The sequence below is a fragment of the Oncorhynchus gorbuscha genome, linkage group LG09, assembly GCF_021184085.1.
Source record: "Oncorhynchus gorbuscha isolate QuinsamMale2020 ecotype Even-year linkage group LG09, OgorEven_v1.0, whole genome shotgun sequence".
Lineage (NCBI taxonomy): Eukaryota > Metazoa > Chordata > Actinopteri > Salmoniformes > Salmonidae > Oncorhynchus > Oncorhynchus gorbuscha.
Window position 1 is genome coordinate 30,213,555 of NC_060181.1, and position 72,089 is coordinate 30,285,643.

The 72,089-nt window shown below is 43.7% G+C and overlaps 2 protein-coding genes and 1 long non-coding RNA gene across 4 annotated transcripts in view; 2 read left to right on the forward strand and 1 right to left on the reverse strand.

Annotated features, from left to right (window-relative positions):
* Nucleotides 1-18,420: 18,420 nt before the first annotated feature.
* LOC124043379 lies at nt 18,421-39,250 on the reverse strand. The gene is made up of 3 exons (XR_006840306.1): nt 39,023-39,250; nt 19,624-19,799; nt 18,421-19,413 (listed from the first exon to the last, which is right to left on the reverse strand). It is a non-coding gene; the product is annotated as an uncharacterized LOC124043379 (long non-coding RNA).
* On the forward strand, nt 23,459-53,528 carry LOC124043378 (zona pellucida sperm-binding protein 3-like). Of its 2 annotated transcripts, none has more exons than XM_046361949.1 (13): nt 23,459-23,463; nt 31,047-31,049; nt 32,702-32,709; nt 45,619-46,076; nt 46,154-46,269; nt 46,359-46,462; nt 47,210-47,387; nt 47,561-47,678; nt 47,824-47,909; nt 48,033-48,229; nt 48,361-48,537; nt 52,769-52,897; nt 53,281-53,528. In XM_046361949.1, the coding sequence occupies exons 4-12, from the start codon at nt 45,660-45,662 to the stop codon at nt 52,891-52,893; spliced, it is 1,518 nt and encodes a 505-aa protein (XP_046217905.1). In that variant the 5' UTR covers nt 23,459-23,463; nt 31,047-31,049; nt 32,702-32,709; nt 45,619-45,659; the 3' UTR covers nt 52,894-52,897; nt 53,281-53,528. The 2 variants fall into 2 exon arrangements, with proteins under 2 accessions (XP_046217905.1, XP_046217904.1); XM_046361948.1 differs by having other exon boundaries at nt 45,621-46,076; nt 53,262-53,528.
* A 12,748-nt stretch (nt 53,529-66,276) lies between these two features.
* Nucleotides 66,277-72,089, forward strand: part of LOC124043380 (serine incorporator 1-like) — a 20,190-nt gene continuing 14,377 nt past the window's right edge. The window contains exons 1-4 of the mRNA XM_046361950.1: nt 66,277-66,439; nt 68,903-69,064; nt 69,306-69,499; nt 69,947-70,026. Coding sequence (XP_046217906.1) covers nt 66,401-66,439; nt 68,903-69,064; nt 69,306-69,499; nt 69,947-70,026 — 475 coding nt within the window. The 5' untranslated portion in view covers nt 66,277-66,400. The remainder of the gene's footprint in view (nt 66,440-68,902; nt 69,065-69,305; nt 69,500-69,946; nt 70,027-72,089) is intronic.

The window sequence follows — 72,089 nt, forward strand, 5'->3', positions numbered from 1 at the left end:
CAAGCTGAGATGAGGAGCACACTCTTAAAGGGAGTGCTATTAATCTCAGTTTGTTACCTGTATAAAAGACACCTGTCCACAGAAGCAATCAATCAATCCGATTCCAAAATCTCCACCATGGCCAAGACCAAAGAGCTCTCCAAGGATGTCAGGGACAAGATTGTAGAACTACACAAGGCTGAAATGGGCTACAAGACCATCGCCAAGCAGCTTGGTGAGAAGGTGACAACAGTTGGTGCAATTATTTAAAAATGGAAGAAACACAAAAGAACGGACAATCTCCCTCGGCCTGGGGCTCCATGCAAGATCTCACCTCGTGGAGTTGCAATGATCATGAGAACGGTGAGGAATCAGCCCAGAACTACACTGGAGGATCTTGTCAATGATCTCAAGGCAGCTGGGACCATAGTCACCAAGAAAACAATTGGTAAAACACTGCGCCATGAAGGACTGGAATCCTGCAGCGCCCGCAAGGCCCCCCTGCTCAAGAAAGCACATATACATGCCCGTCAGAAGTTTGCCAATGAACATCTGAATGATTCAGAGGACAACTGGGTGAAAGTGTTGTGGTCAGATGAGACCAAAATGGAGCTCTTTGACATCAACTCAACTCGCCGTGTTTGGAGGAGAAGGAATGCTGCCTATGACCCCAAGGTACCATCCCCACCGTCAAACATGGAGGTGGAAACATTATGCTTTGGGGGTGTTTTTCTGCTAAGGGGACAGGACAACTACATGTACCAGGGACATGTACCGTAAAATCTTTGGTGAGAACCTCCTTCCCTCAGCCAGGGCATTGAATATGGGTCATGGATGGGTATTCCAGCATGACAATGACCCAAAACACACGGCCAAGGCAACCAAGGAGTGGCTCAAGAAGAAGCATATTAAGGTCCTGGAGTGGCCTAGCCAGTCTCCAGACCTTAATCCCATAGAAAATCTGTGGAGGGAGCTCAAGATTTGAGTTGCCAAACATCAGCCTCGAAATCTTAATGACTTGGAGAAGACCTGCAAAGATGAGTGTGACAAAATCCCTCCTGAGATGTGTGCAAAACTGGTTCCCAACTACAAGAAACATCTGACCTCTATGATTGCCAACAAGGGTTTTGCCACCAAGTAATAAGTCATGTTTTGTAGAGGGGTCAAATACTTTTTCCCTCATTAAAATGCAAATCAATTTATAACATTTTTTGACATGCGTTTTCTGGATTTTTGTTGTTGTTATTCTGTCTCTCCCTGTTCAAATAAACCTACCATTAAAATTATAGACTGATCATTTCTTTGTCAGTGGGATAACATACAAAATCAGCAGGGGATCAAATACTTTTTCCCTCACTGTAGGTATTTGTAGCTGTCCACATATTCTAGGTCAGAACCTTCCAGAGTAGTGATGCTGGATGGGCCGGCAGGTGCGGGCAGCGATCAGTTGAAGAGCATGCATTTAGTTTTACTTGCATTTAAGAGCAGTTGGAGGCCACGGAAGGAGAGTTGTATGGCATTGAAGCTCATCTGGAGGTTAGTTAACACAGTGTCCAAAGAAGGGCCAGAGGTATTCAGAATGGTGTCGTCTGCGTAGATGTGGATCAGAGAATCACCAGCAGCAAGAGCGACATCATTGATGTATACAGAGAAGAGAGTCGGCCCGAGAATTGAACCCTGTGGCACCTCGATAGAGACTGCCAGAGGTCCGGACAACAGGCCCTCCGATTTGACACATTGAACTCTATCAGATTAGTAGTTGGTAAACCAGGCGATGCAGTCATTTGAGAAACCAAGGCTGTTGAGTCTGCCGATAAGAATGTCGTTATTGACAGAGTCGAAAGCCTTCGCCAGGTCGATGAATACACAGTAATGTCTCTTATAGATGGCGATTATGTTATGATATCATTTAGGACCTTGAGCGTGGCTGATGTGCACCCATGACCAGCTCTGAAACCAGATTGCATAGTGGAGAAGGTACGGTGGAAAATGGTCGGGCTAAGCACAGGCAAAATCCTAGGGGAAAACCTGTTCCAGTCTGCTTTCCACCAGACACTGGGAGATGTATTCACCTGTCAGCAGGACAATAACTTAAAACACAAGGCCAAATCTACACTGGAGTTGCTTACCAAGAAGACAGTGCATGTTCCTGAGTGGCCAAGTTACAGCTTTGAGTTCAATCTGCTTGGAAATCTCAAAATAGTTGTCTAGCAATGATCAACAGAGCTTGAAGAATTCTGAAAAATATTATGTGCAAATGTTGCACAATCCAGGTGTTGAAAGCTCTTAGAGACTTACCCAGAAAGACTCACAGCTATAATCACTGCCAAAGTTGATTCTAACACGTATTGACCCAGGAGATTGAATACTTCCTAATCAAGATATATATATATAGTGTTTCTTTTTCCATAATTTTTTCAACAAATGTTCAACATTTTCTTCCACTTTCACATTATAGTATTTTGTGTCGATCGTTGACCAAAAATGACAATTCAATCCATTTTAATCCCACTTTGTAACACATCAAAATGTGAAGAAAGTCAAGATGTTTGAATAGTTTCTGAAGGCACTGTAGTCGGAGGATTTCATTTGCGACAGCAGCACTGTTTACCCTCAGTGTTCTCTGCTGTTGTAGCTTATACGGCTGTAACCCACTATGGTTTTGTATTCCCATCAGCATTCCCAGTCCTGCTGTGCTGTGTTGAGAGAGAAAGACAGAGTGTGTGGCTATGCGTGCGTGTGTGCACTGTGTAAGGCTTAAAAACAGCTGTAGTATTAACACTGATCACATCATTAAAGGGATAAACAGCAAGGAACTTTACCCCCCACTTAATCTTTCTGAAAAAAAGGAATTAGGTTCAGTGAGACAGACATGTTTTTTATATGTTGCGTTTATGGGATAATCCCTATCACTCCATGACAAATCTTAGAAAATTGGGGTTCGGGGGTGCAAGCATACATAAGGTTAAGGCATAATACTTAGGCTATTGACGTATTAGTTAACACAATGCTTCTGTTGGACAATGATGCCTTAAAGAGAAGCAAGAATCACATTTCTTTAAGATATCAGACTAATATCTGTTTGGCACCTTGTTTGCCATCCTTTCAAGTCACCATATGGCGGTCCCCTTCAGGCAAGATGGTTAACAGGCGTTACATCCCCCTTTCTCATTGTCTACACCCATCTACCATCATCCAGCTAATGCATAATTAGGATTGAATGATGGTGACTAATTATGAATAATGGTAGTAAGTGGTAGAACAATGTATTCTGTCTCCCATAATGTCAGTAGTCTTTTTAGTGTGATCCCTGCCAAAATTGAATCCATGACCTAGCCATTGCCAGCACCATGCATGCTCCTACCAACTAATCCACATACTTCTTCAGACAGTATCTTCTTCCTACATGCACCAGGAGCTATAAGATTCATGGGCAAGATGAAACGTATGTTTTGTGATTGAATACACTCAAGGCCTCTGTATTAGGCACACAAAAAGAAAGGTGGTTATGTAAATGTTAGTGTTGGGATAGAAGCAGAATTCAATTTGAAACGACAAACTATTTAATTTCATTCTATTTTTAGCTCGATTCTCTATCCTGATGGCAAAGAAAAACAATAACCCAGATTTAGAAGAGGCATTGATTTTGTTCAGGCTGTGATGTCGAGCTCTCTGAATATTTTTAACTTCCCTGGGTTTATATTTAGATTGCAATTTTGCTGTTTGTGTCACTTTGGTTCTAGCTCACTATTCAACCAATTGCATTCTATATCTGTTTCACATACCGTAGTTGAATGCACTGATTGTATTTCGGTCTGGATAAAACTAACTAAACATATATCAACTAAAAATAACTAAAATATACATACATAAGGCATTTTCAATACAAAGCTTTTGTATTGTCATGGCATTGTGTGAGAGATTTCCAGAGTTTGTGTGACTGTACAGAGAGGATCCTGCTCTCTCTTTCCAGGCCAGTGAAGTCAGTGTTCATTGATTGAACTGCTGTAGTTCAGCACGCTACCCATTTAAACTGTCTTGCTATAATCGCTGAGTTACCTTGACCTTTCTGGTATGGCCTCATCATTTGAACTGTATATCTATCCATGGATACATCCATCCCCTGTTAGTGACAAAGCCAGAGCCTACATGATCAGGCACATTCTGTTGATTGATCTGGCATTGCCATCAAAACAAATCACATGCCATGTGTACTTGTAAAATAAACAAGCATAGTATGAGAAAATGTATGTTTATTTTTGCACCTCAATCAAGGAGAGATTTCAATCACAATGTGATTGGTTTAATAAAGGATACTTAAAAAAAGGATCTGCTGCATTGTCTGCTCCTGTACAAATGGTTTAGGAGGGGTGCCTCATCTGTGCCCTGGAGAGCAGAATGAGCAGATGGTGCCTGCCAGCCTGCCACTGTCCCCCTCCCAACCTGCCAGCTCTGGTCTCCCCCACTGATTGGTCTGGTCCTCTATTCCACCACAGGAAAAAGACAGACAGAGTGACATCATTGACCAATATGTGCAGATGTGACATGTGTGTGGCAGGGGATTTGGGGACTAGATGAGGCAATGCCTCTCTCGCTCTCTCTATAAAGCCTCGTGTTAATTTGAGGGTTCAAAGTGTTTACACCAGATTAAAGCAGTTTATAGTTGTTGCTCATCTACAAACCAAAACATCAAAAATGTACATTTGGGTCCACCAAAAATATCCTTGTGGGTCTTCCAAAACTATCAGATTAACCCATGTTTCAAATAACCCCCATAATCTATGTTAGATTCCCAATTCTTTTTACACATCCTATTAAAAAAGTATATGCGAACCATGGGAATTCTTTAACTAGGTTAGGTCCACTATGTAGTCGCTCATTCACAAAACAATTTATGTTTACAACAGGTCTTTGTTGCTGTTCGGCAGCATAAGGATTCCTCTAGTCTCTTGTACGGTGTGTGTTCTGGTAATTTAAATCCCATTTACACAATTAAATGGAGGTTATCTGACTTCAGGTTGTGAGGTGCGAAGGGCAAACTGCATGGTGGATCTGTAGCCTAGAGGTGAAACAGAGGCTAACTGGTACACACACACACACATTTGTTTTACTATCCAAGTGGGAACCAAAACATGTATTCATCCCATTCAAAATTTTGTTTTATTTAACCACTAACTCTAAATCTAACCCTTAACCTTAACCCCAGACTTTAAAACTAAAACTAAACCTAACTCCTAACCCTAATTGTAATCATAAACCTAACCCCTAAGCCTAATATATCATGTTTCCTTTTGGGGTCCGACGAATTGTCCCCATTGTCAAATGTTAATCGTTTTATCCTTATGGGGACTTTTAGAACCCAAAAGGTTAGTAAAGTTAGACCACACATGCACACAAACACACACTAGGGGTTAACTGCATGGTGGCTCTCTAGCCTTCACTCTTAGAAAGAATGGTGCTATCTAGAACCTAAAAGAGTTCTTCAGCTGTTCCCTGGAAAGCTTTTTAGGTTCCAGGTATAACTATTTTGGTTCCAGAAATAACCCTTTGCACAGAGGGTTCTACTGTAGTGGACAACATTTTTGAGAATGACACATATTAATTTTCACAAAGTCTGCTGCCTCAGTTTGTATGATGGCAATTTGCATATACTCCAGAATGTTACGAAGAGTGATCAGATGAATTGCAAATAATTGCAAATTCCTTCTTTGCCATGCAAATGAAGTGAATCCCCCAAAAACATTTCCACTGCATTTCATCCCTGCCACAAAAGGACCAGCTGACATCATGTCAGTGATTCTCTCATTAACACAGGTGTGAGTGTTGACGAGGACAAGGCTGGAAATCACTCTGTCATGCTGATTGAGTTTGAATAACAGACTGGAAGCTTCAAAAGGAGGGTGGAGCTTGGAATCATTGTTCTTCCTCTGTCAACCATGGTTACCTGCAAGGAAACACGTGCCATCATCATTGCATTGCACAAAAAGGTCTTCACAGGCAAGGATATTGCTGCCAGTAAGATTGCACCTAAATCAACCATTTATCGGATCATCAAGAACTTCAAGGAGAGTGGTTCAATTGTTGTGAAGAAGGCTTCAGGGCGCCCAAGAAAGTCCAGCAAGTGCCAGGACAATCTCCTAAAGTTGATTCAGCTGTGGGATCGGAGCACCACCAGTACAGAGCTTGCTCAGGAATGGCAGCAGGCAGGTGTGAGTGCATCTGCACTCACAGTGAGGCAGATACTTTGGAGGATGGCCTGGTATCAAGAAGGGCAGCAAAGAAGTCACTTCTCTCCAGGAAAAACATCAGGGACAGACTGATATTCTACAATAGGTACAGGGATGGGACTGCTGAGGACTGGGGTAAAGTCATTTTCTCTGATGAATCCCCTTTCCGATTGTTTGAGGCATCCGGAAAAAAGCTTGTCCGGAGAAGACAAGGTGAGCGCTACCATCAGTCCTGTGTTATGCCAACAGTAAAGCATCCTGAGACCATTCATGTGTGGGGTTGCTTCTCAGCCAAGGCAGTGGGCTCACTCACAATTTTGCCTAAGAACACAGCCATGAATAAGGAATGGTACCAACACATCCTCTGAGAGCAACTTCTCCAAACCATCCAGGAACAGTTTTGTGATGAACAATGCCTTTTCCAGGATGATGGAGCACCTTGCCATAAGGCAAAAGGGATAACTAAGTGGCTCGGGAACAAAACATCAATATTTTAGGTCCATGGCGAGGAAATTCTCCAGACCATAATTCCATTGAGAACTTGTGGTCAATCCTCAAGAGGCAGGTGGACAAACAAAAACCCACAAATTCTTACAAAATCCAAGCATTGATTATGCAAGAATGGGCTGCCATCAGTCAAGATGTGGCCCAGAAGTTAATTGACAGCAGGCTAGGGCGGATTGCAGAGGTCTTGAAAAAGAAGGGTCAACACTGCAAATACTGACTCTTTGCATCAACTTCATGTAATTGTCAATAAAAGCATTTGACACTTATGAAATGCTTGTAATTATACTTCAGTATTCCATAGTAACATCTGACAAAATATCTAAAGACAATGAAGCAGCAAACTTTGTGGAAATGAATGTATCATTCTCAAAACTTTTGGCCACGACTACATGGAACCCAAAAGGCTTCTAACTGGAACCAAAAAGGGTTCTTCTCTGGGGATGACCAAATAACCATTTTGGAACCCTTTTTTTCTAAGTGTACAATGATAAAAAAAGTCAACTGATAGCATGAGGGAGAACACAATGGGTGGTTATTGGTCTGTGGTTCTCCTGGAGGTCTACCACTGTGAAACAGTTTTTTATAGTATCACTACACAGACAGTAACACACACAGCAGCAGCAGCAGCAGCAGCTGATCTTCAGGAAGCATATCCCTGCGAGACAAAGGAGAAAAAAATCCCATTTCAGGAGCACTATAAGGCCTGGCTCTACGTGCTGTGGCTGGAGATGACCCACTGCTTCTAAGAAGTGGGGATGAAGTAGTCCCAGTCCCCAGTCTGGCCAAACATGGCCTCATGTTGTAAAGGTCTGTTTAAGGAAACAAGGCTGATGTGATGTTTGGCTAAGTCCTCAGAGGAAGAGAGGTGGCTATAACATGTGCAGGGAGCTTGAAGCATCTATGAACTCAGTTACAGCATCTTGGATTTCTGCGACTGCAGCTATGCTGTATGGATTTACCCAGCATAACAATATCATTTTTGCAAATATTGTATATAAGAGGCACGGAACATCTATATGGTGTTTAGATACAACAATAACTTATATAAGGAGTGTTACATAATATCCTTCTCAGCTTCTCCTTTCTCTACTTGGGAGCCTGCGAGCTGCATCCCAGCTCCCACCTCCCTAGCTATGCCATTCACTCTCCAGGCACCCGTGTGTGTGTGTATTTCAGTGTTTATGTCAGTGTGCCCACAGTGCACTCCACTGTACTGCATGGCACATGAAAACACACAGAAATACATCCATTTGGACCAAAGTAGAGGAGCACAAACCGCTTGGTATTAAATTAGACTGAATATGCAAATGTAATAGCAAGGGCTACAATTTTGCTGTTTTATTTATGTGATTCTAATATTCCACTGAACAGCCCAAAATGGTTTACAATGAAATCTGGAGGGGAAATCTTGGTGAGATTTCTTTTGACTTTTGATACAATGAAGAATAATAATTAGGTCATCACACCTTTACTAAAAGTATTTGGATAAAAGACTAAGGAAATCTGAATAAGCTAATGTATTTTATGGTAGAATGTAGGTTGCATGTTTAAAGACTGATACTTAGAATACCTGTGAAGACTGTTGACAAAAAATGAATGTGCTCATTACTTTTCCAGGCCTTTTTTGTATACCCTTTGCCCTTGTAGTAAATACTATAACCTCATGTCATGCTCAAACACCTCAATGTCAAGACTTGAACACTAAATATAGTGGCATTATTTGGATGAGTGACTGAGGTCCCCCTATGCCCTCAGGTTGTTGAGGATGAGGCCAAAGCTGCCCTATCACAGCCCCAGATTTGTGATATGACCTCTTGATGACTCAGGGCAGGCGTCAGACAGGGGCATCATCCTGGTGTCTCTGTCCCATTAGCTGATCAGCTCTATATTATTCTCCCTGATCTGACACATACACACAACACACATACGCCATGTCCTCGACCCCCCCCATCGCTGCAGCTCACAGATAATGGTCACGTCTTGGGCCTGTTGCCTAATGAGGACCAACAGATGGGACGGACTCTCTCTCTCTCCCAGTCTCTCTCCCAGTCTCTCTCTGTCTCTCTCTCCCAGTCTCTCTCTGTCTCTCCCCCACTCTCTCTCTCTCTCTCTCTCTCTCAAGGCATAGCATAGCTGATTGTCTCTGTGTGGAGTGGGATGGTGATAACACACTGCAGTGTTTTTCCATTGACAGGGCTATTTCTAGACCACACTGTGTTGCTGCATGACGTCCGCATCCTCCTTCTAGGAGATTAGACCTTGAAGTAGAAGTAAACAAGCAAACACATCTATTGATCAGAGGTTGATAACTTAAATGAGTTCATGAATACTGAACTAATCAAAGCATTAATGATAATTGCATTGGACACTGAAACTGTTCTCCATCAGCATTTCTAGATATGCTTAAGGCCTACTTGTTTTAAAAACACAGTAGAACCATATTACAGTCTGTTACATCTCTGTTATTGTAACATAGCAGGATGTTCAGTTAAGTTGTGCATCCTGCTATTTGATGATGTTTGGCATTTTGCAATAAAGTAGAACATGCAACTTGAGAAATGCCTATTTACCTTATATAGTCAAAACTATTAAAAAACACCAACTATGTGGAAAGTGCTCAAATTACATCCTTGACCAAAAGTGATACTGAAACACATAACATGGATACATATTCATTGTAGTGCTTCCCTGGCTGGCTTCCTCTATGCCCCAGAAACAGGGAAGAACCCTGCAGTGTTGGTACCAAACATACAGCAGTGAAGTGAGAGCCTGACCCACTTGGGAAACGGTTATTGCTTCATGTTAGGAGTTGTCTGAGCCCTGGAGCCTGCTGGAGGCAGGGGAGCTCACAGCAGAGAGAGAGGGAGGGGAGGGGGAGGGAGGGAGAGAGAGAGTGAAAGAGAGGTTAGAGGGAGTGAGGGTGAGGCTGGCTCAATGGATGGCTAGGCAGGGGTACAGAGAGAGGGGGAGATAAAGAGAAAGAGAGGGAGATAAAGAGAAAGAGAGGGAGATAAAGAGAAAGAGAGGGAGATAAAGAGAAAGAGAGGGAGATAAAGACAGAGACCTTGAGGGAGAGAGAGGCTGACTTAATGATAGTGTGCAGGAGGGGTGGGTTTGGAGTCGCGTTGCTGAATCAGGGCTCGTTACCATCACAGCGTTCCTCTGGGACCATGATGTCAGGGCAGAATGGTGGGATGTGAAGGGAAGAGGAAAGCAAAGGGAGGCAAAGATATTGGGAGGAAGGAGGAGGTAGACAGCGAAGAGAGGAGAAGGAAGATGAAAAGGGAGGAGCAAATGAGGAGGTGATAACCACAAGGGTATTGACAGAAGAGAGTACAGGGGTGATATAAAGTACAGATGGCTGTAATGCTACAACCTAACAACCACTAAAGTCTTTAGGGGTGAATGGAGACATATGGCAGAGAGCAATTAAGGAGTGATATCACTCTTATCCTATGATATCACTCTTATCCTATGATATCACTCTTATCCTATGATATCACTCTTACCCTATGATATCACTCTTATCCTATGATATCACTCTTACCCTATGATATCACTCTTATCCTATGATATCACTCTTATCCTATGATATCACTCTTATCCTATGATATCACTCTTATGATATCACTCTTATCCTATGATATCACTCTTATCCTATGATATCACTCTTATCCTATGATATCACTCTTATCCTATGATATCACTCTTATGATATCACTCTTATGATATCACTCTTATCCTATGATATCACTCTTATCCTATGATATCACTCTTATCATATATCACTCTTATCCTATGATATCACTTATCTTTGCATATTACTCTAAGCCCTTTTAAGCCAGAATCAATGCAGCCAGAGTTTGGTGGTATCAGTTTAATCCGTTTTACACCGGGTTGTAGAGATTAAAAATACAATCAATATCATGTTGTTTTGCTACCAACACTGAGTGGTTCAAATTGTAATCCAATCTGGATGTATTACTCTGATCCTGACATTATTATACCAACAGACTTTAATATTACAGTAAGAGATACAGCTGCCATTGAGAACTTCTGGTGTGGTCCAGATGCCATGTTAACTCCTGGCATGGGGGACTCTAGTCTGCCATTTCAAAGTATAATCTGACCACATCACCAGGGCTTTTGGGTGGCACTAAATTCAGCTCCATCACATGACAGATCTCTTTAGCGGCCCGGAATAGCAGGCGTATTTAATAACAGGTACATTCTCCGAAAGGAATGTCTCTGAACTGTTACAACCCAAAGGGAGAGACAAACAAAGTGATTGCACAGCTTTGGGCACACATTTTGTACCCCACCAGTCCCATATGGTTGGCTTGCTCGTGGTCTTTATTGGACCTAGCAGCCTCTTAGTCTCTCTCAACCTGAAAAACAGTCAGGAACTCCCCTTCTCCCCCTCCCCTTCTCATTCACATGAGTGAATTAAGGTCTGGTGGCAGCAGGGAGGAACTGTGTTTGCATAGGGATTGTACCTTGATTCATTCCAATTCCCAATGGGGGACAGCTGTTGCTGTTGAACACAGTGTGAATGGAGTCAATCAATATTCTAGCGCTACAACCGGTCACCATGTAGACCAGCAGGACAGTCACAATGGATAGCAATGATCACCATGGCAGCAGGTGTTGTCCCCTCTAGTGCAGGCTAAGTGGTATTGACAGTTGCTATCAGGACTCCGTAATCTAAGATAATAGTTTCATTTATCGATGTAACTTGGATCAAAATGTTGTTATTGACAGACCCTTAAACTCAATCATGTCGGAGACAATTTCCAATGTTTTTCTAAGATGTGTGCAAGACATTGATCTTTGGCATTTTACGCATAAGGCATGTCATTTTAGCGATAATGATTTGATATGAAAATAGTCTCTTGAGCCAGACGGCTTTCTTCCACAATCTTTGAATGCTTCATAGGCTTCCGTTTCTCCAAGGTTGGGGATATCCAAGATGTCGGATGTGAATAGGGCAAGATAATCTGCATTTTGCATTGCTGTATGAGAGCGATGCTAAGCTGAGGTTGTCTGACACAGTTTATGTGATGAGAGCGACACACGCACGCACGGGCACACACACACACACACACACACCCCAGTGTGATGCCAAGCTGACGCTGCCAGCCTCTGCCCCATGCGAGGAGGGATGATGTAATTTACTTAAATTGCACTGTTGGTTAGGGTCTATAAGTAAGCATTTCACTGTAAGGTCTACATCTGTTGTATTCGGTGCACGTGACAAATAAACTTTGATTTGTCTGCCGCCTCTGTTGTGTGTGTCTATGTGGATGTGGGCCGTGTTCACAGCCTTGTGTGTTGTCTATGGACAAAGGCTGAAGTCACTGCCAAGCATGGCTCTGGTGGAGAGGAGGAGAAGGGGTGGTGGCGGACAGGGAGAAGAAGGAAGATGAGGAGGGGAGCCAAAATCATCAAACCTGCAGATATTTCATAAATGCCTTTTTGAAAAGAATACCTTCACCTGCTGAGCCTGCTTCACAGGATAAAAGAAAACACAGCCCCCTAACAACAACCTTGTTTTTAGTGGTAGAGTAATGTTTTGGACTTATCTTGTACCCCCGTTATCTTCCCAGATGGAATCTTCCAGACAATTGTATGAGAGGATTAGGGCCTAGGCTGGCTGACCATCATTCATAATAATGTTTTGGTCACACTTACCCAAACACAGGATTGTGCAGCAGTCTAATTTGTTTTGAAAAGGGCACTGAACACAAGACTGGCCAATAGATATGGCTGTCAGTTAAAAGGTGGACTCTATGGGAGGACATCCTATCCACTACTGCTCTGGTGCCTGAAATGATCAATGGACTGCATCTCTAGTATCCACTGTGAATAGTCTTAGTGGATATAAAAGTAGAAATCAAATGTACAAAATGTTACCACAAAGAAACCTCTCTCTCTCGTTCTGTCTCCCACTGCTTGCCCTTTTACCCAATCTCTATCCTCCCTATGTCTCATCTCTCTCTTTCCTCCCTGTTCCTGCCGAGGCCGTGCTTGGCATGGATGGCACGTTGAGCTACACGTGATAAAAAGGCTGCTCCACTCTGCTCTGAGAAGGCTGGCATACACACACTCTCTCTCTCTGACCCTCATCTCCATGGCACCAGTACCAGCCTGATCAACAGCTCTATAGATCGCTCGCTTTCTTTGTTTCTCCCTCGATTTCTCCATCTCTCGAACCCCAACTCCCTCTGTCTCTCTCTCTCTCTCTATCGGTCGGTCTCTCTCTCTGTCCGTTGGTCTCTTTTTCTGTCTCTCTCTTCTCGGTCTGTCTCTCCGCCTGTCTGTGTAGTTACTAGATCATCCTGTGGTACAGTCTTATCAGACATGCCCTGGTCATGCAGGGTGATGCAGCAATCCTAGTTCTGGAGCATTAGGGATGGGACGGAGGGAGGGGTAAGCCATTGAGTCGAAAAGTATTGGAAAGTTTGACTAAAATCTGTTAGTTACATGACATTAATCTGATCGTAATAGAACCACAGTACATTTCAGCCAATCTATTATAGTACATTTCCTCAATCTGTCTGTATTGGTTTATGGTTTTAACCACATGTATTAGTTGCATTTCCTGTCAACCCTGGTGCAGTCATAGAATCTTGGACGACATATCTGATCAACTCTTATTTGGAGGAGTGCCAGTAGTACACTTCCATTATCATTACATCTCTTCTCTACACAATGTGTCTATCGTGCCCCCTCCTTCCCTCCCTCCCTTGGTACTGATACAGTCTCCATCTCAGGCTGCTTATCTTGCCAGCACACAGAACATTGTTAACCCTCGAGTTAAAAATGGGACAAAGCTCTGCTCCACTCATTGCTGTAGAAAGACACAGGCACATATGAATGTGTCCCTTTGGCTTGGGAGGATTACAGTTCAATACAAGACACTGTTGCAGTCGATAGTCTGGCAGAGAGGGAAGGAGTAGGACCTAGCTTGACACTAGCTGTTGTTATATAAGATAGATGTTTTTATTGTTGTCTATATTTTGTATGGTTGTCTATGTGTGTTCATTGCTGTGTCTGTATTGGCTGATGCAATCAAGACAGACAGACAGACAGACAGACAGACAGACAGACAGACAGACAGGCAGGCAGGCAGGCAGGCAGGCAGGCAGGCAGGCAGGCAGGCAGGCAGGCAGGCAGGCAGGCAGGCAGGCAGGCAGGCAGGCAGGCAGGCAGGCAGGCAGGCAGGCAGGCAGGCAGGCAGGCAGGCAGGCAGGCAGGCAGGCAGGCAGGCAGGCAGGCAGGCAGGCAGGCAGGCAGGCAGGCAGGCAGGCAGGCAGGCAGGCAGGCAGGCAGGCAGGCAGGCAGGCAGGCAGGCAGGCAGGCAGGCAGGCAGGCAGGCAGGCAGGCAGGCAGGCAGGCAGGCAGGCAGGCAGGCAGGCAGGCAGGCAGGCAGGCAGGCAGGCAGGCAGGCAGGCAGGCAGGCAGGCAGGCAGGCAGGCAGGCAGGCAGGCAGGCAGGCAGGCAGGCAGGCAGGCAGGCAGGCAGGCAGGCAGGCAGGCAGGCAGGCAGGCAGGCAGGCAGGCAGGCAGGCAGGCAGGCAGGCAGGCAGGCAAGGCAGACAGACAGGAAGGAACGAAAATAGTGGTGTAGATCCTAGCAGAACATATTCACTTTCTAGACTAGAGCGAGCATCAGGACAACACAGGGTGTGTCAGCAACTCAACACTCAACACCTGATGATTTTCATTGGTTGTGATGAACATTCTATTTGTTGGATTGGGGGTGAACAATGAATGTGCAGTAGTCTAACATTCTCTAGGTCTTTGGCATTCAATTAGTTAAGACTGATACATTTATCTATTCGATCTGGTTTCAGCTCTTATTCCAGACAGTGTCTCTTTGTGCCCCAGACATAACAGAGACTGTCACAACAAGCCGACATGCTGAAGTCTGGGTGGTTAGTAAGGAAATGGCTCCCCCTGGTGGACATAGAGTACCACATTAGACACTAACACACAGCATCACTGACAAGTCCATCCCTAAAGTACCCAATTGAAATACTTGCGTAAAAGTAAAGATTCAAGTAAAAGTGTAAGTCACCCAGTAAAATACTACTTCAGTAAAAGTCTAATTGGTTTTGAATGTTTATGTATTTTTATTTAACTAGGCAAGTCAGTTAAGAGCAAATAATTATTTACAATGACGGACTACACTGGCCAAACCCGCACGACGCTGGACCAATTGTGCGTCGCCCTATGGATTCGAACCAGAGTGTCTGTAGTGACACCTATAGCACTGAAATGCAATTCATTAGACAGCTGAGCCACTCGGAGCCCAAATATACTTAAGTGTCAAAAGTAAAAGTATAAATCATTTCACATTCAACAAACCAGACCGAATCATTTTCTTCTTTTTTTTTACGGAGGGACATACACCAACACTCAGACATCAGAGACAGTAGGGGTGACCAGGGATGTTCTCTTGAGAAGTGTGTGAATTGGAGTAAGAAGTAAATTATTTCCTTTAGGAATGTAGTGAAGTAAAAGTAGTCAATAATATAAAATAGTAAAGATAGCCCAAAAAACTACTACCACTTGCCCTGCTAGCCTTAGACCTTGTCCATGCCCATGCAGTGGGCAAAGCTGCTTGTAATGTCGTTGGAACCAGTTTTGTCCACTGGGTGTTTTACAAAAAATAATTACATTCTCCAACTTGGCAACCTAGGTGATCCAATATACACTATATACACACACACACGAGTATGTGGACACCCCTTCAAAAGAGTGGATTTGGCTATTTCAGTCACACCAGTTGCTTACAGTTGAACAAAATTGAGCACACAGCCATGCAATCTCCATAGACAAACATTGGTTATACATGCTCTAATAAATCAGTGACTTCAATGTGGCACCGTCATAGGATGCCACCTTTCCAAAAAGTCAGTTTGTCAAATTTCTGTCCTGCTAGAGTATCCCCGGTCAACTGTAAGTGCTGTTATTGTGAAGTGGAAACGTCTAGGAGCAACAACGGCTCAGCCGCACTCAGGACCGCCGTGTACTGAAGCGCATAGCACGTAAAAATCGCCTGTCCTCGGTTGCAACACTCACTACAGAGTTCCAAGCTGCCTCTGGAAGCAACGTCAGCACAAGAACTGTTCGCCTGGAGCTTCATGAAATGGGATTCCATGGCCAAAGCAGCCACACGCAAGTCAAAGATATGTAAATCTCACTGCCATTGGACTCCCGAACAGGGGAAACGCGTTCTCTGGAGTTATGGATCACACTCACCATCTTGCAGTCCAATGGACGAATCTGGGTTTGGAGGAGGAAGAATAATGGTCTGGTGCTCTTTTTCATGGTTCGGGCTAGGCTCCTTAGTTCCAGTGAAGGGAAATCTTAACCCTGCATCATACTAGGGGACCAACTCCATATTAATGCCCATGATTTTGGAATTTGTTTTTCCACATACTTTTGGTCATGTAGTGTACTTTACAATATGCAAAACATAATGTTACTCCTGGGTTCGCAGCAGGACTGAGGTATTCCAAGTCGGAAGTTGAAGAACTACCATCTGGCTTAGAAGAAAAACAGCAAACACCAATTACCTTTGTGAATCTTTGTGGATTTATTATACCATGTTGCCTACCCACCTGAAAGAATCGACATGTGGAATTATGCTAAATACAATATACTGCACATACCACAACTGAGAACAGGGTACACTACGAGACACACCTCTGATTTCTCCTCCCCATAGAATGAGCATTTACCTTGAGTTATTACATGAACGACTCCAGTAATAAGTACATCACAAATAAGAGCATCAGTTGCCTGCACTTCGGACAAAACCATACAAAGATACACACACAGCCCAAACATTTCATAAAAAGACGATTGATAATACAGAATGTTCATTCTCTTGTATTGTATCGTGAATGCATATTCACTATATGAACACATGTATGTATAGTGAATAGACTCTTCCTCGTGTAATATCACAATATATACAACAGTGTAATAACTGGCATCCTGTAATGTTAAACAGTATATATTGGCATTAATTACTAAGTACTGTATATGGCTGTCCTTCTGTTCACCGTGCCTCTGGTCCTGAGTGTTCATATCATTAGTCTATCGTGATCATGCATATCTCCCTTCTCACTGCTCTATTCATGTGTTGACGAGTGAAATAGAACAGATACAAGTTCTGTCAGACAGGCTGCTAGGTGCAGGCACGGACTGGCCACAGGGCAGTTCGGGCAAATGCCAGATGGGCCAGTCTAAAGTTTTGTTTTTGTGCAGAATTACCATTACTTAGATAATACTAGGGGCTTCAAGAAAAAAAAGCAGGCCGGTGTGCTGGCCTCCGGGGGGGGGATTAAAAATGGGCCTGTGTGAATTCCCGGGCTGTCCGTCTGTGGCTGAGTGGAGCAGGAGGCAGAAGGCATGCTGCCATCTCCATACATGATGCAACACTTTGGTGGTGGTGTTGCTTGGTGCTTGCTCCCATGCCCAGACAACAGGCATATGCTGACCACACTGCAAGTGCACAAGCCTTCCATCTCCAAGGCCTTGCTGTGAGTGTGGGTGGTAATTCCTCTTCGAGCCAGTACATCATTAACATATGTACTGTTGTGATAAATGTGACATTTTGCTATACAGTTTATCATCAAAGACCTGGTAGACATGGCTTCTACGGGTCAATAGCCCAAATACTGTTCAAAAGTACTTCAGAGATATAGGGGGTGTTGGTAAATTCAATCTAGAGTGTGCTCTGGGTGTTCCTAAATTCAATGTTGTCAGATTGTCCGTTCCTAAATTCAAAGAAGTAGGGTTGATCAGAGCATTCTGACCTTACAACGGCAGTCAAGCACCCAAGCCAACTGGCTAACGTTGACTAGCTACTTCCAGACTAAAATGAGAGAACACCTCACTCTGCTAGGGTGAGTAAAAGAATCAGAGATGGTTAGGCAGTTTTCATGTCATCCAGAGTGTTGGTGACTGGAACTGTGTTGCTGGCAACACTTTTATTTTGCCGACGTTTACTGACACCGGCCATATTCAACGGGTGTTGAGCGTTCATAAATGAGTTACTCTGCGCTCTGGCACCCTCAGACGAAAGTGCTCTGAAATCGGAGTAGATAACCAGAGTGAATTTACGAACGCACCCATAGAACACAGCAAAGCAGGTTTCTTGTGTAAACTGCTACCAGGCACATTTTCTGAGAAGTCTGGAAAAATATAAATCCTTTTCATGAAAGACAGCCTTGAGCTGAGAGGAACACAACAGCAGTTTTCACATGCCGTTGTGAAACTGTTACACCAGCTTTACACTAGTGTACACACCCTTATGTTATAGTAGGGGAAATGGTATCCATAGCTAGGGCCGACAGTGAAGAGCAGAATCTACAGCTTCTGCATAATCAAAACAGTTGCTTTGTGAGGTGTTAAAAGTTCAGTTTGTTATGTAATCGCCAGCTGAAAAGTACCAGCGGCCCGGGTTGGCCACAAGTGAGACCTGGTCCGCCGGAACCAGGGCCCAGTGAGACACGGGTGGCCGCGTAGATGGAAACAGAAAAGTCTGAGCCTACATTGAGGTAAATCCTGTATGGAAATTCGCCAACAGCGTCAGACTGCTTGAACAGTACATGGTTGGCAGTGAGAAACCATTTTAGGTTCATTTCAGGAATGTTCTAAAAGATCGGGATTGGATTGTCAGGCTACTCAAATCAAATTCAAATCAAATTTATTTATATAGCCCTTCGTACATCAGCTGATATCTCAAAGTGCTGTACAGAAACCCAGCCTAAAACTCATAATGTTAGCTTTAGCATCTAGCTAACCTTTGCAAATAAACACATCAACACTTCTGGTCACAATCACAGCAATCATCTCGATCCATTAGCTTTAGCCCCATTGGTTGTCATTACAACCATTTGAACAACGTTTAAAAACCCATACATGCACTACATACCACACTGCCCCTCTGTATTAAAGTCTCAGATGTGAATTCATGATTACATCAATGTCTGTGTGACACCGAAAGAGGAAGCCAGCTGCCTCTTGTTTTCAGTTAACTCACTCTCACCTCATTCTTCATACACATCCAGTACATTATAATACATCATTACTTTCTCTTCCAGATCAATCAGAAAGCTCTGAACCACTATTGGCCACTAGGATCCGCCCATCGTCCCACATGATTGGCTGTGTTGAATCAGTGGCCAATTAATAGACACCAGTAGGATATTGTACATTTTTTATTTTTTCACTTGTGACTTCTCCGTTGCTGAATGTTTTGAGTCTTGATTGAATTGATTGATTGTAGTGTACAACATCATATAATCAGCATACATCCATTGTTTCTCATGGCAGTGTGTTGGAGTAGAGGTGATCTTTCCACCCACACACACCAACGCTTTCTTAAGAGTCTTTTCAGATTGGGTGATAGAGACCATTCCCTGTCCATCCTATCATCATCCTTCTCTCTGCAGCTCAGCTGCTGTTCAAAACAGGCCCATCATTCTCCGTCATCGGTCCTTCTGTATCGTTCTACCCATCCATCCCTCTTCTCCAGTTCTCATCAGCTTCCCTGGAGGTAAACATTGGGGCTGGTTTGGGGCCTCCCCCCAGACAGCCTTATGATCCCTCATTCCTCTCAGAGCTCTCTGTAGGGAGTGGGGCCTCCTCTGCCGTGGGAGACTGGGCTTCTCCCAGACCATCTAGACAGAGAGACAAACCAACAGGACTGCAGTTAGTTAGCATTTTCCACCTAATTTCACCAGGAAAGACCCATGGGGTTAAAATCCTATTTTGTGAACAAAACCTGGAACCCTGGGCAACTAATTTTGTTTTAGGTCTACATCTACTAAATTAGACACGGAGACCGAGAGAGACACAGAACACAAAAAATAGAGGTTAAGCTAACCCACCTGTGAGGTGGAGCTCGGACAATTTGAGTTGCAGGTCAGTGGGGTTGACCCCAGCCGGTGAACCCAGGATGTCAGGTAGGGCATTCCTTCTCCCCGAGCGACCCGAGGATGCAAAGTCCAGCTTGGGCTCTACCACCTCAGTCATCTCCTCAGGATCAGAACCCTGCTACTGCTGCCTGGGAGAGGGGGAATGAAGGGAGAGAGAGAGAGAGAGAGAGAGACATAGAGGGTAAAGAAATAGTCACACCAAAAATATCTATTCTTCAGGATGAACTATTTTCTAGTGCCGTTTTTGTCCACAGGAGGGAGTCCTTGTAATATTGCAAAGACCTCAGATTTCTCACTTGTTTTTTTGCACCGTTAAAGCATTTCAATTTTTGTCCCTCCCCCCAAAAAACAGGTAACACATCTAATAGGACATTAGGACATTAATGTTCCACCTCAGCTAGCACAGGGCTGTTTTCATCAGACATGCAGCTCAGATGGACGTCATCCATTTTGTTTCATCTGGGACATGGCTGGAAACAAGAGCTTTCTCCTCTTTGTACATACTGGCTGGTGGCTGGCTTCCTTCCTGCTCTCATGGTGACCGCTGTAGTTGGAGAGTCTGTTTTGCATTCTCTAAGCTGCATAAGTGACAGGCAGAATTACATCCCCGGTCTCACACGATTGCGGGGTTGCACACAGCTAAACACCAGGGTTGGGCTCAATTCAGAATTAACTTCCACTCAACTCATGAGTCGAAATTCTAAATTGGTCACACCACAGGACGTAGAATTTGAATTCAAGTGTCAGGAAGAATTTAATTCTGTGCAATTCAATTAAGTTACACTCAGTCATAGAAATTACTTAAATGTAAATGTAATGTAATAAGTTTAATTGAATCTGACAGGTGACACTTCCAGATACCAAAGAATATATCCCTTTTCTCTGGAAAATATGTTAATATACTCTTTTAACTTTAGTGCTTAGAATATACAATTATATTTTCAACCATTTAATTTGTTTAGGCTATTTCTGAAGGCCTCAGGGTCAACTTGAGTTAAACTAATGCATTCTGGGAAATGTAGTATTCCCCCATTCAACAAAATCTAGGTAATTAATGAAATATAATAACTTTGAATATTTGTATACAGGTTTTGTTTTCCATGATCATTACATTTTAAGAGAGTTTGTCCTGAAAATCTATTGCTTATGCATGTACATGTAATATATACACGCCCCGTTTATATACACACAATATATACGGGTCGGCAGGTAGCCTAGTGGTTAGAGTGTTGGACTAGTAACCATAAGGTTGCAAGATTGAATCCCCGAGCTGCAAGGTAAAAGTCTGTTGTTCTGCCCCTGAACTAGGCTGTGATTGAAAATAAGAGTTCGTTCTTAACTGACTTTCCTAGTTATATATATTTTTATTTATTTATGTTCAAGATGTACACTTTTTATTAGGTACACCACCCGTTCACAAAAATGGTTAGCTCCTACAGGCACGTGAGTCACGTGGACTTGGCTTGCTATATAAAGCAGGCATTCAGTTGCTGTTCTATTGAACGTTAGAATGGGCAATACAAGCGACCTAAGCGAATTTGAGGATGGTATGATCATCTGTGCCAGGCGCGCCGGTTCCAGTATGTCAAACGTCCTGGGCTTTTTATGCATGACAGTGTCTAGGGGTTACTAAGAATGGTGCGACAAACAAAACAGCCAGTCAGCCTCAGTCCAGTGGGCGAAAACAGCTCATTGATGAGAGGTCGAAGGAGAATGGCAAAAATCATGCAAGCTAACAGGCAAACAACGACGCAGTACAACAGCGGTGTGCAGAACGGCCTCTCGGAACGCACAACTCGTCGGTCCTTGACACGGATAGGCTATTGCAGCAGACGACCACACCTGGTTCCATTCAGCTAAAAACATGAAGAAGTGACTCCCAGTGGGCATGCAATCACCAACACTGGACAATTGAGGAGTGGAAAGACATCCTGGTCCGATGAATTCCAGTTCCTGTTGCGTCATGCTGATGGCAGAGTCAGAATTTGGCGTAAGCAGCATGAGTCCACGGCCTAATTCTAAATGGTGTCAATAGTACAGGTTGGTGGAGTTAATGGTGTGAGGATGTTTTCCTGGAACACATTAGGTCCCTTGATACCAATTGATCAACCTTCCCATACTCTGAAGAATTCAAGCTGCTCTGGAGGCAAAGGGGGGGGTTCAGAACTGGTACTAGATGGGTGTACCTAATAAACTGTTTGTATAGACAACACCTAATATAGAAATAAGTTATTTATTATTAATAATATTATTAATAATAATAAATACGTTTAATTTAATTTCACGGAATTAAATTTCCCTTAAATTAGTATTGCAATTCTGTATCCTGTTTACTACTTCAAAATGAAATTAGAAAAAAGTAAAGAATTCAGTTCTGAATTGAGCCCAACCCTGACACACTCCGCGATAGGAAGAAAAAAACCTGCACAATGTGCACATGCATTTATACACAAATACACTCACACACATTGAGCTGCTGTTTCTATGGCAACGGGTGAAAAACCACCTCTGGCAAGCAAATTAACCATTCCCTCTTCTCTTTCCCAGTATTCAGTTCTCTTGAAATAACCCAGTGTTCTTCAGTACAATCCCTGTCTCCACAGCCATATTGAGGTGCCACACACACACACATTATAGGACAGAGGCCACAGGTTGGCCACATCTGTTAGCTCGGAGCACTAGCGTGAGCCTCATGGTTCCTCCTCCTATCCATCACTGGTTTGTCGTGGCCTAGTTTCAATATGACGTCATCATAATCACTGTGTCCTGGTGTCACACAACCCTTTCATGCAATCACACACACAAACACAGCTCCTCGCCGGTCACATGTTGACTGGTGTCGGGTAAACACTGGCATAAGGTGGGAGGATTGGTAAGTCCTCATACCATGTCAACATAATGACACAGCAGTTGAGTGTTCTGACATGGGTAAGGAGATGTGTGCATGCACACGATGGCCCTTTGTCAACAGTTGTTATCGCTCTCCCTTTCTCTCTCTCTCTCTCTCTCTGCTCATCCACTTGTAAATCACTCCCACTCATCCTGTCCTTGTCTCTCTCCACAATCTCATATAGAATCTCTCCCTCCAGTCTCCATTTCTCTGTTTTGACCCTGGCCTATTTCATAGTGAAAATAGGCCAGAAAAACGATAATAAATTTCTAATTGCCGTTTTTCTCCAACTGAAATTGCTTTACATTCAATAGGATACTTGACTCACCCCAGGCACTTCAGTAGGGTACGATAGCACATCACATTCCCAGGCTTTTCAATTGGCACCCCCTACAGAGACCTTAGGGAGTGGATATGAATGTGTGGCTGTGTGTGCTAAACTCTGCCCTCTGTCTCCAGACCGTTAAGTGTGTGTGTAGGCGTCTAGGAAGGCAGGAGGACAGTTTCTTCCTCTTCCCCGCTCAGGCCTTCACATGTCAGAGCTGCTCTTTGTGTGGCCCTTCCAGCCTCCAGAAGCAGAGAAGACAAGCTGCAATTAGCATGGGCAGGTCTACAGCTGCCTTCATGGCTACATACATTACAGGAGACGCCTGTCACGGTCTGCCTGTTGAAATCATAAGACACATTACAAGCAGGCAGGAGACAACAGGACTAATCAGGGCCAAGCAGGACCATTATGCAATGGGGAAGGCTGACAAACAGACGCACTCCAAACATGTCTGATGGTCTCCAGAAAAGTACAGAATGTGTTATCCAGGGTTGGCTGGCTGACAGACAGGAAACAGGTCTACTGTTATCCAGGAGATGTTTGTGTTATCCAGTGCTGGCTGCTTCAGATGTGTGTAATACCACAATCCACAGCAATCAACAACAGTTGAAAAGGAATATATTATGTTTTGATCTATACGTCGCTGTATAATTTTTATTTTTTTTTAATATAAAATAATATTTAAAAAAAAACACACTTCTTGTCTAGCAAATGGAACACTTCTGAACCAAACCTGAATAATGCACAGCATCTACAGTTGAGGCTTAGAATAATGACCCCACTAGGTCTTGTTTGGGAGGGATCATTTTGTATAGTCAGACAATATCTGTGGTGTGTACTGTGTAGAGGACAATACAAAAGCAGGTAATATACAAGCATTTTGCTAAACCCGCAATAACAACTGCTAAATGTTTATGTGACTAATAAAATTAGATTTGATAAAAGACCCCTTCATTCAAATCGTCAGAGGGCAAGGGTTGTTACAACGCTGCTAAGCATAGAGAGCTCAATAGGCTTCTGACATGGAGTTAGTGGGGCTCACTTCCCTACCTTAATGTAGATCCAAAAACCTGGATACACTACATTTAAAAGTAAGTGATAATAAATGGTGCCAATTACTCACAGGGCCTTTAACTAACTGCATGTCTAATCGGGCACCGGTTAGTTGAGGTAGTAAGTACAGTTGAAGTCAGAAGTTTACATACACTTAGGATGGTGTCATTAAACCTCGTTTTTCAACCACTCCACAAATTTCTTGTTAACAAACTACAGTTTTGGCAAGTCGATTAGGACATCTACTTTGTGCATGACACAAGTAATCTTTCCAACAATTGTTTCCAGACAGATTATTTCGCTGTATCACAATTCCAGTGGGTCAGAAGTTTTCATACACTAAGTTGACTGTGCCTTTAAACAGCTTGGGAAATTCCAGAAAATTATTTCAATTAGCCTATTGGAGGTGTACCTGTGGATGTATTTCAAGGCCTACCTTTAAACTCAGTGCGCCTCTTTGCTTGACACCATGGGAAAATCAAAATAAAATCAGCCAAGACCTCAGAAAAATGATTGTAGACCTCCACAAGTCTGGTTCATCCTTGGGAGCAATTTACAAATGCCCGAAGGTACCACATTAAATCAGTACAAACAATAGTACGCAAGTATAAACACCATGGGACCGTGCAGCCATCATACCGCTCAAGAATGAGATGCGTTCCGTCTCCTAGAGATGAATGTACTTTGGTGCGAAAAGTGCAAATCAATCCCAGAACAACAGCAAAGGACCTTGTGAAGATGCTGGAGGAAACGGGTACAAAAGTATCTATATCAACATAACATGAAAGGCCGCTCAGCAAGAAAGAAGCCACTGCTCCAAAACCGGCATAAAAAAGCCAGACTACGGTTTGCAACTGCATATGGGGACAAAGATCGTACTTTTTGGAGAAATGTCCTCTGGTCTGATGAAACAAAAATATAACTGTTTGGCCATAATGACCATCTTTATGTTTGGAGGAAAAAGGGGGAGGCTTGCAAGCCGAAGAACACAATAACAACCGTGAAGCACGGTTGAAGCACAGCATAATGTTGTGGGGGTGCTTTGCTGCAGGAGGGACTGGTGCACTTCACAAAATAGATGGCATCAAGAGGAAAGATAATTATGTGGATATATAAATGACTTAAATGTAAATGTAAATTTAAGCAACATCAAGACATCAGTCAGGAAGTTAAAGCTTGGTCGCAAATGGGTCTTCCAAATGGACAATGACCCCAAGCATACTTCCAAGTTGTGGCAAAATGGCTTAACGACAACAAAGTCAAGGTATTGGAGTGGCCCTGACCTCAATCGCATAGAGAATTTGTGGGCAGAACTGAAAAAGTGTGTGCGAGCAAGGAGGCCTACAAACTTGACTCAGTTACACCAGCTCTGTCAGGAGGAATGGGCCAAAATTCACCCAACTTATTGTGGGAAGCTTATGGAAGGCTACACGAAACATTTGACCCAAGTTAAACAATTTAAAGGCAATGCTACCAAATACTAAGTGAGTGTATGTAAACTTCTGACCCACTGGGAATGTGATGAAAAAAATAAATCTACTATTATTCTAACATTTCACATTCTTAAAATAAAGTAGTGATCCTAGCTGACCTAAAACAAGCATTTTACTAGGATTAAACGTTAGGAATTTTTAAAAACTGAGTTTAAATGTAGTTGGCTAAGGTGTAGGTAAACTTACGACTTCAACATGCAGGTAGTGTTAAAGTAACTATGCATATATGACAATAGAGACTAGCAGTGGTGTAAATAGGGGGAGAGGGGGGGCAATGTAAATAGTCTGGGTAGCCATTTGACTAGATGTTCAGGAGTCTTATAGCTTGGGGGTAGAAGCTGTTTAGAAGCCTCTTGGACCTAGACTTGGCACTCTGGTACTGCTTGTCGTGCGGTAGCAGAGAGAACAGTCTATGACTGGGGTGGCTTGAGTCTGACCATTTTTAGGGCCTTCCTCTGACACCGCCTGGTATAGAGGTCCCGGATGGAAGAAAGCTTGGCCCCAGTGATGTATTGGGCCGTACGCACTACCTTCTGTAGTACCTTGGAGTCGGAGGCCGAGCATTTGCCATATCAGGCAGTGAATCAACCAGTCAGGATGCTCTCGATGGTGCAGCTGTAGAACCGTTTGAGGATGAGGACCCATGCCAAATATTTTTCAGTCTCCTGAGGGGGAATAGGTTTTGTCGTTCCCGCTTCACAACGGTCTTGGTGTGCTTGGACCATGTTAGTTTGTTGGTGATGTGGACACCAAGGAACTTGAAGCTCTCAACCTGCTCCACTACAGCCCCATCGATGATAATGGGCGTGTGCTCATCCTGTTTTTCTTGTAGTCCACAATCATCTCCTTTGTCTTGATCACATTGAGGGAGCGGTTGTCATCCTGGCACCACACGGCCAGGTCTCTGACCTATAGGCGGTCTCGTCGTTGTCGGTGATCAGGCCTACCACTGTTGTGTCATCAGCAAATGTAATGATGGTGTTGGTGTTGGTGTTGTGCCTGGCCATGCATTCATGAGTAAACAAGGAGTACAGGAGGGGACTGAGCACGCACCCCTGAGGGGCCCCTGTGTTGAGGATCAGCATGGCAAAAGTGTTGTCACCTACCCTTACCACCTGGGAGTGGCCCGTCAGGAAGTCCAGGATCCAGTTGTAGAGGGAGGTGTTTAGTCCCAGGGTCCTTAGCTTATTGATGAGCTTTAAAGACACTATGTTGTTGAATGCTGAGCTGTAGTCAATGAATAGCATTCTCACATAGGTGTTCCTTTTGTCCAGGTAGAAAAAGGCAGTGTGGAGTGCAATAGAGATTGCATCATCTGTGGATATGTTGGTGAAATATGCAAATTGGAGTGGGTCTAGGGTGGGTCTGGGATGATTGTGTTGATGTGAGCCATGACCAGCCTTTCAAAGCACTTCATGGCTATAGACGCGAGTGCTCCAGGTCAGTTGTCATTTAGGCAGGTTACCTTAGTGTTCTTGGGCACAGGCACTACGGTGGTCTGCTAAAAACATGTTGGTATTACAGACTCAGACAGGGAGAGGTTGAAGATGTCAGTGAAGACACTTGCCAGTTGGTCAGTGCATGCTTGCAGTTCACGTCCTTGTAATCAGTCTTGCCCTGTAAATGTTGACCCGTTTAAAAAGGTCTTACTCACATCGGCTGCGGAAGGGAATGATCAGTCTTTTGGACCAGCTGGTGCTCTCATGCATTTTTCAGTGTTATTTGCCTCGAAAACGAGCATAGAAGTAGTTCAGCTCGTCTGTGCTTCGCTTTGTAGTCTAATAGTTTGCAAGCCCTGCCACATCCGACAAATGCCAGAGCCGGTGTAGTACAATCCGATCTTAGTCCTGTATTGACGCGTTGCCTGTTTGATGGTTCGTCGGAGGGCATAGCAGGATTTCTTAAGCTTCTGGGTTAGTACCGCTCCTTGAAAGCGGCAGCTCTACCCTTTAGCTCAGTGCGGATGCTGCCTGTAATCCATGGCTTCTGGTTGGGGTATATATGTACATCACTGTGGGGATGACGTCATCGATGCATTTATTGATGAAGCCAATGACTGATGGGGTGTACTCCTCAATGTCATCGGAGGAATCCTGGAACATATTCCAGTCTGTGCTAGCAAAACAGTCCTGGAGCTTATCATCTACCTCATCTGACCACTTTATTGATCTAGTCACTGGTGCTTCCTGCTTTAAGTTTTGCTTGTAAGCAGGAATCAGGAGGATGGAATTATGGTCAGATTTGCTAAATGGAGGGCGATGGAGAGCTTTGTATGAATCTCTGTGTGTGGAGTCTATGTGGTCCAGAGTGGTTTTCCCTCTGGTTGCACATTTGACATACTGAGAGAAATTTAGTAAAACAGATGTAAGTTTCCCTGTATTAAATTCCCCAGCTACTAGGAGCGCCGCCTCTGGGTGGGCGTTTTCTTTTGGCGGAATACAGCTCATTCAAATAATTCCGGACTCTGACAGTGGTGGTATGTAAACAGCTAGTGTGGTCTACAGCTTATCATGATACTCTACCTCAGGCGAGTAATAGCTCGAGACCTCCTGAGATATTGTGCACTAGCTCTTGTTTACAAAAATACATCGTCCGCCGTCCCTTATCTTACCAGACGCCGCTGTTCTATCCTGCCGGTACATCGTATAACCAGCCACCTGTATGTATGTTGATATTGTCGTCATTCAGCCACGACTTCGTGAAGCATAAGATGTTCCAGTTTTTAATGGCCCGTTGGTAGTTTAATCTTCCGCTTAACTCTCCGATTTTATTCTCCAAAGATTGCACATTTGCTAGCAGAATGGAGGGAAGTCTGTTTATTCCATCACTCGCTCACTAATTCTCAGAAGGCAGCCCACCCTTCAGCTCCTCTTTCTCTTGCGCAGAACACGGGGATAGGGGCTTGTTCCTGAGGAAGCAGTATATCCTTCGCGTCGGGCTCGTCAGAGTCGTGAAAGGAAAAAAAGGATTCTGCTAGTCTTTGGTGAGTAATCAGAGTCCTGATGTCTAGAAGTTATTTTCGGTCATAAGAGTCGGTAGCGGCAACATTATGTACAAAATAAGTTAAACACAATTTATTTAACCAGGTAGGCCAGTTGAGAACAAGTTCTCCTTTACAACTGCAACAGAAAGAGGAACATATGAACACACAAAACCCACCCATGGCTGCACCCCTGCCCAGTCATGTGAAATCCATAGAGTCGGGCCTAATTTATTTCAAATGAATGATTTCCTTATATGAACTGTAACGCATAACATTTTTTAAATTGTTGCATGTTCCATTTATATTTTTGTTCAGTATACTTTTAAAAAATACCTGGTTAATATCCCAGAGATGGATCTTTTCTGATTTATCATTGGATCTCCTGAGCTTGACACCATTCATTGAAACACTGCCACAAGTCATTTTGAGACACAAAATAGAATCTGACATGAACGGCTTTGTCAGAGCTTTGGATTTCATACATTTCTGATCCAGTAATAAACAACAAAAAATACAAAGTCACCCGTGGGCCACATCTCAGTCTGACTGTCCCTAGATGACTGGGCGTGTGTCATTATTCATCCTTAAATATGAGAGTGGAGCTCAGGATAGCTGAATGAGGTCACAAACACCATAGCAGCTATCCTACATGACTGGAATCAGCCCTCGTTGTCAAAACTGACTGACTTGATAGGGGACTCTGGGAAGGGACAGTGTGTATACTGTACTAGCTGCAAGGGAAATGATGTGTTACAAAGCCAACACAGCCATCTGAAGTTACGGTTTAATAAATGATGCTAGGGATTACTGCTCTCTCTATTTATAGTTTCCTCCTCATGCTCTTGATTATTTTCTTCCCTTTCGCCACTCTGTATGTTATTATAAAGCTTAATGTGTTCCACTGGCTGCCATGGTAACAGCAGCATTGCAATCAGCCTCTCCATAGGACGGAAAGTGAAACCCTGCAGAAATGGGGGGGGGGGGGGGGGGTGAGAGTGAGCAAGTGAAGGAGTGCAAAAGGAGGGAGAGACAATGAAAGAGTGATAATGAGAGCGAGAGAGATATTCTTGACATTCTGTTTACACTGACTGGTTGTCCTTTGTTTCAGGGGATTCATGGGTCATTATTTTTACAGTCGGTTGGGTGAAGCCCAATCAATATGGCATCTTTCAGTGCCTTCACAGAGAGAAAGAGAGGAAAGGAAGAGAGAAAGCCATGAGGAGGAGAGTAGAGGAAGAGAAGATGGCAAAAAGAGAGGTAGACCGATCCAGTGAGACAGCTCGATCACACGCCCCCAGACTCACACGTCCCAGTAGACCTCTCGCTCGCCACTGATCCCCAGAACGTTTACACAGCATCTCGCCTCTCTCATGTTTCACAAGCTAAGTTCTCAAACGAAGACTAATCAGAGGAGACTTGTATTTGGTGGCTCTCTCTCACAGGAGATCTTAAAGGCTGAATGTGACTGTTCTTCTAGCTACCTGGTTGTGCCTCAGGCTACCACCCACCTAGATGAGCCACCTCTAGCTACACGTTTAACAAGTGTGCCCTCAGAAAAAGGTGCTACACTGAAGTGTCCACTTTAAGAACAAGTTGTTTGGAGCGAGATAATCAATCTGCCAATCCTGTTCTTTATCCCACAATATCCAGAAGGTAAAAATTGGTGATAAAATGTCATAACTAGTTAATTGTCAGGTTGTAACCTAGTCCTGGTTGAAAAGATATCAGATAACTAGATAAAGATGTATTTGTTTCGCCTGGGACAGACCAGAGGCCATATCTTGGTTGTTATCGGTCAATCATCCCATGTAGCATTATATTTCCTTCCTTGTGAACACTGGTGATCAGGTTTAAGAGGCCCTTATCATGAAACCATAAAGTCTTTCTTCTTAGAGACGTCAGAAGTTAACAATGATTAACTCTGGGGTTCAAAGTGTGTTCTAACCCATAAAAACAAACGGTCAAAAACATGACAAATGAAGCAGAAAGAGTGTGTGTGTGTGTGTGTGTGTGTGTGTGAGCAGAGTGCCCTCGTGATCACCAAACAAGCAATCCATTGTGCTCCTTTCCAGAGGGTCAATCACAGCGCTGCATCCATGGTCATTCAGACTCATTAGCATATTTCCAGAGGGTTATGAGCCAGTCTGGCCCCGCTCCATAACATGGGGCTTATACTATTTGTTTTCTTTCAAATACTTTAGCTGCGTTTCGTTGACCGATTTGATCAACGATGTGGCAAAGGTTGACATGGCTCAAGCCTAATGAGATAGTTAAACTATTGCACTAACGGTTAGTGGAGATGACAGAGACAAAACTCATATTACACTTAATGCAATTGCGAGCTGCAGTATCAACTCGCCATTTATTGAAAACATTCTGGTGCATTTACTCATAGCGTGTATGATTGTGAGAGGAAAATGCCACCCTGAGAACTTTATGGAGTAAAAAGGGGGTCAACAACGACAATGAGCTGAATCTGAGACTTGAGAAGAGATGACAGAGAGAAGAGGAGACTTGGAGAGTCGAAGTCCCCAACATGTGACAACAGCCTTTGCCAATAGCAACAACCAACCATCACACATCAATATTTTAGCCCACAGCCTCTTGCAAGAGTGTGTACAAGACAAGGCTGTCCCCTCTCGCCACATTCCTCCGTCCCTCGTCTAAACAGACATGTAAACAGCGCTGTGCCGTGGGTCACATCTCTTCTCTCTATCTGGCCTGCACGTGCTTCTCACTCTTGCTGGACAGGGCCACACACACGCACAGAGAGAGACATGGCCCGCAGGTAATGTCTGACAACAGCGCTTGGCTGGAAGAGGGACAGTGGCACAGAGACAAAAGAGCAGAACACACACACCTCTTCTCTCATCCTGATGGTATAACTACACTGACACACATTCTCTCATCCTGACGGTACAACTAGAATGTAGACACACACCAATATCACCCCACTCACCCTCTTACAGACTATTACATTGACTATATTGTTCCCCTGACTCTGCGTGCAATGAACGCAAGAGAAATTACACAATTTCACCTGATTAATATTGCCTGCTAATCTGGATTAGTAGTTATAACTAGTGATTATGATTGATTGTTTTTTACAAGATAAGTTTAATGCTAGCTAGCAATTTAACTTTGCTTCTACTGCATTCGTGTAACAGGCAGGCTACTCATGGAGTGCAATGGTTCGAGTGTTGGACTAATTAACTGTGCGGTTGCAAGATTGGAACCCTGAGCTGACAATGTGAAAATCTGTCGTTCTGCCCCTGAACAAGGCAGTTAACCCACAGTTCCTAGGCAGTCATTGAAAATAAGAATGTGTTCTTAACTGACTTGCCTAGTTATATATAAAAAAATAAAAAAAATGTTTTATTTTCAGAAATCGGCGCCCAAAAATAGATTTCCGATTGTTATGAAAACTTGAAAAATCGGCCCTAATTAAATCGGCCATTCCGATTAATCGGTCGACCTCTAGTACATATCCCAACCAGAAGCCATGGATTACAAGCAACATCCGCATTGAGCCAAAGTCTAGAGCTGCCACTTTCAAGGAGCGGGAGACTAATCTGGACGCTTATAAGAAATCCCGCTATGCACTCAGATGAACCATCAAACAAGCAAAGTGTCAATACAGTATTAAGATTGAATCCTACTACACCGGCTCTGACGCTTGTCGGATGTGGCAGGGCTAGAAAACTATTAGACTACAAAGGGAAACCCAGACGCGAGCTGCCCAGTGCCTACCAGATGAGCTAAATGCCTTTTATGCTCGATTCGAGGCAAGCAACACTGAAGCATGACCGGAAACTCTCCTTCCAGACTCACATTAAGCATCTCCCATCCAAAATTAAATCTAGAATCGGCTTCCTATTTCACAACAAAGCCTCCTTCACTCATGCTGCCAAACGTACCCTCGTAAAAACGGACTATCCTAGTGATCCTTGACAAAATAGCCTCAAACACTCTACTCAGCAAATTGGATGCAGTCTATCACAGTGCCATCCGTTTGGTCACCAAAGCCCCATATACCACCCACCACTGCAACCTGTAAAGCTCTGGCTCCAGGTCATCTTATCTCAGCTCACTGGTCACCATAGCAACACCCGTAGCATGCGCTCCAGCAGGTATACTTTACTGGTCATCCCCAAAGCCAACACCTATTTTGGCAGCCTTCCTTCCAGTTCTCTGCTGCCAATGACTGGAACGAATTGCAAAAATTAATGAAGTTGGAGACTTATATCTCCCTCACTAAGTTTAAGCATCAGCTGTCAGAGCAGCTTCCGATTGCTGCAGCTGTACACAGCCCATCTGTAAATAGCCCATCCAACCAACTACCTACCTCACCCCCATATGTTTTTCTGCTCTTTTGCACACTAGTATTTCTATGTGCACATCCTCATCTGCACAGATCACTCCAGTTTAATTTTCTAAATTGTAATTACTTCTCCACTATTTGTCTGTTTATTGCCTTACCTCCTTACTTCATTTGCACACACTGTATACAGATTTTTCTATTGTGTTATTGACTGTACGTTTGTTTATCCCATGTGTAACTGTGTTGTTTTTTGTCACACTGATTTGCTTTGTCTTGGCCAGGTCGCAGTTGTAAATGAGAACTTGTTCTCAACTCGCCTACCTGGTTAAATAAAGGTGAGATAAAAACATCTAAATAAAAGCATGCACGAGAGCACCAGCTGGATGACTGTGTGATAACGCTCTCTGTAGCCGATGTGAACAAAACCTTTAAACAGGTCAACATTCACAAAGCCACTGGTCCAGGCGGATTACCAGTATGTGTACTCAAGCATGAGCGGACCAACTGTCAAGTGTCATCCCTGACATTTTCAACTTCTCCCTGATCGAGTCTAATACCTACATGTTTCAAGCAGACCACCATAGTCCCCTGTGCCAAATAAAGCGAAGGTAACCTGCCTAAATGATTAACGCCCCGTGGCACTAACGTTGGTAGCCATGAAGTTCATTGAAAGGCTGGTCATGGCTCACATCAACATCATCCTCCCAGACCCACAGATGACGCAATCTCATTCACACTCCACACAGCCCTTTCTAAACCTGGACAAGAGGAACACCTTTGTGAGATTGAGCTGTAGTTTATAAACAGCAGCTCAACACCATAGTGCCCACGAAGCGCATCGCTAAGCTAAGAACTCTGGGACTAAACACCTCCTGCAACTGGATCCTGGACTTCCTGACAGGCCACCCCCAAGTGGTAAGAGTATGCAACAACACATCTGCCACGCTGATCCTTAACACTGGGGCCCCTCACGGGTGTGTACTTAAACCCCTCCTGTATTCCGTGCTCACCCACAACTGTGTGGCCAAATACGACTCCAAAACCATCATTAAGTTGGCTGACGACACAACAGTGGTAGGCCTGATCACCAACAATGATGAGATGGCCTATAGGAAGGAGGTCAAAGAACTGGCAGTGTGGTGCAAGGACATCAACCTCTCCCTCAAAGTGAGCAAGACAAAGGAGCTGCTCGTGGACTACAGGAAAAGATGGGCGGAACAGGCCCCCATTAACACCGACGGGGCTGTAGTGGAGCGGGTCGAGAGCTTCAAGTTCCTTGGTGTCCACATCACCAACAAGGGTCCAAACATACCAAGACAGTCGTGAAGAGGGCACAACAGCACCTTTTTCCCCTCAGAAGACTGAAACGATTTGGCATGGGCCCCCAGATCCTCAAATGGTTCCTGACCGGTTGCATCACTGTCTGGTATGGCAACTGCTCGGCATCTGACCATAAGACGCTTACAGAGGGTAGTGTGAACGGCCCAGTACATCACTGGGGCCAAGCTTCCTGCCATCCAGGACCTATATAATAGGCGGTGTCAAAGGAAAGCCCATAATATTGTCAGAGACTCCTGTCACCCAAGTTATAGACTGTTTTCTCTGCTACCACACGGCAAGTGGTACCGGAGCACCAAGTCTAGGACCAAAAGGCTCCTCAACAGCTTCTACCCACAAGCCATTAGACTGCTGAACAATTCATTTTAAAAATATTTAAAAATCGCCACCGGACAATTTACATTGACCCCCCCCCCCGTCTTGTACACTACTGCTACTCGTGGTTTGTTACCTATGCATAGTCACTTCACCCCCACCTACATGTACAGATTACCTCAACTAGCCTGTACCGCTGCACACTGACTCGGTACCAGTGCCCCCTGTATATAGCCTCGTTATTGTGTTACTTTTTATTTTAGCCTACTTGGTAAATATTTTCTTCTTCTTGAACTGCAGTGTTGGTTAATAAGGGCATGTAAGTCAGCATTTGACAGTAAAGTCTACCTTTGCTGTATTCGGCACATATGGCAAATAAAGTTTGATTTGATAACTACACTGTAAACACACACAGACACACACACGAGATGGCTGCAGCAGGGGGATTGACATTGAGCAACCTCAGAGAGACAGGTCAGACCGGAGGCCCTTCATTTGGAATTCCACATAGGGAGTAATGTGTGTGTGTCTGTGCAGCCGCTGTCTGTGCAGCCGCTGTCTGTGCAGCCGCTGTCTGTGCAGCCGCTGTCTGTGCAGCCGCTGTCTGTGCAGCCGCTGTCTGTGCAGCCGCTGTCTGTGCAGCCGCTGTCTGTGCCCATCAGAGGCTGTTGGGGAGTGCCACACACACGCATGAAAACACACACACACTCATGCTGGGGAGCGAACGGATGGACTGATGGACTGACTGGAGGATGAAGGTCAGCCTAACCCAAAGAGCAAAGCAGCCAACTCATCCTTCTCTCCAGAGAGTCAGAGGACTCCTCCCTTACTATAATCACTGTCCTCCACAGTGTACCTATCAAATAGAGGATAATTATTTGTCTGCTGTGCTTGTGCTGGTGTGTGTGAGTGAGTAATATATATATATATATATATGTGTGTGTGTGTTATACTCTCAGTGAAATCACAGATCCCCTGGAGAACCTTGACTGACATTTACCAATGGGTAAAATGAAAACATCCCTTCTGAAACGTCACCCTGCCATAGGTCACAGCAAAGGTCAACAACCTTCAGCTTCAGTCAATCACTGACTGGGTTGCCATTCTTAGGTCACTGGCCTGCTCAATACAATACAGAGGAGTAATAAAATACTAGCATTTATTTCACTGCTCTCACACACACACACACGCACACGCACACGCACACGCACACGTCTAGCAACCAAACCAAAGGCTGAAGCCTCACATCAATGTGAAGTGAATTCACTGCACTGTTTTGAACTACATAGTGACAACTGACAAACAACATGTCATCTTGTTACAAGGACACCCCAAAGCCTGTCTATCCCTTCATAGGCCTAGAGATCATCTTCCTTACAGCAACTGTTCACCACAGTGCAGTGAATTCACTCTGCTGCCAATGACTGGAACGAATTGCAAAAATCTCTGAAGCTAGAGTCTTATCTCCCTCTCTAACTTTAAGCATCAGCTGTCAGAGCAGCTTACCGATCACTGTACCTGTACACAGCCAATCTGTATATAGAACACTCGACTACCTCATCCCCATATTATTACTTACCATCTTGCACCTCAGTATCTCTACTTGCACATCATCATCTATCACTCCAGTATTAATGCTAAATTGTAATTATTTTCACCACTTATTGCCTACCTCCCTACTCTTGCACATACTGTACATTATTATATTTATTTGATGTTATTCACTGTACGTTTGTCTATGTGTAACTCTGTGTTGTTGTTTATGTCGCACTGCTTTGCTTTATCTTGGCCAGGTTGCAGTTGTAAATGAGACCTTGTCAACTGGCCTACCTGGTTAAACAAATAAACATATTGGTCTTCATAACCACCTCATGTCAGACAACAGGAGGAGTATGAGGTAGTGAGATCATGTTGATGGAATGGTACTAAGAGCTACAGCTTTCTCCGTCTCGTTCCACACACACACACACACACACACACACACACACACACACACACACACACACACACACACACACACACACACACACACACACACACACACACACACACACACACACACACACACACGACACACGTAAAAGGCAATGAAGAACCTTCCCGGCTGGCCACCATCACATTACATAGCAGCTCACGTAGTGGTGGTGTATGTGGCCTCCATCACATTACACAGGAGCTCACGTAGTGATGGAAACATCAGCTTGTTTTTATAAAACCAGCCGACCACCACCGCAATGAGAACAGTTAGAATATGGAGTATAGAATGGTAGTGTTGGCTAAGGTTCTCTCTATCTCTCGCTCAGGACCACCCACCCAGGGCCTCGGCAGAGTGAGAGGGAGCAGCAGTAACCCATAGTCAGTCTCTTTTATAAGGGACACTCACCACTCTCTGTTAAAGATCTAGTACAGTCAAATTTCAGCTTTTTCTCCTTTGTTGTGTCATATTGTAAAACAGCTGATGAAACTAACACTGTAAAAGTGTCAAAACATTTGATCAGTGTTGTTTTCTGATTGTATTTTAAAATCAGGAGGTTTGCATTAGCAGGAGTTTTGGATTTCCATGGTGACATCACCATGCGGTAAACTGGTTAATAGACCAATTTCAGTTTTCCCCTCCCCATTCAGACCACCCCCCCAGACCTTCCTAGCAAAATTATTATTGCTTGGGAAAGTTGCCAAAAAGCTATTTTTGCCCATTTTAAATGAAAATCTATTACAGTAAGGTACTAAATTGTTACCCAGAAATGGCTGCATTGGGACTTTAATGGAAGAAGACCTCCAAACGTCTTAAGAGGGCCAGAAGGCTGATGATACGGAGGAGGAGGAAGAAGAGGGAGAGAGAAAGAGGAAGGATGAGGTTAAGTGGTTTCGCTGATTACAATAACAGCCTCTGTTCCATTCCATTCCCTGGGATACACAGAATATGCTTTTTTCTTGCATCTGAAATGTCACTTGAGCCTGGAGTGAGTCCTGAGAGGAGTGAGTGGTGCTGTAACTGGTCAAAGGTCAATAAGCCACTTCACTGATAAAGAACCAGCCAGAGCCAGTCTGTCATTTCACAAAGTATGTAGCCTACTGTCCATATCTTTCATTCTATGTATATTATTCCAGGTGACCAGCTGGACGCAGTCAAACTGTTTGCCAGGTGTGAAATAGTGGCTGTTGAAAGGACTACGCCTAAAAAAACTCAAAGGAGTGTCACTGTTAGTTATTTCACTTCCTGTACTACAAGAGAGAAGATGTGTCTGAAAAGCAGTGGCACCATGGGGAGATGGGAGCTCTGTCATTGTCCGACTAACCCACACACCAAACTGACAGCAGACTACACAGGCACTGTGATAATGGTCTCCTGGGTCATTGTCCCTTCTAGTCCTAGATCTGTTCTTTCTTCTATCCATCACAAAAGAGATGATGAAAGCACACCGGATATGTAAATAGACAGAGAAGCACACACACGGCTGGTGGTACCTTAATTGGAGAGGACGGGCTCTTTGTGAAGGCTGGAAGGGAATAAATGGAATGGTATTGACCATTCCAGTCATTATTAAAAGTCATCCTCCCCTCAGCAGCCTCCTGTGACACACACAGCAGAGGAAGAGTTCAATAAACTGCTATCTGATCTCATTTCAAGACAATGGCTTCAGACAGGCTTGTATACAGGCCTCATAAGATCACAGTTTTGATCTGGCTTTTGCCTTGTCAGATTCAGCTGAGCTGCTCAAATAAGCCATCATGGTGCCCCAGGCTAACTTTTCCTGCATTTTCTATCTTGACATTTGTGCCTCCAAGGTTGACACGATAGACAAACAAGACAGGTCTGAGGCAGGCCAGATTGTAATAATTATGGGTCCCCAGTGCACAAATCACTGCTCATCGCCCCCATGGAGACAGATGTCAAAATGTTATACATTGCTTTTTCAGAGAACCGTGGAGAAGCAGATGAAAACCAGTTTAGAGGGCTGAGGGAGCGAGCATTTATGAAAACTACCAACTTGGTCGAAATATGTCTAATTCTGTTGGAGAATATCAACAATTGCCGTTATTATAGAGCATTATGATGATCAGTTAGGCACAGTACCGTAGTACCCTTTGGCCGCCCACGTGTTGGGGCAATTACACATTGGAACAGAGCTGAAAGCTTTGCTTCATCAGCCCTCAAGGCAACACTAGGCGTGCTCATCTAGAAGTGACAGATCAGTAGGCCACTGTCGTCAAGTAAAAAAGAAGCATTAAAGAAAGGCCTTAACCCTACCTTCACATTCTCATTCATTCCATTCTAAATGTTTGTATTGCCAAAGAAAGCCCACGTTAGGTACCACAGCTGGCTTGCTTATAGGTGTCCAACGTTCATATTATTGCGCATATACTTGACAATGAATTAAAGAATACATTTGGAATATATTGTAGCTCTGAAATGGCCTACGTCAGATTCCTATGTAAAAAGCATAAAGCTTTGCTGTTGACGCACTATTCCATAGCCGTTATTGGATTTCAATTGACCAAAAACGTGTGACATTGCAGACTACAACTATCCCTCTCACATCCCATACAGGTGGTTATGATGTGCAACAATATAACAACAATGTAGCCTATCGTTCTCCATCTCCAGTGTGCTACTAGTAGCACTCACCTCACCAACTGGATCAGTGCGCGTGCCAAGGAACAGCAGCGTGTCCGAAGTTGTAACTACCCGGCCACCATCCTCCTCTTCGAAGGGGAAAAAATGAAATTATGCCGTAGTGTGGTGTTTCCTTTTCTTAAAGTAGAATAATCCGATCAATTACCACCGAAATTGGTCCACTTCATGTTATACGGATCAGGTTTCCCGTTCTTCTTGTGCCTCAATGTACGCTCGCAGCGCAATTGAAAAGAACGTACCAATATTTTTTTAAAGAAGGGGCGCGCATATCCTACAGTTTTTCTGAACGTTAACAAATGTGATATCTTTAACCTTTTTTGCATTAAATAAAATATATTCAGTTGAAAATAATATTTTATTAAGATGATATGAAGTCCTGGCCATTAAAAGCCATAATGATGAGCAAATAACAGCCAGCCCTCCAAAATGGAACAGGCGCAGTTTTGTCCAATAGCGGAATTGAGAGAATGTGGATTGTGTTTCGGGATTTATCCAGTGTCCTAATCGCTGTGTGCTTTTACACAGGTCTTCAAGATTTGTTGATAAAATGAATTTGTGACCTGCAAGATGTACGGGGGTAATGAATGGGCTAATAATCATAATCACTATTAAAGGATGAATTAGGCCTAATTAGCACCTTCTTTAGAGGCCCAGTGCAGACAAAACATTTTTTTTTCAAACTATGAGGTTGGAATAAATCGGTGAAATTGTGAAAATCATGATAATGGCCTTTTAGTATTAGAGATATTTGAAAAGACTGCCTCAAAATGCCTGTTTTGGTGGGTTGGAGTAATAGCCTGTGGTAAATGAGTTAATAAACCTCTGCCAATAACAGCTAGGTTTCAGTTTTTCCCTAACTACTCAGACCACTACCAGATAGTCCTAGCAAAAGTATTGATTGAGAAAATGCTCTTTGCTGAGAATCTATTTGTTTCCTTTTGACCATTTTTATTGAAAACAATCAGATTTGGGTACTTACAGTAATTGTTACCCAGTAATGATTTGAAAATGAGATATGCATAGATAATAATGGAGAGTAGCAGCAGCGGAGAAGGGGGGGGGGTACAATGCAAATAGTCTGGGTAGCCATTTTGATAAGATGTTCAGGAGTCTTATGGCTTAAGGGTGGAAGCTATTTAGAAGCCTCTTGGACCTAGACTTGGCGCTCCTAGTAATTAACCGTTTTCGGCCCAAATTGGTGAAAGCGCAGAAGTCTACAAAAATATTTGGTTTCCCTTCAATACAGATTGATATAACATATGATGTGTTAGCTGATATTTAAAATACCTATCCAGGCATTTTAAGATCTGAAACGTATCAGTGACGCCTGGGCAGAGGAACGCGACCAACATGATGGCCTCGTTCCTCTGATGGTGACGACAGAGATGGTTTCCTCGCTTCGAGTCCTTGGGAAACTATGCAGTATTTTTTTTATGTATTATTTCTTACCCCAGGAAATCTTAAGTCTTATTACATACAGCCAGGAAGAACTATTGGATATAAGAGCGACACCAACTTACCAACATTACGACCAGGAATACGACTTTCCCGAAGCGTATTCTCTGTTTGGACCACCATCCAGAACAACGGATCTTATCCCAGAGTATACTACTCTCCAATGTCCAGTGTCTTGACAACAATGAAGACGAAATTCGAGCAAGGGTTGCCTTCCAGAGAGAGATCAGAGATTGTAACATTCTCTGTTTCACGGAAACATGGCTCTCTTGGGATATGTTGTCGGAATCGGTTCAGCCAAAGGGTCTCTCCATGAATCGCGCCGACAGAGATAAACACCTCTCTGGGAAGAGGAAGGGTGGGGGTGTATGCTTCATAATTAACGACTCATGGTATGATCATAACAACATACAGCAAGTCCTTCTGCTCACCCAACATAGAATTCCTCACAATCAAATGCCAGCCATATTACCTTACAAGATCATTCTCATCAGTTATCTTCACAGCTGTGTACGTTCCCCCTCAAGCAGACACCAATATGTCCCTAAAGGAACTTCACTAGACTCTATGTAAACTGGAAACCATATATCCTGATGATGCATTTATTGTACCTGGGGATTTTAACAAAACAAATTTGAGAACAAGGCTCCCTAAATTCTTTCAGCATATTGATTGCACTTTGCGCAGGGGTAATACACTCGACCACTGCTTATCTAACTTCCGCAATGCATACAAAGCCCTCCCTTCAGGCAAATCCAACCACGATGCCATCTTGCTCCTACCGTCATATAGGCAGAAAATCAAACAGGATGTACCAGTGATGAGAACTATTCAACGCTGGTCTGACCAATCAAAATCCACGCTTCAAGATTGTTTGATCACGCGGACTGGGATATGTTCCGGTCAGGCTCAGAGAATAACATCGACCTATACGTTGACTCGGTGAGTGAATTTATAAGGAAGTGCATTGGAGATGTTGGACCCACTGTGAATATTAAAACCTACCCTAAACAGAGACCGTGGATGGATGGCGGCATTCGCGCAAAACTGAAAGCACAAACCATCGCATTTATCCATGGAAAAAGGTCTGGGAATTTGCTGAGTATAAACAGTGTAGTTATTCCTCAGCAAGGCAATCAAACAAGCGAAATGCCGGTACAGGAAACCACGAACTACAAAAAGAAAACCAGCAACGTCACGGACAACGACGTCACGCTTCCAGAGAAACTAAACACCTTCTTTGCCCGCTTTGAGGAAAATATAGTGCCACCGCCGCGAGCCACTAACAAGAACTGAGGCGCAACTCTTCTTCTCCGTGGCCGACGTGAGTAAAACATTTAAACGTGTTCACCCTCGCAGGGCTGTTGGCCCAGACGGAATACCTAGCCGCGTCCTCAGAGCATACGCAGACCAGCTGGCTGGTGTGTTTACAGACATATTCAATCATTCCCTATCCCAGTCTGCTGTCCCCACATGCTTCAAGATGGCCTCCATGGACATCGGGAATGCATCTGAATTAACAGCTGTGTCTTTTTCAACGAGGCAAGTCAGTTAAGAACAAAATCTTATTTTCAATGATGGCCTAGGAACACTGGGTTAACTACCTTTTTCTGGGGCAGAACAACAGATTTCTACCTGGTCAGCTCAGGGATTCGATCTTGCAACCTTTCGGTTACAAGTCCAACGCTCTGACCACTAGGCTACCTGTCGCCTTGTTAAAATGGTGTTTCTGGAATTTCTTTCCTTCTTAATGCCTTTGAGCCAATCAGTTGTGTTGTGACAAGGTACGGATGTTATTCAAAAGATAGCCCAATTTGGTGAAAGTCCATATTATGGCAAAAACAGCTCAAATAAGCAAAGAGAAAGGACAGTCCATCACTACTTTAAGACATGAAGGTCAGTCAATCTGGAAGATTTCAAGAATTTTGAACATTTCTTCAAGTGCGGTCGCAAAAACCATAAAGCGCTATCTCTCTCCTCTGCTCTCATCCTTCTAGACCTATCGGCTGCCTTCGATACTGTGAACCATCAGATCCTCCTCTCCACCCTCTCCGAGTTGGGCATCTCCGGCGCGGCCCACGCTTGGATTGCGTCCTACCTGACAGGTCGCTCCTACCAGGTGGCGTGGCGAGAATCTGTCTCCTCACCACGCGCTCTCACCACTGGTGTCCCCCAGGGCTCTGTTCTAGGCCCTCTCCTATTCTCGCTATACACCAAGTCACTTGGCTCTGTCATAACCTCACATGGTCTCTCCTATCATTGCTATGCAGACGACACACAATTAATCTTCTCCTTTCCCCCTTCTGATGACCAGGTGGCGAATCGCATCTCTGCATGTCTGGCAGACATATCAGTGTGGATGACGGATCACCACCTCAAGCTGAACTTCGGCAAGACGGAGCTGCTCTTCCTCCCGGGAAGGACTGCCCGTTCCATGATCTCGCCATCACGGTTGACAACTCCATTGTGTCCTCCTCCCAGAGCGCTAAGAACCTTGGCGTGATCCTGGACAACAAACTGTCGTTCTCAACTAACATCAAGGCGGTGGCCCGTTCCTGTAGGTTCATGCTCTACAACATCCGCAGAGTACGACCCTGCCTCACACAGGAAGCGGCGCAGGTCCTAATCCAGGCACTTGTCATCTCCCGTCTGGATTACTGCAACTCGCTGTTGGCTGGGCTCCTGCCTGTGCCATTAAACCCCTACAACTCATCCAGAACGCCGCAGCCCGTCTAGTGTTCAACCTTCCCAAGTTCTCTCACGTCACCCCGCTCCTCCGCTCTCTCCACTGGCTTCCAGTTGAAGCTCGCATCCGCTACAAGACCATGGTGCTTGCCTACGGAGCTGTGAGGGGAACGGCACCTCAGTACCTCCAGGCTCTGATCAGGCCCTACACCCAAATAAGGGCACTGCGTTCATCCACCTCTGGCCTGCTCGCCTCCCTACCACTGAGGAAGTACAGTTCCCGCTCAGCTCAGTCAAAACTGTTCGCTGCTCTGGCTCCCCAATGGTGGAACAAACTCCCTCACGACGCCAGGACAGCGGAGTCAATCACCACCTTCCGGAGACACCTGAAACCCCACCTCTTTAAGGAATACCTAGGATAGGATAAAGTAATCCTTCTCACCCCCTCCCCCTTAAAATATTTAGATGCACTATTGTAAAGTGGTTGTTCCACTGGATGTCATAAGGTGAATGCACCAATTTGTAAGTCGCTCTGGATAAGAGCGTCTGCTAAATGACTTAAATGTAAATGTAAATGATGAAACTGGCTCTCATGAGGACCGTCACAGGAAAGGAAGACCCAGAGTTACCTTTGCTGCAGAGGATAAGTTTATGCATGCGCAAACCAGCTGGCTGGTGTGTTTACAGACATTTTCAATCATTCCCTATCCCAGTCTGCTGTCCCCACATGCTTCAAGATGGCCTTCATGGTTCCTGTACCAAGGAAGGCAAAGATAACTGAACTAAATGACTCACTTCTGTCATCCTGAAGTGCTTTAACTTAAGAGACTAGTCAAGGATCATATCATTTCCACCTTCCGGCAACCATAGACCCACTTCAGTTTGCATACCGCCAAACAGGTCCACAGACGATGCAATCGCCATCACACTGCACACTGCCCTATCCCATCTGGACAAGAGGGATACCTATTTAAGAATGCTGTTCATTGACTACAGCTCAGTATTCAACACCATAGTACCCTCCAAGCTCATCGTCAAGCTTGGGGCCCTGGGCCTCAACCCCGCCCCGTGCAATTGAGTACTGGATTTTTCTGACGGGCCTCCCCCAGGTGGTGAACGTAAGAAACAACACCTCTACCTCGCTGACCCTGAACACTGGGGCCCCACACGGGTGCGTGCACAGCCCCCACCTGTACTCCCTGTTCACCCACGACTGCGTGGCTATAGCACGCCTCCAACTAAACCATCAAGTTTGCAGACGACACAACAGTAGTGGGCTTGATTACCAACAACGACGAGACAGCCTACAGGGAGGAGGTGAGGGCACCACGAGTGTGGTGTCAGGAAAACAACTTCTCACTCAACGTCAACCAAAAAAGAGATGATCGTGGACTTCAGGAAACAGCTGAAGGAGCCCCCCCGCCCCAACACCTACATTGAAGGGACACCAGTGGAGAAAGTGGAAAGTTCCTTGGCATACACATCAACGACAAACTGAAATGGTCCACCCACACAGACAGTGTGGTGAAGAAGGCGCAACAGCGCCTCTTCAACCTCAGGAGGCTGAAGAAAAGTGGCTTGTCACCAAAAACCCTGACTAACTTTTACAGATCCACAATCGAGAGCATCCTGTCAGGATGTATCACAGCCTGGTACGGCAACTGCTTGCCCTCAACTGCAAGGCTCTCCAGACGGTGGTGCGGTCTGCACAACGCATCACCGGGGGCAAACTACCTGCCCACCATGACATCTATAGCACCCGATGTCACAGGTAGGCAAACAAAGATCATCAAAGACAACAGCCACCCGAGCCACTGCCTGTTCACACCGCTACCATCCAGAAGGGGAGGTCAGTACAGGTGCATCGAAGCTGGGACCGAGAGACTGAAGAACAGATTCTATCTCAAGGCCATCAGACTGCTAAACAGCAGTCACTAACTCAGAGAGGCTGCTGCCTACATGGAGACCCAATCACTGGCCACTTTAACAAATGGATCACTAGTCACTTTAAACGATGCCACTTAATAATGTTTACATATCTTACAATACTCATATCATATTTATGTACTGTATTTTATACCATCTATTGCACCTTGCCTATGCCGCTTGGCCGTTGTTCATCCTTATATTTATATGTACATTTTCTCATTCACCCCTTTTAGATTTGTGTGTATTAGTTGAGGTTGTTGGGGAACTGTTAGATTACTTGTTAGATATTACTGCACTGTCGGAACCAGAAGCACAAGCATTTCGCTACACTCGCATTAACATCTGCTAACCATGTGTTTGTGACAAATAAAATGTGATTTGATTTGAACATGCGTGCCAATTAAAGATCTTGACTAATCAGATGCAAGGCCAAATTAGGGGCGTAATCCGGCCCAGGTGTGCAGCCTGGTTGGTTTTTAAAAGCTACCTCAGTTTCATCAATTGTAGCATAGCAGAGGCACGCTGTCCTCTAACCTACAGAGTCACATTAGTTGTTGGCATGGGACTCATGATGGCAAACACGCTCAGGTTATTGTTCAAGCAACTGGTTTGGTTTTTACTTGTGGAAAACTTCTTAATCTCTCCTGCTTTGTCATATACTTATAGCACCGACACATGGCAACAACTTCCAAGGCGAACACCACAATTTGACAATCGTCCACGCTTTAAACAGCCTCCACTCCAACAAACAGTTTCAAGGCCAGTTCGAGTAGAAACTGTCGCTGTGATGTGCCATTCAGACTACATGGAGATAGTAGTGAAGGCTGATCTGTTTAAACTCGGTAATCTAATCGACGTGGATGACCTGCGACTTGGAGTTGAACAGTACCAAGACCAAGAGCCGTGTAGGGCTTCAGCAGCCGGAGATGAGTACAGAATATTCGCAGCACTTTCAGACTGCGGAACCAAGTACATGGTAATATATATATTTTTAAATTCAGTAGTTGACTTCTTGTAAAACCTTTTCTTAAATGCTGCTTTGTGACTCCACAGCTGAACGAAGACTCATTGATCTACGCAAACCTCCTCAGATATACACCCAGAACCACACCAGATGGCGTTATTCAAATGACTGGTGCTGTAATCCCAATTGAGTGTCATTATGAAAGGTGAGTTTAGGCTATACTGTTGTATGACGGTCATAGGAATCCTGCGTTGACCTATTGGTGTATTTACCGGTCTGTACTTTCTGTTTCAGGAAGTACAGTTTGGACAGCTCTTCTCTCCAGCCGACCTGGATCCCTTTCACCGCCACAGTGTCTGCTGAAGACACCCTGCAGTTCTCATTGAAGCTTATGACAAGTGGGTATATACATCCTGGGCTGCATTTCGCAGGGTACAATTTTGTTGACCATTCAGATAATAAATCAAAAGGATACAATTGCGCTCTCCCAGAAGCTTGATAAAACCCGTGAATTGAATGTTCAGATATCAAATTTATTTATTTAGCCTTTCTTACATCAGCCCTTACATCAGCAAGCAATGTAGGTGTAGAAGCACGGTGGCTAGGAAAGGCTCTGAGGGGTGGCCAGTCCTCTTCTGGCTGTGCCGGGTGGAGATTATAACAGAACATGGCAACAATGTTCATGCATGGTCAAATAATAATCACAGTAGTTGTCGAGGGTGCAACAGGTCAGCACCTCGGGAGTAAATGTCAGTTGGCTTTTCATAGCCGATCATTGAGAGTATCTCTACCGCTCCTGCTGTCTCTAGAGTTGAAACCAGCCGGTCTGGGACAGGTAGCACGTCCGGTGAACAGGTCAGGGTTCCATAGCCGCAGGCAGATACAAATGTACAATGTAGCACACATGCCCCTCTGACATGCAAAATACGGAATCACATCAGACAACTGTTATTGGGGACACTTCTATCTGCAACGTTATACAGTTTGCCTCCTAATCATGGCCCTCATTTTAATCCATTATTAGATCACTAGTTGAGCGCCTATTGACAATATGTTCTGTCCGTGGTAGTTTTAATAGAGACTCGTGTTCGTAACTTTGAAACGCACCGCTTGCAGGTCTGTCTTTACTGCCATTTCCTTTCCAGGTGACTGGCTCTATGAGCGGGGTTCTGGAGTCTACTTCCTGGGTGATCCCATCAACATTGAGGCGTCTGTCAGGGTTTCTCACCACACCAGGCTCAGGGTCTTTGTTAGCAGCTGCGTGGCCACACTGGACCCTGATGGCAACTCTGTCCCCAGATATGTTTTCATTGAGAGTGATGGGTAAGGGGGGGATGACTTAGAATGACTATTATCCGGCTGGTCTGTAGAGAACGATAGAATATGCCATTTGAGGGCTTCCACCATTTTTAAAGTAGTCAACTATTTTCTTAGACTTCTTAATTGGTTACTAAGGAAGATGCCCCAATATGTATTTTAATATTATCTCCCTCCAGGTGCTTGACGGATTCCCAGCTGCCTGGTTCCCGCTCTGGTTTCATGCGTAGGACCCAGGACAACAAGCTCGGGTTCCACATTGATGCCTTTAGGTTCTACCAGGAGGACAGGGCAGAGGTGAGGGCGGTATTTAATAAAAAACAATGTTGTAGAGGCAATTATGGGTACTGTAGTTACATTATTCTACAGTAACATAATTTACAGACATTATGTAGGCTACTGTGATTCTGCATCTTTGTTTTGCTTATCCTGTTTTTCACAGCTGTACATCACCTGCCACCTTATGGCAGTCCCTGTCATGGACCATGCAGAGCCTAGCAACAAGGCATGCTCCTTCATTGATGGCAGGTGGGATAAGTCACATTTCCTTAGCTACTGTTATTGGGCTGTGACCTATTCACTGGAATAACCATAGCTTTTTAAAAAAGTGGTGTGTTCTTGGTCCATGAGTAGATCTTTCATACATTTCAGATGGAGGTCTGCTGATGAGAATGATTTGCTATGTGGGCGTTGTCCAAGCCTGAGTAGACAGAAGGGGGTTGATCAAGCTCCAGCACAAAGTCCCCTCAGTCCAAGACTAGGTGGTAGCCAACTTGAACCACGTGTCTATCGCAACAAACCCCCAGTCTCTGGTGACAATTGGAGTATTGGGTTGAAGGCCAAGAAAGGTGTATTTGACATCTTAATCCCTCTATTCCATCACCACCTTCTCAAAACACATTGCAGGGGCGGGACCTTCTCCAATATGGAAATTGTGTCTTGACTGCAAATGTATGTGTTTAATGTGTTGTCCTTTTAGTATGGGACCATGATACTACTTTGGGCCCCATGATTGTCCTCCCAAGTAAACAGAAAAGTACACCTTTATCTCCACGGACGAGTGGAGGTATCGATATACCTGGCTTCCCTGCCTCAACAGGGGACAGGAAGCCCGTATCACCTGGCAGTCGTTGGCGTGGCATTGACTTCAAGAGAGGTAATTCGACTCTGACATGGCATAATCTTATTCCTTATGTAGTGCACTACCTTTGAACGGGTAGTCTTGAGAACCCAACCCTAGGCAACAGCAGTGACTAGGGTCTGGTTTCAATGACTGACTCGTTTGGCAACTTCTCCCAACAAATCACGAGGCAGAACGTCATGATTTGAAACCAAATTTTGCAGGGAATACCTTTGCAGTGGTTTTAGTGAAGGTAGTTGAGGCAAACTAGCCACTTGCATAATGCACTCATTAAAAATACTTGATCTCCATCTTGCTAGCTATTTTGTATGAATTAGAGGATTTTATTTAATCTATTTCACCTTTATTTAACCAGATAGGCTAGTTGAGATCAAGTTCTCATTTACAACTGCGACCTGGCCAAGAGAAAGCATAGCAGTGTGAACAGACAACAGAGTTACACATAGAGTTAACAAGTCAATAACACGGTGGAAATAAAGTCTATATACATTGTGTGCAAAATGCATGAGGAGGTAGGCGAATAATCACAATTTTGCAGATTAACGCTGGAGTGATAAATGATCAGATGGTCATATACTGGTGTGCAAAAGAGCAGAAAAGTAAATAAATATAAACCGTATGGGGATGAGTTAGGTAAATTGGATGGGCTATTTACCGATAGACTGTGACCGGTTAGCTGCTCAGATGGCAGATGTTTGAAGTTGGTGAGGGAGATAAAAGTCCAACTTCAGCGATTTTTATATATATTTTTATTTTTTGCAATTCGTTCCAGTCACAAGCAGCAGAGAACTGGAACGAAAGGCGGCCAAATGAGGTGTTGGGTTTAGGGATGATCAGTGAGATACACATGCTGGAGCGTGTGCTACGGGTGGGTGTTGCCATCGTGACCAGTGAACTGAGAGAAGGCGGAGCTTTACCTAGCATGGATTTGTAGATGACCTGGAGCCAGTGGGTCTGGCGACGAATATGTAGCGAGGGCCAGCCGACTAGAGCATACAGGTCGCGGTAGTAACAAAACGGATGGCACTGTGATAAACTGCATCCAGTTTGCTGAGTAGAGTATTGGAAGCTATTTTGTAGATGACATCGCCGAAGTCGAGGATCGGCAGGATAGTCAGTTTTACAAGGGTAAGTTTGGCGGCGTGAGTGGAGGCTTTGTTGCGGAATAGAAAGCCGACTCTAGATTTGATTTTAGATTGGAGATGTTTATATGAGTCTGGAAGGAGACAAGTCTACAGTCTAGCCAGACACCTAGGTACTTATAGATGTCCACATATTCTAGTTCGGAACCATCCAGGGTGGTGATGCTAGTCGGGCGTGCGGGTGCTGGCAGCAAACGGTTGAAAAGCATGCATTTGGTTTTACTAGCGTTTAAGAGCAGTTGGAGGCCACGGAAGAGTGTTGTATGGCGTTGAAGCTCGTTTGGAGGTTAGATGGCACAGTGTCCAAGGAAGGGCCGGAATTATACAGAATGGTGTCGTCTGCGTAAGCGGTGGATCAGGGAATCGCCCGCAGCAAGGGCAACATCATTGATTTTTATATATATACATATACATATACATATACATATATACAGAGAAGAGTCGGCCCGAGAATGGAACCTTGTGGCACCCCCAGAGACTGCCAGAGGACCGGACAACATGCCCTACGATTTGACACACTGAACTCTGTCTGCAAAGTAGTTGGTGAACCAGGCAAGGCAGTCATTAGAAAACCGAGGCTACGGAGTCTGCCGATAAGAATATGGTGATTGCTATAGGCGACAGCCTTGGCCAGGTCGATGAAGACTGCTGCACAGTACTGTCTTATGGATGGCGGTTATGATATCGTTTAGTACCTTGAGCGTGGCTGAGGTGCACCGGTGACCGGCTCGGAAACCAGATTGCACAGCGACGGTACGGTGGGATTCGAGATGGTCAGTGACCTGTATTCACTTGGCTTTCGAAGACCTTAGATAGGTCTGTAACAGTTTGGGTCAAGGGTGTCTCCCCCTTTGAAGAGGGGGATGACTGCGGCAGCTTTCCAATCCTTGGGGATCTCAGACTATATGAAAGAGGTTGAACAGTCTGGTAATAGGGGTTGCGAAAATGGCGGCGGATAGTTTCAGAAATAGAGGGTCCAGATTGTCAAGCCCAGCTGATTTGTACGGGTCCAGGTTTTGCAGCTCTTTCAGAACATCTGCTATTTGGGTAAAGGAGAACCTGGAGAGGCTGGGGGGCGGAGCTGTTCGCAGACGTTGGAGTAGCCAGGAGGAAGGCATGGCCAGCCGTTGAGAGATGCTTGTTGAAGTTTTTGATAATCATGGATTTATCGGTGGTGACCGTGTTACCTAGCCTCAGTGCAGTGGGCAGCTGGGAGGAGGTGCTCTTGTTCTCCATGGACTTTTCAGTGTCCCAGAACTTTTTGGAGTTGGAGCTACAGGATGCAAATTTCTGCCTAAAGAAGCTGGCCTTGGCTTTCCTGACTGCGTGTATTTGTTCCTGACTTCCCTGAACAGTTGCATATCGCGGGGACAATTCGATGCTATTGCAGTCTGCCACAGGATGTTTTTGTGCTGGTCGAGGGCAGTCAGGTCTGTAGTTCTGCTTTTTCTTTTTTGAACGGAGCATGCTTATCTAAAATGGTGAGGAAGTTACTTTTAAAGAATGACCAGGCATCCTCAAATGACATATACAGGCAATGAGGCAGTGATCGCTGAGATCCTGGTTGAAGACAGCGGAGGTGTATTTGGAGGGCCAGTTGGTCAGGATGATGTCTATGAGGGTGCCCTTGGTTACAGATTTAGGGTTGTACCTGGTGAGTTCCTTGATTTGTGTGAGATTGAGGGCATCTATCTTAGATTGTAGGACTGCCGGGGTGTTAAGCATATCCCAGTTTAGGTCACCTAACAGAACAAACTCTGAAGCTAGATGGGGGGCGATCAATTCACAAATGGTGTACAGGGCGCAGCTGGGAGCTGAGGGGGGTCTGTAGCAGGCGGAAACAGTGAGACTTATTTCTGGAGAGTAATTTTTAAAATTAGTAGTTCGAACTGTTTGGGTATGGACCTGGAAAGTATGACATTACTTTGCAGGCTCTCTGCAGTAGACTGCAACTCCTCCCCCTTAGAACTGCCAATCTTGATGGAAAATGTTATAGTTGGGTATGGAAATCTCAATTTTTGGTGGCCTTCCTAAGCCAGGATTCAGACATGGCAAGGACATCAGGGTTAGCAGAGTGTGCTAAAGCAGTGAATAAAACAACTTAGTGAGGTGGCTTCTGATGTTGACATGCATGAAACCAAGGCTTTTTCGATCACAGAAGTCAACGAATGAGGGTGCCTGGGGACATGCAGGGCCTGGGTTTACCTCCACATCACTCGTGGAACAGAGGAGTAGTAGGAGGGTGCGGCTAAAGGCTATCAAAACTAGTCGCCTAGAGCGTTGGGGACAAAGAATAAAAGGAGCAGATTTCTGGGCATGGTAGAATATATTCAGGGCATAATGCACAGACTGGGCTATGGTGGGGTGCTGGTACAGCGGCGGTAAGCCCAGGCACTAGGTGATGATAAGAGGGGTATCTCTGGACATGCTGGCTGTAATGGGTGAGGTCACTTCATGTGTGGGAGGTGGGACAAAGGAGCTATCAGAGGTATGAAGAGTGGAACTAGGGGCTCTATTGTAAACTAAAACAATGATAACTAACCTGAACAGTATACAAGGCATATTGACATTTGAGAGAGACACACAGTAATCGCAGGTGTTGCATGGGAGCGCTAGCTAAAACAGCAGGTGAGACAACAGCTAATCAGCTAGCACAACAGCAGGTAAAATTGCATTGACTAGGCAGAGAGGGTTGGATCAATGACACATAGGTTACGGTAGTGACATAGGCCTCTATGCCAAACTCTCATTCTAGTACGTACAGAAGTGTAAAGCCAGTTTTTAAAATGTGTGGGAGGCAACCAGGATGTCTAGACTATTGCCCAGACCATGATGCACTGGTCAAAAGTAGTGCACTCTGTAGGCCATCGGGTGCCACTTCGGACACCTGTCTTTTCCTATCCCTATATGCTAGCAATTCTGCCAACACTGGCTGTGTTAATCTGTTACATTTAATTCCAGGACCTTATTTCACCCAATCCCAAAATGAGGTTAGTCCCTTGGGCCCAAGGGTCGGACCCAACAACCCAACTAATGACAGTACGTTACTGTTTTGAATGAATGATAATTACATGTAGGCTCTGTGCTAAATCGTCTGTTCTCAGAGCGTGAGGCCACTCCAGACCCTGAGTTGATTCCTACACCTGAGCCCATTGGAGACCTTGAGGTTACCACAGAGAAAGAGGGTCTGGGTGAAGAGGAGGATCAGTATGAGATTGGAACCTATTGAAAGGGTATGTATGGGATGATGGTACTGCTATTATAGAGGGAAATAACCTGCACATGGCAAGCAGGTTAGCACTTATTGGGATGGCTCTGCAGAATGTTCACTAGCTGGCACAGCCACAAGGTAATATATGATTTTTAAACCTTAACCTCACTGCCAACCCTAATGCCTAACATTAAATTAAAAGCATACATTGTTACAATGTAGCCAATTTTGACTTTCAATCTGGCACATCTAGTGGAATTTGCTCAGTTCTGCCTCCAGGACAATAGTCTCAATAAATGTCAACCTGCACATGGCGATTGCCAGTATCACTTTTAAATATCTGATTTTGATGTGGTTTCATAAAGAAGGGATATATATGTTCCCAGTCCACTATCCAATTTCTAGAATTGGAAGGCGCTGTTGTCGTGGTGGCCCATAATAGAATTGCTCCAAGCAGCAGCACACTCCAACTCACTGAGGTTGGTGCCGGTCCTGATGTCCCAGCACACAAGGAGGATGACCCTACAACAAAGTGACATAAGCACCACATCTGCTCCTGGCGAACTCAACCAGTGAAGGGACTACCACAACACTGAGACGATATCTCAAGAGATGCCTGTTAATCTCTTTGAAAAATAAATGATTTGATGCTACTTCGACTGACTTTCTGTCTTCGCCATTATGCACTACATGCTAGAGTAATCTGAAATATTGCCTTCATTTGTTAAAAAAGTGAGGGCCTGTAGCTGCCAACTGACATTTCCTAGCTTGGTCTTTGGTCTGTATTGGTGTTTGCGTAGCCAGACATCACATCCTGGATTAATGTGACTCTGTCCCAAGGTTCCTGATTGAGCATGTAAGCTATAGGGCATTCTGAGACATTGGGCTTGTTATGAAGGGTATGAGGAATGGGTGGACTGCACGGGAGGTTGGTGGCCCCTTAATTGGGAAGACCGGGCTTGTGGTAACTGCAGTGGAATGGTATCAAACACATGGTTTCCAAGTGTTTCCCGTCTTCCCTCAACCTCCGCTGGCGGACTAGAACCAGAAATTGGCATTGGCATTTCTAACTGGTCCTTTTCCTTAATCCGACCCTTTTTTGAGATTTCCAATATTATCCAGAAGAATAATTTGGTGATAAACCCAAGTGTTTGGGTTTAGTGTGGTGTAGGCCTAGCCTCAATGGAAAGTTCCTCCCTGACTACATTGCAGATGCCTGCCAGATCTTAAAATGCCTGGTTATGTATTTAATAAATCAGCTAACCATACAGCACTGACGACGTGGCACACAACCACTGGTTGCAATGCTTAAGCATCTAGTTGGGCAGGCTCTACAAGATTGCCACAGCACCTGTTCTGATTTCAAAAAGCCAGAGATGAGAAATTATCAGGTGCCAATTCACACTAATTATATGGCTGCTATTAGACAGGTAGCACAATTCTGCTTTTTCCACTAATTGGTCTAGACCAATCGCAACATTTTTTTCAAATCGGACTGGTCAAGAGGCCAATGAGTGAAAAAAGAACAGAATTGGGCTGCCGGTCTTAACGCAGCCGATGGCCTTAGGATTCTAGGCCCATATTCCCAAAGCATCTCGGACTATAGAACAGCTTATCAATGGATCGGTTTTGCCTTTTAGATCAGTGCACTGGAGCCTTGTTCAGACTGCAAGGCCTCATGCTCACATCTGTCTTAAAAAAAAAAATCTATTTCACCTTTCTAACCAGGTAGGCTAGTTGAGGACAAGTTCTCATTTACAACTACAACCTGGCCAAGATAAAGAAAAGCAGTTTGACACAAACAGGGTTACACATGGAATAATCAAACATACAGTCAACACAATAGAAGTGTATATACAGTGTGCAAATGAGGTAAGGCAATAAATAGGCCATAGTGGCAAAATAATTACAATTTAGCAATTAAACACGAGTGATGTGCAGAAGATGAACGTGCAAGTAGAGCTACTGGGGAGCAAAAAATATAACAGTATGGGAATGAGGTATTTACAGCTGAGCTATGTGCAGTGATCTGTGAGCTGCTCTGACAGCTGATGCTTAAAGTTAGTGAGGGAGATATGAGGCTTCAGTGATTTTTGCAATATGTTCCAGTCATTGGCATCGGAGAACTGGAAGGAAAGGTGACAAAAGGAGGAATTGGCTTTGGGGGTGACCAGTGAAATATACCTGGTGGAGCGCGTGCTACGGGTGGGTGCTGCCTTGATGTTTTGGAATGCTGACTCTCCAAGCTAAGGTGACAAAGCCTATCATGGATGTTCCCAGTTACTTTGAATGTTAATTATCGTGTTAGAACACTTAAAGCCTCAAAGGACAATGAAACTATTTTCAATACGAGTCCTTTCTGGCTCACCACAGCAAACTAGCTAGCTAGGTAGCTTTCTAGCACATTCAATAATTTGTATGTAAGCAATACATGTTCTTGTCAACCGACTAACTAGCAAGCAACAAGATATGTAAAATAGCAGTTTAAAAACCACGAGGGCAAATAGATCAAATTTGACTGTTAGACACAAGTCGCATGGCCAGGAATCAAATTTGTATCTGATTTCAAACCACCTTGGAAGGTCAGGGCCAGCACCAGACAAAAGCGGTCGCTTAGGGTCCCCGGACACTAGGGGGCCCCCGACCCAAAAGGTTTATACACATATACAGTACCAGCCAAAAGTTCAGACACACCTACTCATTCAAGGGTTTTTCTTAATATTTTACTATTTTCTACATTGTACAATAATAGTGAAGATATCAAACTATGAAATAACACATGGAATCATGTAGTCACCAAAAAGGTGTTAAACAAATCCAATTTATATCTTCAAAGTATCCACCCTTTGCCTTGACGACAGCGTTGCACACTCTTGGCATTCTCTCACTTAACTTCATGAGGTAGTCACCTGGAATGCATTTGACTTAACAGGTGTGCCTTTTTCAACTAGGCAAGTCAGTTAAGAACAAATTCTTATTTTCAATGGCGGCCTAGGAACACTGGGTTCACTGCCTTGTTCAGGGGCAGAACAACAGATTTTTACCTTGTCAGTTCGGGGATTCGATCTTGCAACCTTTCGGTTACAAGTCCAATGCTCTAACCAGTACGCTACCTGCCGCCTTGTTAAATCTCTGTTTGTGGAATTTCTTTCCTTAATGCGTTTGAGCCAATCAGTTGTGTTGTGACAAGGTCGGGGTGGTATACAGAAGATAGCCCAAATTCGTGAAAGACCAAGTCCATATTATGGCAAGAACAGCACAAATAAGCAAAGAGAATGGACAGTCCCTCACTAATTTGAGACATGAAGGTCAGTCAATCTGGAAAATTTCAAGAACATTTCAAGTGCGGTCGTAAAAACCATAAAGCGCTATGATGAAACTGGCTCTCATGAGGACCGTCACAGGAAAGGAAGACCCAGAGTTACCTTTGCTGCAGAGGATAAGTTTATGAGACTTACCAGCCTTAGAAATTGCAGACCAAATAAGAGTTCACAGAGTTCAAGTAACAGACACATCTCAACATCAACTGTTCAGAGGAGACTTGTGTGAATCAGGCCTTCATGGTCGAATTGCTGCAAAGAAACCACTACAAAAGGACACCAATAAGAAGAAGAGACTTGTTTGGGCCATGAAACACTAGCAGTAGTCCAAATTTGAGATTTTTGGTTCCAACCGCCGCTTCTTTGTCAGACACAGAGTAGGTGAATGGAAAATCTCCATGTGTGGTTCCCACCGTGAAGCATGGAGGAGGAGGTGTGATGGTGCTTTGCTGGTGACACAGTACGTGATTTATTTCAAATTCAAGGCACACTTAACCAGCATGACTACCACAGCACTCTGCAGCAATAAGACATCCCATCTGGTTTGCGCGCAGTGGGACTATCATTTGTTTTTCAACAGGGCAATGACCCAACACACCTCCAGGCTGTGTAATGGCTATTTGACTAAGAAGGACAGTGATGAAGTGCTGCATCAGATGACCTAGCCTCAACAATCTCCTGACCTCAACCCAATTGAGATGGTTTGGGATGAGTTGGACCGCAGAGTGAAGGAAAAGCAGCCAACAAGTGCTCAGCATATGAGGGAACTCCTTCAGAGTGTGCAAAGGTGTCATCAAGGCAAAGGGTGGTTACTTTGAAGAATCTAAAATCTAAAATCTTTCATGCTGACCAGCAAATGTCACTACTGTGCATTGTAAACAGACAATGAAGCTTTGAGTAATTAACCGTTTTTCGGCCCAATTTGGTGAAAGAGCCGAAGTCTATAAAAAGATTTGGTTTCCCCTCGCTGCATATTGCTATAACATATGATTTGTAAGCTGATATGCAAAATACCTATCCAGGAGTTTTAAGATCTGCCACGTATCAGCGACGTCTGGGCAGAGGAACGCGGCCAACAAGAACGCGTTCCTCTGATGGTGTCGACAGAGATGGTCGGCTTGCTTCGAGTCCTTAGGAAACTAGACAGTATTTTTTTAAATGTATTATTTCTTACCCCAGGAAGTCTTAAGTCTTATTACATACAGCCGGGTAGAACTACTGGATGTAAGAGCGACGCCAACTTACCAACATTACGACCAGGAATATGACTTTCCCGAAGTGGATCCTCTATTTGGACCACCACCCAGGACAATGGATCTGATCCCAGAAGCTGACCCAAGACAAAGGCGCCGCATAAAGGGCAGACGGAGCGGCCTCCTGGTCAGGCTCAGTAAACGTGCACATCGCCCACCGCTCCCGAGTATACTACCTGCCAATGTCCAGTGTCTTGACAACAAGGTAGACAAATATTAGAAAGGGTTGCCTTTCAGAAAGAGACCAGAGATGGTAACATTCTCTGTTTCATGGAAACATGGCTCTCTCAGGATATGTTGTCGGAATCGGTTCAGCCACCGGACTTCTCCATGCATCGCGCCGACAGAGATTAACACCTCTCTGGGAAGAGGAAGGGTGGGGGTGTATGCTTCATGATTAACGACTCATGGTGTAATCATAACAACATACAGCAACTCAAGTCCTTCTGCTCACCCAACCAAGAGAATTCTTGTCAGTTATCTTCACAGCTGTGTACATTCCCCCTCAAGCAGACACCAAGATGGCCCTAAAGGAACTTCACTGGACTCTATGTAAACTGGAAACCATATATCCTGAGGCTGCATTTATTGTAGCTGGGGATCTTAACAAAGCCAATTTGAGAACAAGGCTACCTAAATTCTATCAGCATATTGATTGCACTTTGTGCGGGGGTAATACACTCCACCACTACCACTCTAACTTCCGCGATGCATACAAAGACCTCCCTTCAGGTAAATCCAACCACGATGCCATCATGCTCCTACCGTCTTATAGGCAGAAACTCAAACAGGATGTACCAGTGACTAGAACTATTCAACGCAGGTCTGACCAATTGAAATCCATGCTTCAAGATTGTTTTGATCACGCGGACTGGGATATGTTCCGGTCAGGCTCCGAGAAAAACATCGACCTTTACGTTGACTCGGTGAGTGAATTTATAAGGAAAGTGCATTGGAGATGTTGGACCCACTGTGACTATTAAAACCTACCCTTACCAGAAACCGTGGATGGATGGCGGCATTCGCGCAAAACTGAAATCATAAACCATCGCATTTAACCATGGAAAAAGGTCTGGGAATTTGGCTGAATATAAACAGTGTAGTTATTCCCTCCGCAAGGCAATCAAACAAGCGAAATGCCGGTACAGGGACAAAGTGGAGTCCAAATTCAACGGCTCAGACACGACACGTACGTGGCAGGGTCTACAGGAAATCACGAACTGCAAAAAGAAAACCAGCCACGTCACGGACAACAACGTTACACTTCCAGACAAACTAGACACCTTCTTTGCCCGCTTTGAGGATAATATAGTGCCACCGCCGCGAGCCGCTAACAAGAATTGTGGCGCCCCTCTTCTTCTCCATGTCTGACGTGAGTAAAACATTTAAACGTGTTAACCCTCGCAGGGCTGCTGGCCCAGACGGAATACCTAGCCGCGTCCCTCAGAGCATGTGCAGACCAGCTGGCTGGTGTGTTTACAGACATATTCAATCATTCCCTATCCCAGTCTGCTGTCCCCACATGCTTCAAGATGGCCTCCATGGTTCCTTTACCCAGGAAGGAAAAGATCTAAATGACTACCGCCCCGTAGCACTCACTTCTGTCATCCTGAAGTGCTTTAAGAGACTAGTCAAGGATCATATAATTTTCACCTTCCGGCAACCCTAGACCCACTTCAATTTGCATACCCCCCAAACAGGTCCACAGACGATGCAATCGCCATCACACTGCCCTATCCCGTCTGGTCAAGAGGAATACCTATATAAGAATGCTGTTTGTTGACTAGAACTCAGCATTCAACACCATAGTACTCTCCAAGCTCACCGTCAAGCTGGAGGCCCTGGGTCTCTACCCCACCCTGTGGAGCAGGCTCCTGAACTTCCTTACGGGCCGCCACCAGGTGATGAAGGTAGGAAGCAACACTTCCACTTCGCTGATCCTCAACACTGGGGCCGTACAAAAGTGTGCTCAGCCCCCTCCTGTCCTCCCTGTTCACCCATGACTGCGTGGCCACGCACACCGCCAATTCAATTATCAAGTTGCAGACGACACAACAGTAGTAGGCTTGATTACCAAGAATGACGAGACAGCCCACAGGGAGGAGTTGAGGGCTCTGGGAGTGTCGTGCCAGGAAAATAACCTCTCACTCAACGTCAACAAAACAAAAAAAAGAGATGATCGTGGACTTCAGGAAACAGCTGAGGGAGCACCCCCCTATCCACGTCAACGGGACTGCAGTGGAGAAAGTGGAACGCTTCACTGACAAACTGAAATGGTCCACTCACATAGACAGTGTGGTGAAGTAGGTGCAACAGCACCTCTTCAACTTCAGGAGGCTGAAGAACGCTTCACCGGGGGCAAACTACCTGCCTTCCAGGACACCTACATAACCCGATGTCACAGGAAGGCCAAAAAGATTATCAAGGACAACAACCACCTGAGCCACTGCCTGTTCACCATGCAATCATCCAGAAGGCGAGGTCAGTACAGGTGCATCAAAGCTGGGACCGAGAGACTGAAAAACAGCTGCTATCTCAAGGCCATCAGACTGTTAAATAGCCATCAATCGTACATTAGCGGCTGCTGCCTATATTCATAGACTTGAAATCACTGGCCACTTTCATAAATGTAACACTAGTCATTTTAATAATGTTTACATATTTTGAATTATTCATATGTACACTACCATTCAAAAGTTTGGGTTCACTTAGAAATGTCCTTGTTTTCCATCAAAACATACATGAAATTAGTTGCAAAATGAATAGGAAATATAGTCAAGATGTTGACATGGTTATAAATAATGATTTTTAATTGAAATAATAATTGTGTCCTTCAAACTTTGCTTTCATCAAAGAATCCTTACATTTGCAGTAATTACATCTTTGCAGGCCTTTGGAATTCTAGTTGTCAATTTGTTGAGGTAATCTGAAGAGATTCTACCCCATGCATTCTGAAGCACCTCCCACAAGTTGGATTGTCTTGATGGGCACTTCTTACGTACCATACGGTCAATCTACTCCCACAACATCTCAATAGGGTTGAGATCCGGTGACTGTGCTGGCCTCTCCATTATAGACAGAATATCAGCTGACTGCTACTTCCCTAAATCATTTTTGCATAGTTTGGAGCTGTGCTTTAGGTCTTTGTCCTGTTGTAGGAGGAAATTGGCTCCAATTGAGCGCCGTCCATTTTTTTTCCAATCTTCCTCTATCCAATGTCTGTGTTCTTTTGCCCATCTTAATATTTTATTTTTATTGGCCAGTCTGAGATATGGCTTGTTCTTTGCAACTCTACCTAGAAGGCCAGCATCCCAGAGTCGCCTCTTCACTGTTGACGTTGAGACTGGTGTTTTCCATATACTATTTAATGAAGCTGCCAGTTGAGGACTTGTGAGGCATCTGTTTCTCAAACTAGACACTCTAATGTACTTGTCCTCTTGCTCAGTTGTGCACTGGGGCATCCCACTCCTCTTTCTATTCTGGTTAGCGCCAGTTTGAGCTGTTCTGTAAAGGGAGTAGTACACAGCGTTGAACGAGATCTTCCGTTTCTTGGCAATTTCTCGCATGGAATAGCCTTCATTTCTCAGAACAAGAATAGACTGACGAGTTTCAGAAGAAAGTTATTTGTTTCTGGTCATTTTCAGCCTTTAATCAAACCCACAAATGCTGCTGCTCGTGATACTCAACTAGTCTAATGGGCAGTTTTATTGCATCAGCACAACAGTTTTCAGCAGTGCTAACAAAGGGGTTTTCTAATGATCAATTAGCTTCTTAGCTAACACAACATGCCATTGGAACACAGGAGTGATGGTTGCTGATAATGGGCCCCTGTACACCTATGTAAATATTCAATTTAAAAAATCTGCCATTTTCAGCTACAATAGTCATTTACAACATTAACAATGTCTACACAGAATGTTTTAAATCAATTTGATGTTATTTGCTTTTCTTTCAAAAACAAGGACATTACTAACTGACCACAAACTTTTGAACGGTAGTGTATATACTGCACTCTATTCTATTCTACTGTATCTTAGCCTATGTCGCTCTGACATTGCTCATCCATATATTTATATATTCTTAATTACATTACTTTACTTAGATGTCTGTGGATTGGGTATATGTTGTGAAATTGTTAAATATTACTTGTTAGATATTATTGCACTGTTGGAGCAAGAAACACAGGCATTTCGCTACACCCTCAATAACATCTGATAAACATGTGTATGTGACCAATAACACTTGATTTGATTTGTTTTTCAACAGGACAGCAACCAAACACAACTCCAGTCTGTGCAAGGGCTATTTGACCAAGGGGAGTGATCGATTTCTGCATCAGATGATCTGGCCTCCACAATCACCCAACCTCAACACAATTTAGATGGTTTTGGATAAGTTGAACCGCAGAATGAAGGAAAAGCAGCCAACAAGTGGTCAGCATATGTGGGAACTCCTTCAAGACTGCTGGAAAATCATTCCAGGTGAGCTGGTTGAGAGTGTGCAATGCTGTTATCAAGGCAAAGGGCGGCTACTTCGAAGAATCTCAAATATAAAATAGATTTTGATTTGTTTAACACTTTTTTGGTTACTACATGATTCCATATTTCATAGTGTTGATGTCTTCAATATTATTCTACAATAAAGAAAATAGAACAAATAAAGAAAAATCCTTCAATGAGTAGGTGTGTCCAAACTTTTGACTGATACTGTATATTCTTTTTGTGGAACTTAGTCAGACTCTCAATTTACTGTTGAGAGTTAGAATAATAGAATACAGAAAGTGCAAGTTTGAAATTTGTTTGTGCATCAGCAGTTTTTATCTTGTTTTGCCAGTCGCTGACAGTCACTCACTTGGCCATGTCAGCAAATTAAAATTGATTGGTAAATTAGTCTCGGCAGTTATCTAAACTTGTAATCATTGCCTAATACCAACCGGGCAAGCAGGGCATGTGCACAGGGCCCCTGACTTCCATGGGGCCCCATTGATTTTGTTAGTCACTCTCACTCAGATATCAGTTTTTATTTTTTTTTTTTTCACCTTAATTTAACCAGGTAAGCTAGTTGAGAACAAGATCTCATTTACAGCTGGCATAAGTCATGGCAAAATGTGTAGAATTGCAGGAAATTAGCTTTAAAACTGCAACATTTTCTCTCTGCCCCATGGCAAAATGTGTAGAACTGCAGAAGATTTCCTTTAAAACTGCAATGTTTTCTCTACGCCCCATGGCAAAATAGGTAGAATTACAGGAAAACCTTTAAAAGACAATTGTTTCTCTCTACCGTCAACAGCGGGGCACAAAAAGAATTGACCCACCACCAAATCTCGCTTAGGGTCCACAAAACGATAGACGAAGGTGGTTCGAAATGTGGCTTGAAATATCTGATTCCATGTGCTTTTTGGCTGTTCAGACTGCAGGAAAATGAACCGATTCGAATATACAAAAGAATAGGATTTGAGTCACTTCAATCTGAGAAGCCATGTGAATACAGGCCCTGAACTCTAGGGACAGTGTAGGCAGTTGAGTGCCAATCAGCAACACCCTGTCAACCATCGTCATCATTCACGACTTGATTGGTATCAGTTATGTTAGTTAGTGCTAGCTGGAACAAAAATCCTTCACCCACAACAGCATTGGTTTCGTCAAACATTCATGTGTGGCAGGGTATCAGAATATTTTCTCCTTCATCAAATACAATTGGACACTCATTGTTCTTTGTATTGACTGGAGAGTTTATACTTCAGATTAGGAGTGTGGTTCCCTTGAAGAAACCACTGTCTAATTCTTAATCACTTTCTATTGTTTTATTTTGCTTATGTTGCTGGTGAAGAACAGTATGAGGATGTATGAACTTGTCATCATTGAATTTTGCCATTGGCATTTAGTGTAGAAAGCTGCATTCGTTTGTTGAAAAGAGGGGCCGATGATAGATGCATGGACAGAGAATCTAAAGTTACCCAACTGAAGCATTTTGAAGAAGGTCAAGGAGTGCCGTCAATTGGGGCTTACACCATCTGTGTAGAATATACTGAGGACGACTATGATCATATCGATAAACTCAGACCTCAACAACAAATGGCCGCCATGTGTCTCTGGATGAACTGGGCTGTATTCAGTAGTCGGATTCCGTTGCTAAACATTTTGTCTGTCGCAAAACGTTTTGCAACGGAAAACCGTTTACCATTTACTCTAGGAACCAAACAGCACAAAAGGAACATTTTCCGTTTGGAGGAACAGACAATGTTTTCCAATGGAATCTGACTAATGAATACACCCGTTTTTAGGTCACAGAACAAAATGGCTCTCAGAATTCAAAAGCCCTCATGATCTCAATTCTCTTTATGGAACCCTCAGATTCTATGGTCTACTCAAACAAGTTGGGGTTCTCACAAGTTCCAGATAATGTCATCACCAGGGGGATTCGTGTTGAATAAATTAATGTGTAAAATTGTATTTCAGAATGTAGTGATACTCCATATTTAGAGCACACGATTGAGTATAATGACACCAAGGTGTTGTCTGTATCATGTACAGTTGAATCAGAAGTTTACATACACCTTAGCAAAATACATTTACACTCATTTTTTCGCAATTCCTGACATTTAATCCTAGTAAAAATCCCTGTCATAGGTCAGTTAGGCTCACTACTTTATTTTAAGAATGTGAAATGTCAGAATAATAGTAGAGAGAATGATGTATTTCAGCTTTTTTTTCTTTCATCACATTCCCAGTGGGAGTGTTTACATACTAATTGAGTGTATTTGGTAGCATTGTCTTTAAATTGTTTAACTTGGGTCAAACATTTTGGGTAGACTTCCACAAGCTTCTCACAATAAGTTGGGTGAATTTTGGCCCATTCCTCCTGACAGAGCTGGTGTAACTGAGTCAGGTTTGTAGGCCTCCTTGCTTACACACGCTTTTTCAGTTCTGGCCACAAATTTTCTATAGGATTGAGGTCAGGGCTTTGTGATGGCCACTGCAAAACCTTGACTTTGTTGTCCTTAAGCCATTTTGCCACAACTTTGGAAGTATAGTTGGGGTCATTGTCCATTTGGAAGACCCATTTGCGACCAAGCTTTAACTTCAAGACTGATGTCTTGAGATGGTGACTTGATATATCCACATAATTTTTCTGCCTCATGATGCCTTCTACTTCGTGAAGTGCACCAGTCCTTCCTGCAGCAAAGCACCCCCACAACATGATGCCGCCACCCCCGTGCATCACGGTTGGGATGGTGTTCTTCGGCTTACAAGCCTCCCCCTTTTCCCTCCAAACATAACAATGGTCATTACGTGTAAACAGTATCATTTCTGTTTCATCAGACTATAGATTTCTTCAAAAAGTATGATCTTTGTCCCCATGTGCAGTTGCAAACCGTAGTCTGGCTTTTTTATGGCGGGTTTGGAGCAGTGGCTTCTTCCTTGCGGAGTAGCCTTTCAGGTTATGTTGATATAGGACTTGTTTTACTGTGGATATAGATACTTTTATACCCGTTTCCTCCAGCATCTTCACAAGGTCCTTTGCTGTTGTTCTGGGATTGATTTGCACTCTTTGCACCAAAATATGTTAAACTCTAGGAGACAGAACACATCTCCTTCCTGAGCAGTATGACGGCTACGTGGTGCCATGGTGTTTATACTTGCGTACTATTGTTTGTACAGATTAACTTGTTACCTTCAGGCGTTTGGAAATTGCTCCCAATGATGAAGCAGACTTGTGGAGGTCTACAATTTTTTTTCAGAGGTTTTGGCTGATTCCTTTTGATCTTCCCATGATGTCAAGCAAAGAGGCACTGACTTTGAAGGTAGGCCTTGAAATACATCCACAGGTACACCTCCAATTGACTCAAATTATGTAAATTAGCCTATGAGAAGCTTCTAAAACCATGACATAATTTTCTGGAATTTTCGAAGCTGTTTAAAGTCACAGTCAACTTAATGTATGTAAATTCTGACTTGCTGGAATTGTGATACAGTGAATTATAAGTGAAATAATCTGTCTGTAAACAATTGTTGGAAAAATTACTTGTGTCATGCACACAGTAGATGTCCTAATCGACTTGACAAAACTATAGTTTGTTAACAAGAAATGTGTGGAGTGGTTGAAAAACTAGTTTTAATGACTCCAACCTAAGTGTACGTAAAATTCTGACTTCAACTGTAAGTTCACAGATCATTGGTCTTACAGAGGGAACGTATAGGCCTAAAATGGCCGCTTTTATCACGTTTATCTATTTTATTGTCTTTGTTACAATACATGTAAAAAGCATATCAAACATCCTAACTCACGGGAAGTTCCTATTTTTGAGAATTGCCTGAACAATCTGAGAAATTGCCCCTGTCTATTCATTTGCCAGCCCAATTACTATAGATAGATTTTTCAGTTGATTAAGGAATCTGTAAGTAGCTGCTACAGATGACTTCTTAACTACTCTAACAACATAACATCAAGTGTCAAGTGCAAACAAGTCCAACTGGGGTAAATGGACCATGTTTTAATGATGATGCTTCTCCCTTCTGATGTGGAATAATCAGGGAAAGAGGTGATTTACACATTTGACTGTCCAGGATTTATCAACAAGCATGAAGATTATTTATAGGTGTATGTGTGTGTGTGTGTCCTCCACTTATTACGGTATACGGTTGTTTTTAATATAAAAATGTAATTCTGAACTTTAAGCCTCAGTTAGAATGTGAGCTATTTATATTGATAAATTATTAAACGCACCGCAGTTGATTAGTCCAGATGTTGGATTGAAGACACCCATGGACATATCACCGTCGACGGTGTTGAGTTACCGACTAACAAAAGGGTGTACCTGATTCTTCAGACACGCCCTGTTGCTGCTTGGATAGCGTCGAAGGAAACTACGCGTAGTTCAACAACGTTTTCAAGTAACTTGTTGACATTTTCTTCGTTTAATTAGGACTGGGATATTCGTTCTAAACTGAAATGGGAGCGTGTATGGCATTGTGTTCAATCGCTAGCTGTGTAAGTATAAATTATATAACTTCCTATTTGTCATTTTGCTCACTTTGTTAGAGTGAGAGTGTGCAACGACGTTTGTTTTGGGTCCTTATGTAAACACAGACACTGTTTTCCCAGTATATTCTAATATGTTATGTTGATCTGAAGTGGTTTTAAATACTTTCGTTTGAAAACAGACACTTGTTTTGTCGGTCAATTAACATGGTTTTATTTGCTGAAAAAGTCAGCAGTTTCATGTTAGGCTAATTTCCGGTTTCTATGTAGTTTCAGTGCGTCACGCTGTCCCCTCCCACCCCAAATCATCTGCGTGACTGAAATTATTCCTTTTCATATTCGATGCAATGTTGTGGGCGAATTCAATAATAATGTTTAGTATATTTGTTAGTCACTGAACGTTTTCTAAGCCTGCTTGAGCAATAGAACGTGAATTCCATCCAATTTTGGGGACCCCCACACCACTAAAATGACCATGCAGAGAGTGTTAGGCCTATTGACCCTTTCTATTGAAGAGTTTATAGCACATTCGTACGTCACCATAAAGCCCTGTGTCTGTTTTACCTACAATGGCTACACCCTTTGAGAAAAAGCTTGTAACTACTGCTCCACTTTATGGCCTACCCTGGTGCATACAGCCTGCATTTGGAAAGAATTCAGACCCTTGACACGCAAGCCTTATTCTAAAATTGATTTTAAAAAAATCTCAATTTACCCATAATACCCCATAATGACAAAGCGAAAAAATGTTTTTAGAAATTTTAGCAAATGTATTCAAAATAAAATAAACAGATACCTTATTTACATAATTATTCATACCCTTTACTATGAGACTTGAGCTCAGGTGCATCCTATTCCCATTGATCATCCTTGAGATGTTTCTACAACTTGATTGGAGTCCACCTGTGATAAATTCAATTGATTTGACATGTTTTGGAAAGGCATACACCTATCTATATAAGGTCCCACAGTTGACCGTGCTTAAGGTCCCACAGTTGACACCTCTGAGACAAGATTGTGTCGAGTCACAGATCTGGGGAAAGGTAACAAAACATTTCTTCAGCAATGAAGGTCCCCAAGAACACAGTGGCCTCCATCATTCTTAAATGTAAGAAGTTTGGAACCACCAAGACTCTTCCTAGAGCTGTTTTTTCCGGGACTGGGAGACCAGTCAGGATCGTGGGGGAAAGATGGACGGAGCAAAGTACAGAGAGCCTTGATGAAAACCTGCTGCAGAGTGCTCAGGACCTCAGTCTGGGGGTGACTGTTCAACTTCCAACAGGACAACAACCCTAACCACACAGCCAAGACGATGCAGGAGTGGCTTCGGGTCAATTTTTATGTCCTTGAGTGGCCCAGCCAGACCCCATACTTAAACCCAATCGAACATCTTTGGAGAGACCTGAAAATAACTGCACCGACAACTTGACGGAGCTTGAGAAGAATGGGAGAAACTCCCCAAATACATATGTGCCAAGCTTGTAGTGTCATCCCCAAGAAGACTCTGCTGTAATCGCTGCTAAAGGTGTTGTAACAAAGTACTGAGTAAAGGGTCTGAATACTTATGTAAATGTGAGATTCAGTTTGTTATATACATTTCTAAAAACCTGCTTTTTTTGCTTTGTCATTGTGTATGTTGAAATGGGGGGGGGGAATAATCAATTTCTGAATGCACTGTAACTTGCAATCATTTAATGAAGGATGGCTGATCCTTCCCAGCTACCACATCATAGGCTTCTCTGTGCTTGACTAAACTATGCTTCACACATCTCTGGGCTGATCCAGCCTATACCTCTAGTTGACACAGCATCTCTTGACTTGACAGTCTTCATGAATCATCAGAGAGCAGTGAGATGCCTCCCAAGGAGCATTGTCCTTCTGTGACCTCATACAACACATACACACCACTGGGGTCTTCCTCAATTCATCAGTCCTGATTGCTCCAGTTCTCTCCACGCTCCTTCTTAAAACACATTGGAAAGGGACCTTGGATCTCCACCAATATGTTATGAGGGAAAACAAGAAATCATGAGAATCTTTCTTGAGAAAGAGCATGCATCAGATGGCTGTGTTAGTGTTCATTGCTGTACTGTAATTGTATGAGTGGCAGCCTCTGTCATTGTCACTGGCAGGATTACCTTCAATACAACTAACAGTTGTCCGGGCTCATTTGGATGGGAAACGCAATGGTTGCCGTGACAATTCGTTTTGTTTTTTTAAAGCTTATCAAATTGTCACTTAACCGTGAAATGCTTGCTTAAGAACCTTTCCCAACAATGCAGAGTTTTATATTATTAAATAGGAACCAACACGAGGAATACAATACACAGGAATGGAGCTGTATAAAGGGAATAACAGGCAGTGGCGCACAGTAGATTTGTTGCAAACACACAAACCATGCATGTATTTGCCAGATTATGCCATCTCTCTCTGGCACAACAAAAATTTGACTTGTCTGTGCAATCTATCTAGGCATCATGTCTGTGTGGCTCCGCTCCCTGTCTGCTGTCAGGATGCTGTCCCTCCACCTACAACTCCACTGTGTCCCGGCTGGCCTTCTCCTTCCTGCTGCTGCTGGGGTCCCTGGTCTCTGTCATCATGATCCTACCTGGCATGGAGACTCAGCTCAAGAAGGTAACACCACATAACACAACCCTGGTCCTGGTTGCTTGATGAGGAGCCTTGCCTGAAACCTACACATTTGTGTTAGCTCCCTGAACTAGTGCCAAGGTCTTAGCTCAGTGGGCTAACACAGACTTGTGGCTTGCAGGAGATGTAGAGTTGGTGTAGAAGGCCCTGTGGTTGACAACTTTTTGACCTGTGTTACGTAGATTGTTAGTTCAATTCTTACTATGTTTCTTCACTGATCTATCAGATACCTGGGTTCTGTGTTGGTGGAACTTCCATAACCATACCAGGCATTGAAAACAAGGTGAACTGTGATGTCATCGTGGGCTACAAGTCTGTGTACCGTATGTGCTTTGCCATGGCCTGCTTCTTCTTCCTGTTCTCCATCATCATGATCCGTGTTCGCAGCAGCAAGGACCCCCGAGCCTCACTACAGAACGGGTATGTAGCAGACTTTTATTGTAGTGGATAGTGACATTTGGGCATACATTGCCCTCTGCTGGCCAGACCAGGATAGTGAAGCATCTCCCCACACCCTTATTTGTTTACATACCAGTATAAAATATTGCATTCTCGTTTGTATCATGGCAAGGAAACAAAACACGAAGCGGATATAACTTCTTTAGAAAAGAAACACTAATGTTGGAAACAAACATTGTGGTGTCATCCAGAGTCACATTTATTTATTTTACAAGCTATAGCACAATGTTTTACATACAGCAGGAGCAAATGGGTTGGCCTGCTAAATTCATTTTTTTAGCCATGGAAAAAAACATTGCGATATTGCCCTATAAAATATGTATTTTATTAATGGCGTACAGACATAGGACTTGTTTTTTTTGTATGAAGTGATGTACTGAATGAATGCCTGTGGCTTTGTCCTCTCAGATTCTGGTTCTTCAAGTTCCTTATACTGGTGGGGATAACTGTAGGAGCCTTCTTCATTCCAGATGGGACATTCAACACAGGTATACTTTATTATATTACTTCAATGTTAAATAGCTTCCTCCAAACACTAATAACCAGTGGCAATTTTAACGAAAATATTGGTGGGGAAAACTCAATCGACAAAGCTTGTGCGTCAAAACTACGACACTGGCTACACATAGAATGCACTAATAACCAATCCCAGAAATTAGTTTGGAGTTACAACATTTGGGTTATGAACAGTATAAGGCTACTTCCCTTATCTTTAGCTCATATTGCATGAAAGACCACAGTAATCGAGCATACTTTTTATAGTGTAAACTTAGCTAGTAATCGGTCTGCAATATTGCAACACTGCGTGTGTCTGCCTGTTACAAAGGGACCTGGTTAACAATATGCAACATTTGCATAAGGGAATGGTATTCCCTTCATCTATTGTACAGTTATATCAAAGATGTATAACTCTTCTACATGTGGTTCCATGGGTATTAGTTTGCCATCAAACATCAACAATAAGACATAGTCTATAGGATATTATAGCTAGCCTACCTTAAAATAGATGTTAGCCACTGCTTCATGACCCACCACCAACCACATGATAAGTTTGAAAATGATTTGCTAGGAGATTAGAGGTCGACCGATTTAGGATTTTTCAACACCGATCATTGGAGGACCAAAAAAGCCGATACCGATTAAGCGGACGATAAATACATCTTTGCAAATTATTTAATTGAATTTATTTGTAATAATTACAATTACTGAATTAACACTTATTTTAACTTAATATAATACATCAACAAAATCAATTTAGTGAAACATGTCAATTTGGTTTAAATAATGCAAAAACAAAGTGTTGGGGAAGAAAGTAAAAGTGCAATATGTGCCATGTAACAAAGCTAACGTTTAAGTTCCTTGCTCAGAACATGAGAACATATGTTAAAAGGAACCACCAGCTTTCATGTCTTCAATATTCCCAGGTAAGAAGTTTTAGGTTGTATTTATTATAGGAATTATAGGACTATTTCTCTATACCATTTGTATTTCATATACCTTTTGACTATTCGATGTTCTTATAGGCACTTTAGTTTTGCCAGTGTAACAGTATAGCTTCCGTCCCTCTCCTCGCTCAAACCAGGAACACATTGACAACAGCCATCCTTGAAGCAGCGTTACCCATGCAGAGCAAGGGGAACAACCACTCCAAGTCTGAGCGAGTGACATAATAATAATAATAATAATAACGTTTGAAACGCTATTAGCGCGCACCCCTCTAACTAGCTAGCCATTTCACATCGGTTACACCAGCCTAATCTTGGGAGTTGATAGGCTTGAAGTCATAAAGCACAGAGACGAGCTGCTGGCAAAACGCACTAAAGTGCTGTTTGAATGAATGCTTACGAGCCTGCTGTGCCTACCACCACTCAGTCAGACTGCTCTACTAAATATCAAATCATAGACTTAATTATAACATAATAACACACAGAAATACGAGCCTTAGGTCATTAATATGTTCGTATCCGGAAACTATCATCTCGAAAACAAGACGTTTATTCTTTCAGTGAAATACGAAACTGTTCCGTATTTTATCTAACGGGTGGCATCCGTAAGTCTAAATATTCCTGTTGCATTGCACAACCTTTAATATTATGTCATAATTGCGTAAAATTCTGGCAGATTAAGCAGCCCAAGCTGTTGCATATACACAGACTCTGCGTGGTTAATATTGCCTGCTAACCTGGATTTCTTTGAGCTAAATATGCAGGTTTAAAAATGTATACTTCTGTGTATTGATTTTAAGAAAGGCATTGATGTTTATGGTTAGGTACACATTGGAGCAACAACAGTTATTTTTCACAAATGTGCACCGCAACGATTATATGCAACGCAGGCCACGCTAGATAACTACACATGGTTGATGATATTACTAGTTTAACTAGTGATTATGATTGATTGTTTTTACAAGATAAGTTTCATGCTAGCTAGCAACTTACCTTGGCTTACTGCATTCGCGTAACAGACAGGCTCCTCGTGGAGTGCAATGTAATCAGGTGGTTAGAGCGTTGGACTAGTTAACTGTAAAGTTGCAAGATTGAATCCCCGAGCT

Excerpts from the sequence above, each read along its gene's own strand:
- LOC124043378 (XM_046361949.1), top strand. The coding sequence starts at position 45,660 with ATGGGACTCATGATGGCAAACACGCTCAGGTTATTGTTCAAGCAACTG. Across the intron at positions 47,679-47,823 it reads ACCAGGAGGACAGGGCAGAG|CTGTACATCACCTGCCACCT; the intron begins GTGAGGGCGGTA and ends TGTTTTTCACAG. Across the intron at positions 48,230-48,360 it reads TGGGTTGAAGGCCAAGAAAG|TATGGGACCATGATACTACT; the intron begins GTGTATTTGACA and ends TTGTCCTTTTAG.